We start from the raw sequence: 59,427 nt of genomic DNA on the forward strand, positions 1-59,427 counted from the left end.
ACTAAATTTGAAAATAACACATTTTAAAAATGTCCCCCAGTCCAAAAAGTCCACAAATCATCTGCAGCATTCAGATGGTTGGATCAAAAACTGACTTAATAATCAACTTAAAATCCGGCGTCCAGCCTTGCTTCAGCAGTTCTTATGAACATTAGGTTTTGAAGCACACCTAATGCATGACTTTAAATGAGAAGATATTTTGTGAAATACTGGATCCTGTTTTGTCTCTGAATTATGTCATGTTTGATGCAGTCCCACTGGGGGAAAAAAAGTTATTTGACCAATGGCTTTCAAATTTACAGTGTCCAGCTGTGTTATGACCGGGTGTGTTACTTTGCCATGATGACGTTGGGGTGCAGATGGTGTGAGAGAGCCGTGGTGGAGCAACTGTGTGACGCTATAGCATAAATACTCACTGGAAAATATTTACAAACCCATGGAAAATTAATGCCACAAAGAATTAAACCATTTCAGAAGGTAAAATGTATTTAAACAAGTTGAAGGTGAGTGTAGGTTAGCTAGAAAATGTTAGCACGTAATATAACGAGTATGGGCTAAAATAGTCTGTGTCTTTCACTAAAAGGACTTTGTTATCAGAAGTTAATACGTCATCTGCTGTTTTCACACAGAAATGTTGGCATGACGATGTGAAAGGAAGGAAAGAAAATAAACAAACATAATGAATAGAAAGGGCTAATCAGGGGTTTATATTCTTTTAACTGGAGGAGTTTTGGCCCTCCTGTCTTCTCTGTGTTCAGGTTTTCCCAGACCGCACTCATTTGTTGATAGCTGTCAGAGGACACGCGCCTCCCCTCCTGCCATCATCCTATCATCCTGCTGCATTAATTATCTGGCAACACAAAAGCTTCAATCTAATCAGCACACACCTCACAGCAACAACACATTATCACATCTGTAAACTCTCCTGCTCCAGCAGCTGCGTGCCACGGTGCACGGCTGAATTATAAAGTCAATGAAAGTACATGTGGTGCATATGCACATCACTGGGGACGCAGTGGAAAAACCGCCACAGCCCCAGAAGTGCTATATCAATGAATATAGAACAATGACAGAAAGCAGTGAAAAGTCCGTATAGTCTCCCCTCGCTGCTTGGGGGGACTCAGCAAGGATATATGAATTTATGATATGATAATGAAAGTGAACCAAGTGAGATAATGTGATGTGTGTCTGCAGGTCACTGTATCCATAAAGCTTAGAAAGAATGGAGGAGATGCTATCTTTCTGGAGCCTTTGTGCTGTTTGGATACAATCATCACAAACAGACGGGGACAAAGAGAAGAGAAAAGTGAAATGGAGAAAGGAGGGCTGGAGATAAAGAGCATAGGTGGAAATTTAAAGAGCGAAACGGAGACGGAGAGAGCGAGTCAGAGAGAGAAAATAATCAAAAGCAGCTCAAAGGAAGGGTAGGAAGGCGAGAGACGACCGTTACAGCTCAATTAATGCCGAGACATGAGATGGCCCTGCCACTGATAATGACAGAGCACGTGTTGGAGAAAAGGAGGGAGAGAGCAGGGGGAGGCTACCGGCAGTGATCTCAACAGGATGTTGGGAGTAAGTTGGAGGGGGGGGAGGCAAAGGAGGTGGAGAGGAAATAAGAGCAGATACTGTTAAATCTATTCATGATTCATTATTTCTTGCAGCAGCTCAAAGCTCCCCTCCCTCCCTTGATGTCTTTCTCTGTACGTCTTCCTATCTTTCAGCTTCTTCCCCCCTTTTTTCTTTTTTCCTCTCTACCACTTTTCTTTTCTTGGCTCTCATTTTCATCTCCAGCTCTTTTTTCCCCGCTTCATCTGTTCCATAAGGTCTTTTTCTGACACTTCTAAAGCTCCATCCTTCCTGTTTACCCTCTCCTCTTTCATCCGTTCAATTAATCTCTTTCTCCTATTTCCCTTCTCATCCCTGCTGTCTTTTATCAGTTCCTCTTCCACGGTTAACTATATTTTTCTCTACCATGCTCTTTCTTCCCCCTCTTCCTCTTATCAGAGTCTCTTTAAAATCACACTAACCTTCTTTTGTACACTTATTGTACTGGCCTCGCAGAAAACTCCATTCAGCTATGCAGCAAGCTGAACACCTCCACACAATAAATCCAGGACACCCAGTCGAACCTGAGTGTTTATGATGTGACAGGTGTGAAAGTGATGGACAGATACACAAAATCATAAATACACGGTGGACTCACTACTTGAAATACAAACAAACTGTCAGTGTTATACGTAAAACGTATTTAATGCCTTTTCATTAAATGTATTTGCAACACTAACTTGACGTCAATTAAACCCAATGTTTTTGACCAACTTTGAGAAATTGGCAATAAAATCCAGAAAAATATGGGGATCTGTTGATTTTGTGTGAATTTTGAGGACTTGTGAAAAAAATGGAGGGACTAATTGATGTAATCTGGAGTCTATAGGGCCAAATAAAAAGCTTCGGCGGGCCAGATTTAGCCCCCGGGCCTTGAGTTTAGGGGATTCAGTTAAACATGTGACCTGTGTCTTTATTTAGTCAATGTATCTGAATTATCAAACATACTAATTTGAATTGTGCAATTTAAATTGTAAACTAACACAAGTTATAGTCTGTGACCGATAAGTGAAACCGAGTTTGACATCCCTGCCTTTACATGATGACTTATTATTACAAACATAAACCACTCGAACTGCAATAATAACAAATATATGCTTCTAGTAAAATATCCTGTTCACAGCCTTTAGGACAGCAGGATTGCATGAGATGGTGAACACATTGCATGGTATCCATATCCAACCTAGAAAATATTTAAGTTAAATTCTGCACCTATATATATATATATATATATATATATATATATATATATATATATATATATATGTACTGAATATAGCGGAGTATCTTGAGGATACCCCGTTATATTCTGACATAACTCCTCTACCTTTTCTTTCGATCTCATATTTCCCCTTGTGACTCTTCTTCTATCCTTCCTCACTAACCACTGACGTCAATATACTCTGGAGATTACATCTCTCTCTCTCTCTCGCTCTCTCTCTCATTTGAACTCTCATTTGCCTGAATGCAACTCTTTGGTCTGCTGTCATTTCCACCATCTTCATTTTTCCTCCTTCTGTTCCCTCCATTTTCCACACTCACCCCTTACTTGGCCTTCCTGCCTCTGTCATCCTCCCCGCTCTCCCTCTCTAAGAGGTAAAGCCAACACCGCTGTACATTTCCTCTTTTTGGCGACAGGAGCTGACAGGCCAGCTCTCCCTGGCTGTTTTGCCAACCATCCGACTTCCTCCCTCTGTGTCTTTTAATCCCTTCGCTTCCTGCAGAGTCGGTTTCTCTTCTGACTAAAGTACAACCCTGACATTATGTTTGGTAACAAAGCAGCCATTCAAACATGAAGTCAAGGCTTCACACAGTCCATCCTTGGATTTGGGGCTGAATTTTATATTCTAAAGAAGAAACATTTGATTATATTTCAGTTTTTAAAATCACAGTAAATATCAATATAGTATCTTGAGATGGATTATTCCTCTTTATCACTGGCTGAAAATATGTTTTCATATGTTCTCTGTTATTTTTTTAAACATCATACAGACATTTAATTACAACAACACATTTTCTTAGCTAGAAATGAAAGGGACATAATCAGTCTTCTTAGAGTTTGTGTTGCAGACGATGCTGATAGATAAATAAGGATTCCTTACTATCAGCAGGCAGCACTCTCCTGCTATTTCCTATCTCAGAATGTATGTTGGTATATTAACCCACTACATAGGTTTAAATATGAAAATAATTTTATTTTGTGGAATATCAAGTCCTGTCATGTCTATTAAGTATGTGTATTACATTAAAAATCTTTATTTCCTGTTTTCAAATTTAATCACACACATGAATTATCCATTTTCAAACATAAAGGGTCCTAAGAAATAACCCAAACTGTAAACATCCTCTCAAAACTAATGAAGAAATAGTTTTGCTAATAAATGTGCAGATGTCGCTAGGCAAGGACACCAAGTCAAAAAAAACAAAAAAAAAACACACTTGTATGCATTTTAGATCCACACACAAAACAAGCATGGTCTATAGGCACCCTGCAAATAGCAAACTTAATACAGAAAGTCCTCTGCAAATATTGCAGCTCACTGTTTACCACAATGTACTACATGGCTTGCATCTCAAGTGTTTATCACTCTTTCAAAGCATAAGCATGGAGTCATTGTTAAAAAAAATGTATTCTGAACTGATTAAATTCCCACCAGATGACTTTTGCTGTAGATGTCTTTCCCCATCACCTGTCCTAGAAATAATGAATTTGAACAAAACCAGGAGATACATCTATCAATCTTTTCAGCACACCTTATTTAAAGGTTTACCAAGCACAACTTAGAAAACAAGCTGTAATGACAAAAATATACTATGTATGTAGGAGTCGACGGCGGGTTTCAGTTTTTTTTTTTAAGTGTTTGATTAGTTTTGGACAGATGCCTCACCTTAAACTCAAATCACCAGCAGAGCAACACAAAACTCCATGCACCCAGCCTGAACTCTGTGTTTGTAAATCCGATGTTTGATATCTCTTTGCTATAATTACCTCGATAGCTAAATGACGTGATAATTATGAGGTGAAAGTGCAGAGCACAGAGCCTTTTATTGGAAGGTGTCTCAGAGACGGTTTCAAACAATGAGCTGCTTTCTGAAGGTGTACGCCAAGAGCTCATTGTAAAAGTGAAAAATAAACCCCTTCTTGTCTTGTCCTCTGTGACAGTGCCTGGCTCCGCCACAGAGAGCCAGTTAGCATGACAGATAGATAGATAGATATAGAGAGGGAGGGAGGACGACACAGGCAGTCACCTTAAAGGAAATGCCATTCAACTGGATAATGATTCTGTCTATCTGCAGGAAGGTCTATCAACTAGAACAGGTTTCGCGTCTGCCTTTTTGTCCTTCTACGTCGACATTTATCTGACTGTCTGCCTGTCGCTCTCTGTATGCAATTTGACTGTCTACTTCTCCTGTAGCATGACCCAGACAGCAATTAGTATGGGGATTGACAAGCAGCTGCAGGCACCTGAGAGCACACACTGCTCATGAGACAAGTGTCTTCATTCAAGACTACCAGATCTCAGCAAGGACAAGTGGAAACGTTACACAATTCACGATGACCTTCCCTCGCAGGCTTCAGCTGCACATCTGGTCTTTTGCATGAATCGAGGAGTGTTATTAACTGCATTATCCTGTAGGTCAGAGGTTCTTACACATTTGAGACAAAATACCAACTCGGTAAACGCCTTCAAGTTTTCCAAAAACCACTGGGAAAACAAGCATCTTGAAATATATATTTATATATTTCATTTGTTTTCATGAGCTGGAATTTTGAGGGATAAAGTAGCGAAACCTAAACATGAAGTCTGCCTGAAGTCGGAAGTCAAACTGGGGGTCTTGAGAGTCTTAGACTGAAGTTACAAAGATTTCAGAGCTAACTTAGAGTCACTCTGAAGAAACAAGAGTCAATTTAAACTTAAATGAAAGTAAGCTCAAAAGTGTAAACTGTTTTGGTAAATTGTATGTTGTGTTCTGAGACGTTGTAATGTATCGAAACGGCAGTGAAGGTAACATGACCAACTATGCAGATGGGTCATGTTTAGTGTTTCTCAATAGCAAGTGTGACTGAAAGGCATTGATTAGCCTGGGACATTCATGGACTGTCAGCCATTGACGTTCTGAAATAATGACCACTCAATATATATTTATTCTCAAATATTTGCCAATTAATCCCATCACATTTAGAACTGCCTTTAAATTTAGTCGATGTTTATCATGTATATGTTGGATCTGCCATTGTGAAGTAACCCATAAGGAAAATAATTACAATATTACAACATTGTCATGTAATTATTGCTTTGCTACTATCAGAGCCTCACACTAGCTCATATGTAGCCATTACAATTTGCATTTCATGTTCCTTCTTTGGACTTATAGTGGGGCTTACAATTCAGATTCACTTTTTTAACACACATATTAAAGCATGAAACCTCACATGCACAAATGTCTCTCATGAGCATTGGCTGTGGTATTGCACCCCTTCTCTTGTTCAATGAAAGCTGCATCTACACAAGGCCAGAGTTGTACTAACAACCCCTAAACACATCCCCTCCGAGTAATCCAGCAACAACACAAAACATATCAAAACATGGTAAACACAATTTTTCCTACCTGTTTGTGCATCTCAATGTTGAGACCATAGGACATTTCGTAGTACTGCAGAGATAAAAAAAAAAAGACAAACGACAGAGGATTTAGTTCATGACACATTTTGACATTCAATTCTTCAAAATGTCTCCAGTTGAGCATCTGTTGCTCAACATAGCCACATATGTTGCTATTTTTCTCTGTGGTTTCCATGCAAGCACAAATAATAAAATGAAAAAGGTTTCAGTTGCACAGACAGAGTGTGTGTTGAGGACAACAAGTGTGTGTGACACAGTAATGAGGCATTGACGTCTAGGATAAGTAATGCAGCATCACTGTCTCTGCGCGTGTGTGTGTTTATGCCGGGCAATTTTATCATTTCACTAGGCCTATGCACAACTGCCAAATGAGCATAACTGTGTGTATATTCGCTATATGCTCCTTTTCCTGCATGGATGTAGGTGTGCCGATGAATAACGATGCACGGTGTCAGAATAACGAGACTCTGTGGATGCTTGCAGCAGTATGGTGTCCTTGTATCTATGTGTGTATAAATCACCAAAACTTATTTCACACCAACAACAGTCAGAGCGTAGACGTGCACGGCACTGCAAAGGGAAAATGCATCTGAAAGACAATCTGAATGGAAAGATATTATGCTGGTCAAAAAACAACAGAAAGCTTATACTATAATTAAGTTTCAGTGAAGTCCACAGACTGCACATGCTTGAAAAGAAATATTTTATTGAGAAATCTGCCGCCTCTCATTGCTTCTGCTTTTCTTTTGTTTTTTTTTATCTTTTTTTTTTCAAAGTACTAAACTGTCTGAGAAATAAATAAAGCTTCAAACTCTAAAACTGAAATACTCAAGAGCCAATCTGAAAATCAAAATTAAACCCAGATCTTATGTCGTATTAAGGTCAGTAACAAAAAAAAAAAATCTAATTCTCACATCAGAATATCTGTCTGTGTGTTTCCTGACACCAGTACAGTTGTGCGTTTGTCTCTTCCAGGAAAGGCACATGTGCCCTTCCTGAATATGTGTCTCTCTCTCTCCACTGTGTGTGTTTCTTTGTGTACATCAGTAATATTCTTGGAGGTAAGCAGAATACGGACAGTGGGAATCCGTCGTGGTGACAACGGCATCCTCCGCCACAGGATGGCCAACGCTCTGACTGATGAGAGTGAGACAGGGCACTTCCTCCCTCTCTGTTTTCTCCTGCTCATTTTCACTCAAGCCCTCTCTTCTCTCCATTTATTCCTCGCCTGATTCAGTCCCTCCCTCACACTCCAATCTTTATCTTTCAGGCGGCTGACAGGCCGCCTGTCCCCCTTTCTCCCCTTTGTTTTTTTTATTTTTTTTTCATTCCTTCTTCGTTTTAGCCATCAGCTTTATCTTTCACTCCCAGGTTCAGGATAGTTTTTTTCTGTCTGGTTTCACTGACTTACAGTCATTCTGCATCTCAACTACTTCATAAGTACAGCCAAGGACGACACATGCAGACTATATACTGTGTAAGTTCTATATTAAATACAATAAACTGCTTCTGCACACAACACGTTCTACAATTAATCTGCATATAAAGCATAGAAGAGGATGAATACAGGTCAGAACTCAGGGCAGATTTTATGTGTTGCATCTCCGGTTTTCTCCTCAGGCTGTGACATGCTCCAACATATTTTACTGCTTCACTGCCAAAGTCAGTTTTCCCTCAAGTATATATTAAAATGGAGTAAGGGAGTGTGTGGAATGCCTGGTATTTTACTGCTAACTGTAAAAGACAAAAAAGAAAAAGAAACACAGAAAGCAACCCGGATTTAATTAAGTTAATTAGAAAACGTTGCTTTGATTGAATTGGTTCATCTGGCACCAAGTTAGTCAACCCTGACTGATGCAGTGAACGTAGTCCAGTTCTATAAACACATCCTGTATTTTTATTTATTTATTTTTGCTTCAAGTGGTCAAATTATCAGTAAATATTAAACAAATAAACTGATGAAGGAAATTAGGTTTAGATTTTATCACTACATTATTAAAACGAGGAAGAATAGTGGTGAACCATCTAATCTGCAGAAGAAATGTAGTTGACAACCGTCTTCAGTCCAACTGTAATCGTTTATTTAGGTTTATTTTTACTTCTCTATGTGATTTTTGTCCATAGTTCTTCAAAACGTTGCACATTTCCTTGGAAGTATAGTAGAAGCAAAATGAAAAAACAAGGGTTTTTTTAATAATAGTTCTCCAGTCACCTAATACCACAACAAATGAAACTGCACAACATACTGTACTCCTAAATACACAATCACACAAGTCAATATTTGGATAAAGTTGCTGTTTAATTATTTACAAAAGGGATATTTATTTATTGCATCGTTAATTCACAAATGCATTCCTTCCAAAAATGGCTTTTAATTCCTTTGTGACCGTTTACACAGAGATCTTCCTACACTTTACCAGCTTTGACATTTAGTTCTGATCCCAATTTCTCCTTTAAGTATCTTTCATTTGCCTTTTGGGACGTTGGAAATATGCCCATTGGATGTAAAGTCTTGAAATACTAAGAAATAATCCTCAAATACAGCAAACTATTCACTAACCCTCTTTACTAATTTATGCCACTTACAAATGAGTGTTTTTGAGTGGCAGAAGGATTTTATGGTTGAAGAACCATCTGTGATTGTTTTGTTTTGGGGAGTCCAAAATGATAAAAGTAGTAAAAAAAAATAGTGGATCAGGAAGAACTGGAGCTCACATTCACATATAAATTGACCATTAGTCAAACCACATTGTAATCTTACTGAGAATAAATTGCAGGTTCTATCAAACAGAATTAACAAAAAGTATTGAACGGATTCTCTTATTTCCATGAGACATGGGAGAGGAGGATAGATTTTGTTATGATGTTAAGTTATTATCCACGAGGTCACAACAAACCTGAACACTTTGAATGTCAAAAACTCTTTGAGGGCCAGATTAAAAAAAAAAAAAAAAGAAATCACTCAGAAGCAAATTTTTAAACATTTAGCCCAATTGACAGTTTATGCAATTAAAAAAATAAACTGGATTTTGATACAGATGTTATAGAGCTGTTTGAAGTTTGGAAATCACATTTCATTAGCCAACATATCAAGTAGGAAAGACGTAATGAAGCATTGTTGTTTACGCTGTGCATCTTTAACCAGCAAAGGAAACACAGCTGTGTGACTGGATCAATTAGACAGTCTGGACTGAAAACTGCTTCTGACTGGGAAGGAAAACCACATCGCAGGTTCTTTTAATCTGCGACCCTGACTTTCACCATGTTATCTTCGTGCTTCATCGTGACCAAATGTCTATCGTTCCGAGCGTGCCGTCACATTTTCCGTTCCATTCTCATCCGCAGACTCTTCATTTTTCCTGCCTATTATCAGATTTTCAATGTTTTCTGCCTCCTCTCTTGATTCCATGTCTGATTTATCACCTTTTTTTGTTTTTTCTCATTGTTGCATCACTCTTGTCTCTTTCACTGTTATAGTCATTTCCACCAATCATTTAATTACTTAAAGTTCTTTTAGCTGTTTTGTCCTCTGCTCCAGTTTCCCGTTGAACATTTTCAATCCTTCTTCAGCACCTTGTCCACATGTTCTCATTTATTTCCAGTTCTCCTGACAAAGACTGGCAAAAATCTGTTCATGCTGACTGAAACGTATGTATTTGAGAAATCTCTTTCCCACTGAAACATTAATTCATGCTTTACATACAATGGAAAGAACACATGAGGTAAACTAGAGTAAACATACCTGAGAAGCCATCCCTCACTGACTTCTCATCTCTCCATCACTGCTTTTCTGCTCTTCTCATTTTAGATTAGTTTCTGTGTCTCTGCTTATTAATTCTCTGCAGTTTCTGCCATCAGCCTTATTCATCTTTCAGGAAGACTTACTCTTTCATTAAAACAGTGGGACTAGGTGCAAAAATGTAGCACTAGTAACTGAACACAACCATGCACTGCTAAGTTGAGCAGCTGTCCTCTTTAATGTAACAGTAAGGATATGCAGCAGTAATTAAGTAGTTCAAGGGACATTTTGGATTTTTGAAGTTAGAAAGAGTAATAGTTCCCACCTGTACTCGCAAGATGTCTTATTGCAGTGAGTCTTATTTGCTATATATTTGCAAATATCAACTACCTGCATTTTCACAAATTTTCCAGTTTTTCCAAGACAAACAAGCTCCTTGTTACCATTTGAAATTAAACTGGGAGAGGCTGATGGCTGCACCAATCTGCCCACTAACTGGTTCACCAAATTGAGCAGAATAATTTCCAAACACCACACCGTCTATGAAGCTGTTGCATAAGTGACATGCTTTCACAAAGCTCCACTCTTGAAGGGTAAAAGGTGGACTGATGGGCTGCCATAGATGGGGCAGTTCGACAGGCAGCAGTTTTAAGCAATGAGCATTAATGTGGAAATAATTTCACTGTAAAAATAGTGTTAAATTCCACAGTTTTGTGCAAGTGCACACTTTAAATATACACTGATGAACTGCTGTATTCCATAAAGACAAACATTTTCTCTTTAAATTGCTAAATCCATGTGAGGGCCACATGCTGGAGCAACAAGAAGGTCCTGGGTTCAAATCCTGGCCTGGAGTCTTTCTGCATGGAGCCTGCACGGTCTCTCATGCATGCATGGGAGAACACACTTCTTCCCATGGTGAAAGACGTGACTGCTAGTTTAATTTATCTCTCTAAATTGGCCTTAGGTGTGAGTACATGACTGTTTGTTCTTTGTCTTTGTGTTTCACTGTGATGGACTGGCATCTTTCTACTCCAGCTCAGGGAACTATGACTAATACTTTCACAGAAGTTCCTAACAAAAAGTTTAAACCATTTCTTTAAGGAGAAACAGAAGCAGCAAGAAGGTTTTGTCAACATAGGAACTATGTTGTATCATTTAGGGTAAACAGTAATGCATGAAATCGGGATAATCCAGATTCATTCACGAACAAAGTTTTATGGAGACATAGACGTGGAAAAAAGTAGATAACTTGCTGAGTGATTCAGATTTTGTACTTTGAGGCATGAGGAGGTGCAGAAAAACAAAGCCCAGACAGAATGAAGAATGGTTCAGCAGCTCATTGTGGCAATAATGATCCTAACGAAGCAAAGTATTCTTCAGAAATCAATAAACTACTTCAAGAATCACAAGCTGCAGCTTTTGAGTGGTCTCCCAGAGTCATGAGTATTTTCACCTAAGAAAAATCCAATTAAAAAAAAAACTTTGCCAAGGCAACCATTTAAGTTGCACTCAAGCAGCAACAACATTATGAAACAGAATGTAGCAGAAGTATGAAAATCTGCTCTGCAACCTCGGAGACAAAGTCAGAGAGTCGCAGCTCAGGAGTCTTAACACCTCTGTGCATTCCGATGAAAAGCATACGAGTCGTTTTCTTTTGAAGATTGAAAACCGATTGATTAAAATACCTTATATCATTATATGTTCCAGTTATTTTTATTTATGTCACTCTGATGGAAAAAAAGATGGAAAATATATTCAACCAACAGGCAGAACACACTATAAACATGCTTTACTTTAACTCTTTTTCATTACTGCTCTCTATTCCCTCATTTTTAAAGGACAGGGTTACCGCCAGAATGAAAATAATAAACATACGCTGTGTTTATGTTTACAACAACAAATGAACTGTACATCCAGTGACCAGAGAGTGCAGATTTATACCATGAGATTAATTGAAATTGCTCCATGAATTTCCTACTTTGGTTGGATTTGAGAGTCGGTGTGTTATTTTAGATATGAGAGAACAAGGATAACACTGTAAAGTTTTCTTTCTTGGCTTTTGATTTTTTTTTTAAACTAGTTCCGTCAAATACCAAATCTCTGGTGCCATGACCCTCCAGATAAACTAATATAAAATGTACTTGATCCCAGTGGTGTTTTTCTTCGCTGTCAAAGCTTGATTAAAACTGCATGTTCTCTTCTTCGACTTTTGGACACAGAAATGCACGAAACCCCATTTGTGTTTCCCGTTTTCTTATTGAATTTTTACAGGAGATTTACAGCCGAACGAGTTCTTATGGAAGAAAAATACTTGAGTTTGAAACTGAAATTTAGTCACAGGTGCACACACCTAGATTCGATACGCAACTCTGACTCAAGCCTAGTTAGCAGTTTTTATTTCATGTAATCAGATGAAATCAGGGCTGGAGATAAGTCACAGCCTCCAGCTCCAACTTTATTCTCCTCTGAGAAAATGTTTGATGTTGGCGATGGGGGCGCTTTGGGTTATTAATGACTAACAGCTATGTACTCATGTCAGCTGCAGATTCACATTAATGGCCACTCCAAAGTCTCTTAAACTAAACTATGCAATAAATCGCTTCTTGTTGGTGAAGTATCAGGACAAAATTAACTCACTCCTTATCCTCATTTTCTTTTTATGTTTTTTTTTTTCTTAGTTTCTCACACCACAGCACTTCGAGGTTGTTCCTTTGTGACTAATTTCAACAAAGCAAAAGGAATAAGCAGTGGTGCTAATGAAGTCGGGGTGATTAACATGAGTACATGGACGAAATTACAGGCTCATTTTAGGAAACAGTTGAATCAAGTGACCTCCCGTATTGAAAGTCCCTCTCTTTCAAATTGTATGTGGTCATGAGCAAACTCTTCACTCAAATCTATATGAGTACGCTTTGTTTAAACTAGCCAACACTGGGAGTTTTATTCCACCAGACATCAGACCACAGTCAGAAGGTGAATGAAAACATCTTAGAGAGGAAATCAGATTTATGTTTAAAGGTTTGATATACCTGAATTAAATAATTTAAGAGAAATAAAGAACGTTTTTCCAAGTTCTACTAAGATTAGAGCTTTTTTTTTCAACATACCACTATTTTCCTCTGAATATAGACACATATCTATATTTCTAATGAGCAAAATTTGACCTTGTTGAGATTTGAAAATTTTGCAATGTTATGCATGCATCATAGTAGAGACTTTTTTGGTCTTTATAAACAGCTGTAATGACATTGAAATATATATATTTTTTCTGACTAGAAAAAGAGGAATTCCTTTGAATGGGCAGTGGGAGCAAAGCAGGCAAGTGAAATGTAGTAACAGTTGTCCTGTGGGTGTGTGCCAGACGCCACTACTCCAACTATTGTAGTATTGTGCTCCATCTTTACAGCAACACACTGTGGAAAGCTGTTAAAAGGCACACAGTTGAAAAACCATTTTCTAAAATAATTTGTGTTTCAACACTGTGCAGTGCAGAGCAGACTAACACACATATTTTTGCTTTCAATGTATTGTCACGTAGCCGACATAACCCAAAAGAAAACATATCACTTCACAGTAGGATATTGTTCGAGTAGTAACAGGTGCACGACATAAATTACACCATCATACATTAACAGCTGCAGGACTTTGCGCTATGACTAATAACAGCTCTGTCTGCACAGCTAACACCGCAGCACTACAGCGTGTTTAGTCTTTTTCAGTCACCTTTTAATGCATTCATACTCTCTTGCGTCCCCAATGTTTAATTATACCTCCAACGCCTGCGTTTTGCTGCTCTTATATAATCTCTCTGTTGTGTCACAGTGATCTCATTCAGGATTCGGTGAAAAATCTATGATGTATTTGACGTTTTTTTTATACGCGTGCTGCAGAAACCCGTGTGTGTGTGGTGTGTGTGTGTGTGTGTGAGGCCAGACAGAGGGATATTGAGCCAAATGGCTGATGTCACTGTCCAAGGACAATGAGCAATATGAGTGTACTGTCTACTGACACCAATAAACATTTAAATCGTAGGTCCACATAAGTGCATTCCAATGAAAATTGATTACTAAATTGTTGAAGGACACAGGGCAACTTTCATTTTAGACTAATATAACAGCAGTTCAGAAACTCTTATATTGCCACATGTACTTTTTTAATATGGAAAAACATTGGTGTAAATGCATTGTGTAAATGTGCAGATATGTAGTCATATAGCAAGCAAGCTCATTTTAAAACATTTCCATAGGAAACTTTTTTCCTATATAAAAGAAAAAAGTTAAAAGGAACATTTGGCATGCTAAAGTGAGCAACTCTTCATCAGTGCAGAAGAATGTCTGCATATGGTAGCATGAGACTGGATGACATCATCACTGACAATACGTTTGATGCCAGATGTTTGCCAACACTAAGATAAAATGTTGTCAGAGTAACGCTTAGTTCATATAAATATGAGCATTCTAATTGTGTTTCATAAATTGTCTTCCAATTCTTAGAAAATCTAACTCTTCCACTCACTAACAACGTTCCCGCCACACTGTCGTCATCAGGGCACAGCAAAGAAAATCTGTAAAACTCTCAACAAGCTATCCTCTCTCTCTCTTCCCTCTTCCTGTTTCTACCTTCATTCTTGTTTTCCCTCCTACTTTCCACTCTTGCATACTTCAGGGAGTATTTGCTCCTTCGTTCTTCCCTCCCAGCTCCACCTTCACGGTGTTGAGAGAGGGTAACACACTGGAGCCAGACTTTTTTCTCCCTCTTCGCTGTCTTCTTTTTCCACCCCTTCTGTGCGTTCTGCAAAGACTTTAAAATGAGCTTTAGGAAGCTGGTCTAATCCAAGGTGATTTATCTAAATGGGACATGTGTGTGTGTGTGTACCTACACGGGTGTTTGTATTCATACAGTGTGTGTTTGTGTGTACACAGGCATGTGGGTGGGAGTCTGTGGGTGGGTGTGGATGTGTGTTCAAGCCTTAACAAAAGCATTGTTCATAGATGTCTCTTGGGTGAAGTTGTCTCTTTCATCTGCCCACCCACACACACTCAGACACATACTGTACCACCAATGTTAAATGGGGTGTATTATGTTCATTTCTGGCTCCATATTCTAATTCCTGTATTGAATCAGCTGGAGGGGCTGCTGCGAATGATTTTTACATTACAGACTGCGCGAGACGGCAAACAAATTAGAGTACTTTTCAAACCAAGAGTTACTTAGAGTGGATATTCTGTAAAACTTTTACAACAATAAATGTGAATAGATTTGAAATGATCAAAAATTGTTACTGATCATTACTAGGGTAATAACACTGTAATTATTAGAGATTAGATGAAAAATGTAAGCATTCTTTTATGTTCTTTACACCTTAATGAATGAATGAATGAATGAATGAATGAATGAATGAATGAATATCCCAGAGGGAAAATCACAGTGTCCTTTTAAGCATTGTGGTAAAATCTCCCCACACACTGAACAAGTCAACAGTCTGTTGGATGAACTGCATCTTGAACCAATTATCACATAAAAGCATCTGAAGCACTAGGCTCATTGAAATTAAGCTTTTCATTACTATTTTAAAATATGATCATGTTTTGACAAAGACATCATTCATCATAACAATACATAACATAAACAAACAAAAACAACAAAAGAAATGGGTCATTAAAAAAAGCAATAATGGGTTTGTAGCCAACATTGTGGTCTACACTGGCAGACTAACTTCTTCAGAGGGTGAAGACTAAATCCACTGACATTTAGCGTTGGCAGCTCTCCTCTCAGCAGCTTTACTGCGATCGTAGGGCAGAATAACTGCAAAGTGGCCAACCTGAGTCGGAGAATGCCTGCATTCATAGTGTGCTCCCTTCAGGAGACCCTGCAGGAGTCTTTATGAATACTTTGTTTTTCGTCCCTCAGACAGTTCAGACAGGTTTAAGACTCTTAAAACCAGCTCAACCCTCCCCTGCATCTGGCCATACTTTAATCCCCAGGACCATCACCCGCTGGTGGAGGGCAGAGCAACATTTACCTCAGCAAAAGCAAACCTCGTTCAGCTTCTGACCTCTTCCTTCCAACTCTCTTACATCACTTTGATTTCTTCCGCTATCTCTTAAGCTTTATTTGTATTGGGACAAAAAAATGTGCCCTTTTTGTTTTTTTCTGTCGTGTTTTCCATTTCTCCCTCATGTTTTTATTTATTTTTTTGCTCCTCATAATTTTTCTCCCGTCTGCGTCAGTGCCATTGTGCCCCCTTTTCTCATATGTCTTTCATGTTTTTTTTTCTTCTCTCCAACCACCACCCCTCCCAGCTGCACCCCGTCTTATGCTCCCCCTTCCTAAGCAGTCTGTGACTGTAATGTTGCAGAGGAGAACACAGTGTGTCAGCTTGAATCAGACAGATGAGCTGGGAGAGGAGTAAGAGGCTGAGAGCACTGCATTAATCTACACACATAGGCACAGAGAGACACACACACACACACACACACACAAGCAAACTCACCCTTCATCCTGCCGGAGGGGCTGGACATAGAGAAAGCATAAACACGCACAAGGTCCCACTGTTTCAATAAATGACCAGTGTGACTCAGTGATAAAATCCTGATACACACAATCACACACTCACTGTGAAACTACAGTCTTTCTTTACTTAGAAATAAATGATTAGAAAATTCAATTAAAAAAAAACATACTGAAAAATAGAAGAAAAGTAGTTGTAAATGTCCTGTTATTAAAAGATATAGTCAATCTTATTGTGTACAGATTTTAATTTAGTAGCTTTTTTCTTTAAAATCTTTCAAAATGTGATCAATTTTTTTGGAAATTACTGTTGATAAACCACTTATTTGCATTTCAGATGTTTTCTGGATGTGGATGACATTATTTTAATGCTGCATTTTAACTGTTATTTCTCCATAATGGAATAATTGTGTAAAAAAAAATAAAAAAACTGGGTGGACAAGTTTGAATTGTCCACCCATGTCGAAACATAATTTCGACATGTTCGAAATTATGCAAACAGGCTTATATGTGTGAAAATAACACCACTACTAATAATAATATGCTAATTGTCTCTTAATGTACTGGACAGAAACCACACACTTCTTGTAACCAGCAACAAGTTTATTTTGATTTGTTGTTTTACACGATACTGGATTTACATTAGACCAGTGATCTTGCAAAAACTGTGAGAGCTTGTTCAAGTGTGTAGGTTTCCCTGCACAGACTGCTTTTAAGCCAAAAATTTGTCCTGCAGAAACATATAAATAATTCACCCTCAGATTACTTAATTTAAACCCCAAACTAATCTGACCTTTAGTTGTATGATATTACAGCAATCAGGTATATTAAAACAGAGAAATACCTAAAACAACTCAGAGACTCCCACATCATTAAAAGGGATCCCTGTTCTAAACCATAAATATGTCTTAAAGTTCCACAAATTCCTCTTTAAAATGCCTGATAAGAACCTCAAACTTCTCTCAATTGATTGTTATGAGTTTGTATTTGACTGAAATGGCCCTTATGGCCATTCACTGGCCATTAAATGGTGCCAATAGACCCTAACACGCAAAACGGTGACAAAACTAATGATGGCTTTGGTTTTGTTAGCTTTTCAGAATCAGTTTCATCAAGAGCTGGAGGCTGAAGAGATACACACAAATTAGAAATTACAAAAGGTGTAAATTTATCTTAAAGTTCAACATAAAAAAGTTCTGTAAATCCATTTTTGTGACATTATAGCCAATTAAAGGAGTCACAATGAAAAAACAAAAACTATGAATAATACTGTCAACCTTTGTTTGATCAAACACCATTACATTATGTTTCTAAAGCAGAAAGTCACAGCTCTAAGGTAAATACTCTAAATACACCATGTCTCACTCTCATTTTTATTATGGTAAAATTAGATGCAACAATATTATGCCTCATGCCAGCAACTTGGTCTTTCATTAACACTTGGACCCCTGTAGCTTCCCTGCAGTGCACCTAAACACACACACACACACCCCGACACAGTGATGGAAAGGCCACCTAATGTGACACCCCACTGTGAGCTGTCACCCTCTAGTGGATATGTCTTTTTTATGGTCTGCAATAAAAGGGCCAGCCAGTCTTCACTGTCCTCAGAGTTTAGTCTTGTGTTTGACGGTCGGCGTGAGAGGAGAGCTGCACTAGAGTTCAGAAATCCTCAAGATCATAACGAAGAACTGGTAGATATTAGACACCAAATAACACTTTTTGATAGGCTGAAGAAGAAAAAAAAAATCTGTGGTTAAACTAGCAAAATACAAAGAATAAGCTTGACTGTCTCCTTATTTGTTCTTTCTAAAAATCAGCCTCTCCTAAACAGAACAGAGCTCTCCAGGCTAATGTTTTGCACTTTGTGTAGGCATGTGACCGACACATCTACACCCCCATCATTAGCCGAGGCTATAATGCAGCCTTATTTAAAAATACACAGTGGGATTCCAGGAGAGCAGTGAAATCTGAGAGCCATGAATTATAAATACAACAGCCAGAGTGGAAAAGCAGACATCCACAATGTGCATAACTTGATGTATGTGTTTGTTTGTTCCCATATGTGATTCACCAGTGACAGAAACCATATAAAACATATCTACTCTTTCAAAAAAAAAAAAAAAAAAGAAAAGAGGGAAGCTCTATGAATCCAAACATACAAAACATGCAAACCTGGCTGGAGTGCAGCACAGCTACAAAGCATACAGAGACAATCTGAGCAATGTCATTTTAAGTGTGAAAGGTATGAAATAATAAGAAGTATACCATAAGATGTTTGGAAAATAGATCTTCCAAACACTTCAAAATACATCTCACAGACAGATATCTAACAATATCTAAATATTTTATAAATATTTAAAACTGCACACTGCACAGATCACCAGCTCACACATTTGTGTTGCACTGTATCCTGTCTGCAATCAAATAACAAATATGCAATTACTTCAAGTCTACTAGATTTATACAAATACCATCTCTTAGTAATCTAAACAAATGTGATAAAAATTATTCTCTTTATTTCTCAAACATTTCTCTACAAATAGCAAAAAAGCACCTAATAAACAAATAACCAGTCATGTGCCATGCAATAACCAGGTTATTATTGTGAGGTGTTTTTTTTTTCTTTCTTTTTTTTTTTTTTACAAACCAAGAGTAGCACTAAACCAGAGCAAAGGTTTACTTATAGCATCTTCCTGTTATTATTGCAAAAGCATCACCCCTGGCATAAGTAAAAAACTGCAGGAGCCCCAGCTTAGAGGCAATAAAAAATATTTTTTCAGGAGCTTTAGTGTAGCTCATGGAGAACACCGACCAACTGGATGTTTTAAGTTGTTCAAAAATCCTGAAAAAGAACATTAGACGCAGTAAGCTTCCAACAATATTAAAATAAAATCACAAAGCCAATAACAGAAGATTGTTATCGTCTCAGTTTTGTTCACATTTTCATTGGCTGTCATACAGTGAATGTAGGTCAACACGTCACTCACATCAGCTGATTTATAAATGCTGACAGACTCATCCAAAAGCACCAACAGGACTGTGCCCAACAGGTGTTTATACGTTCAGCTTGAAAAAAATGCAACTCCTGCTGTTTACAATCACTGATCAGCAGTCAGAAATGTTACTCTGGTAGCATATGCCAACATTATAAAGCTTTATGTACGAGACTGATGATATAAAGACGACAACATTCAGGAATAACGAACCCAACTAGAAGATTTATGTTGACAAAATTTCTCCAAGCACTACAGTCATCTACAGGAAGTCAGGAAACTGTGGGAATGTCAAACATTTATGGAAAGAGATGTTTTTGTGTTGCAATTATGTGCCATCAATGTTGCTCTCTGGAAAACCAAAACTGTAATTAAGCTTTCCCTGACAGAACCAAATTTGAACAGAGCATAGCGCCATATCGCCGGTTTGCTAAAGCAAGTGGGTGCTGCGGTCACGCCGGCACACGCTTGATTCCTTGAAGGAACATCTTGGAAGAAGAGTTGTTGGATATCAGGTGAAAATATGCAAACACGAACCGATCTTTTCAACCGGAAACAATCACGATTAGAGCAGAAAATAAACGACACTAAATGCAGATAGGAAGAAAAAAATCATCCAGATCTTCATACTCTTCTGTATGCAAACACCTCATTACAGTCAACCACTTTACGTGCAAAATGTATTTTTACTATTGCTCTTATCGTCCTGGGAGCTAGCTGGTTAGGCTTACATAAAAACAATCGTATGCATCAGCTGCACATAACCATATGAAAGCATGTCTCCACGTTCCGGCACCGTATATTTAGGAGCTTAGCGGTGATGAATAGTAAAAGCAGAAGCAGTGCAGCGTGGTGAGCAGACCCCCAGCCTGTGGAAACGGGCCTCAGTGGATGACAGGCCTAACGAGCTAAATATAGCCTTCTGGGTTATCTCCTCTGTGGGCGCAGCGAGTCCGTTGTTGCTTCACATTATTTACGTGTCTGTGCATGCACCATCTCTCTTTCTCTCTTTTAGTTCGCGCACCCCCACGCTCACACACAGCTATCTCTTTCTCTTGCTCTCTGTGTTGCGTTCTCTCCATTTCATCCATCTGCAGAATCTTTTATTCCTCCCTCCATTCTCTCTCTCAGTCCCCTGATATCTTTTTTTAACTTCCTCTCTCTCATTCTTTCTCTGCATTTTTCACTCTCACTTCTTCCTTCCGTATATCTTAGTCATCTCAGTCAGTTTCTTCTATTCCTTTTCATCTCTTCTTTTCTTTGTACCCTTCTCTCTGTCCCTCAGAAGCTTCCTCTTTTTCTGTCTGACACTCTCTCTGTCGTTTTTTTTTTTTTTTCTTCTCTGCAGCTATCTTTCCCTTTGAGCTCCTCCCTTGTCTCTCATTTTCTTTCCCTCCCTCTCATTTTGAAGCCATGCCTATGAAGTAGCAGAGCAGTGTGTTAACCATCCAGTGCGCCACAGTGAGCCCTTGTTCAAGTAATACAGCCTGGGGTTCTAAACGTCTGCCATGCTAACCTACATGAATATGTCATCAGCATCTGCAGCTCCATGACCTCCTGCCATGGGGAGCTATTACAGCCCTCCAATGAACCTAAAGATGCAGCATTTACCAGCGGAGCACTGGTCACAGAGGCTGAGACCTTTAATATATTATCATAAACAGTTTGACCCGATGACAGTGGGCAACCATTACAGTGTAAAAATGGAGAAATGTGATTTTTCTTCATTGCATAATTACGGATGCAGAGGATTTATAGCGCAGGAGGTGGATGTTTGTCTAGACCACTTGTTCCACATAGTAATTCGGCGAAACCCTCGTCTAAAATAGAGAGTACCGGAGACACGGGAATGTCTTCCTCTGCTTCAGAAAATCAGTTCTGAACTGTTACTTCCTGCTTTTTTAAAACTAAGGATGTGGTGAGTAACAACAGGAAATAATGAAAAATAAATTAGATGGAAATGTATTGACAAGTTGACACTTAAGCAGATGGGCACTGAATTTAATTTTAATGTATTCTATTTTAATTATTTCAACCAATTTCACTAGTGTAACAATTAAATGACAGATTAAACTTGGAATATAGTTAGACCAGAAAGTGTGTATATTTCAGTGTAAAATTATCATTCAACCTATAAGTTTAGTTCTCACAGCATTTCCGAAAAGGATGATAATAAGATTGGACGCAGTCTGACCTGATTTTACCAAAGATTAGCCTAAGCTGACATATTTTTCTGAAGATAAGTCCAGGCCTTTTCCAAACTCAACTCTACAAAAAACACTTGGGGAGTACTCCTCCCCGTGTGTCTCGAAATACAAATTTAGCTTTGGTTGTGCATCGTCTTTACCTCAGAAACTCTTTAAAAAAATGATAATTTGAGCCTGCACATAATGCACAGATGCTTTCTTTGCATCTCACTTTCCGAGCTGAACATGTAAAGCTACACCAACAAATTGAATACAAGTCACTGGACCGCAAACAACACCAAACATATTGTTTTTTGCAATCTTGTAGGGGTTTTCTGAGTGCTCAGTTAGCACTGATTGTAATCATTGTGCTATTGTAATATGTTTACAGCACTCAGATGATTTTGGCACAATTGCAACAGATTATAAACAAAATCTGTTTATGTAATCAAGTTTTGCAGAGCAAAGATGGTGCTCCGCCACCAGGAAGTCACACAGGGGAGACAGGGTGAAAGTATGTATATGTCTGAGAAAACAAAAAAGAAAAGAGTATCAGAGTTATTAATTATATCCCATATACAGCGACCTGAAGTGTGTTGGCATGGTAACACTTGTTTAGTCTGAATTAAGTCTAAAAAAAATTCATTTTGAAGGAGAATGAACTCATCCAAGAGCTGGTTTTTAAAATATAAAAAGTACAGAGTGCTGATTATATTCAACAACATGCTGACAGCGTTAAGTAGCAACATAGCAAAAGCCAATTTGTTGAAAATAATGTAGCTTATGTTTCATGTTTGACCTAATAGAGAAATACAGCATTAAGTAACATTCACTTTACACTTATCTGTCAAATTTCCCATTGTTAAAGACCTTATATGGATTAAAACAATGGTCTATTTAGATGTACACAAATGAGCATGCTGCGTATGCGAGTAATTTGTCATTTGCTCTCCTGCTTCTCAGCAGGACTCTCCATCATTTTGTCTGACTGCCGTTTTTCTTGTCCGCTTCCTTTCTTCCACACGCGCTCCTCCTATTTATGTGCCTGTCTGCATTTCCCTCGTTCTGTCTATCCATCTGTGTGTCTATCTAGCTTACAGCCCTGATCCTGCCTGCTCTCCCAGGTTTATGAAATGCGAGCAGCTTAGCAGATGGTGCATATCGTATTCTGGTTGGCTCGGTGTGGGTTTTGTGCCACAGACGAAGGCTTATGACGGAAGTGAGCCCTTAGTCGCTTAGACGATCCGACTTGGAGAGCTCAGGTTGTTAGTTCAAGAGAAGAGAACAAGAGTCTTAAATACATACTGAAATGTGTGTGTAGAAGGTTTGAAGGAGAAATGAGTGCGATGAGAAATGAAAATGAAACTAACGTGAGTAGAGGAAATGAAAACTTTCATTTCCACAACTTTTGGGAGCTGTATGCTGTCTATAATACTGGCGGATGCTTTAAACAAAACATTTAAAATAACAGATAAAAGTAAATGTATAAATTCCTATATCAACCAGGAGCCACTAAATCTAGTTCTTGAGTTTTACATGTTTCCTGGATCTACAGTAATCTAAAGTTTCATCCCCTAGTTCCGTCTCCCCTCAAAACCTTTGACAAAACATAGATAATTAGAATTTAGTCTGTTTTCTGTCAGAGGACTTCAGATTTTTCTGAAACAAATGCATCCTAAACAACTCCACCAGAAGTGAGGCAGGACTCACCATGATGTAGTGCCTCTGCATCTCCGTCTTCTCGCTGGCCAGCTTCTCACATTCCAGCTTCAGGCTGCACAACAAAATTGCATTTTTTATTTCCACCTTATAAAATAGATTATAAATTCCACAGAAGATTTTACAGGAGTCTCTCCAATTTAACATTTTCTTTTTAAGTTAACAAATGATGACTTCTGGACACGGAAGTTGGTCTTGTGGGGATTAAATCAACTTCATAGATGAAATCCTCATCAGAGGTCCGTGTGTGATGATGTGTACCCCAATGGGGTGCTATGTAACCCACCTGATTGGGTCCAGAAAAACTACCTGCTTAATTCTCAAATTTTTCAAATTCACAGCATGTTGACAATAAATTAAAGTAAGAAGAACATCTGTCTTTGTGTAAATGGTTGTTTGTCCCGTATGTTTCTGCTTTGCCCTGTGATGGAGTAGCGACATGTCCAGGACATGACCTTCCTTTCACCCAATTACCTCCCTGCGTCTATTTCTATGCATGCTTGCATTTGTGGTGCGTGTGTAAACGTACCTGTGATACTGAGCCTGGAGGAACTGGAATTCCTCCTTGATTCTGTCCAGGGTTTCCAGGACTGTGAACTTGAAAGACTGGCCAGGCTGCAAGGGGACCTGCACAGGTGAAAGACAAAAAAAAAAAAGAAAGAATGGATGACGAACACATACACATCTCTCTCTTTGTGTGTGTGTGTGTGTGATAGGCTGTTTGTAAGGAGATTGTAACACCCACTTCATGCTGTACTGGTGAGGAAAGCTGTGAGTGTGAGTGTGTGAGTGCTTGTGCATCTGTGTGGCAAGAGGAGAAAAGAGCCAAGATGAAAGTGAGAGGGAAGGTCACTTCCTCTTCCCACACATCATAAAGCCTTGTCCTCTGCCTCTCTCTCCTCCTCCTCCTCGCCTAATGACTGACTCCTTCCCTCCACTCGCTCCATCCTTTCTTCCTCTCCTCTTCTCTCTCTCGCTTCTACATTAGCATCCCCTCTACTCTGCCGTGCTGCTAATGTATTCAAGCCAACAAGGAGCCGAGACGGGAAGAAACATCAAATGAATAACTCAAGACAATCACAGCACCATCTCTCACCTGCTAAAAGCTAAAGAAGCCCCAACAAAACAAGCAACTCCCAGGAGGTCCAGCACAACCCGCCATCCGTGTCTGTCTAAAGCGCCGCTGACAGCAGCCCGCCTCCTCCATAGTCTCCATGACGGTGGAGAAACATGGGCGCCGTTGATGCTTTTGATGCTGCGGTTGTTTTCTTTGGAGCTGGAGCACGCAGAATAGGTTGCTCTCAGAGGACGTGTTTCAATGTTGTCATTCTTTTTTTTCCTCTTCCTTTCTTTTCAGTTTGGTTAATTTTGCTGCCTCCTGAGATTTATAGTATTAACTTTCATGTTGTCTCTACAAATGTTGTGCATGCAGTCTGCATCACTGTCATGCCTTTTCAAGGCTGGTGGTTTGATGTGTCTTTTTGAAAGGATGCAACAAATATTTTATTTCAAACTGACCATAGTCACATAAATAACAACACCATAGAGGCCGTATATTCCTGCTACATTGTGTAGCTCTATTATTCATTAAATGGATAAGAGCTGGTCGTTATTCACGTTATCAGTTCCTCGTCTTCCTTAGGAGGTAGTAGGAATTAATTTTCTCGATCTCAAAACATAAAACTAAGCTCTGTTCATAATTAATAATATAAAACTCCACACAACCAAGGTGGATTATGTAAATTACCAAGGCCGGTTGAGCAATATTCAAGACAGACAAAGCAACATAATGGAGGCAGTTTGCTGCTACCTACTGGACAAAGTTATGCCAACTCATGCCCAATTGTGCTACTTTGCCAACTACCTAATGAATGTCTATTTTATGTAAAATATTCACCTATATTTATGTAGCTTAATATTTTTTTTTAAAATACAGAAACAGAGTGCCGCAAGGAGTTAAATTAGAAGGCAAGTCTGAATATGCACGTTATTTTTAAGTGTTCTTGTCATTGCTGGCAGTGGTGTTATTTTTTTTACTTTCCTGTTTTGAAGATGCATTAGCACCATCCACTGTGTGTCAGTTTATCCTAAATGGCTCCTAAAGACTGGTACAGAATGTTGAGTTAATGATATACAAACTCATCATAAGTAAAAGTTGCAGTAAAGTTTCAGTGTACTCATCCATAAAAGGCTGTTAAGAACCCAATTCTTGCAGTTGCCTGCCAATAAGATAATCCAGCTGATAGTCAAAAATACCAAAGGTCACAGAGAGCTCCAGTCCCATTTCAGAATATTTTGCAGCACTTACTTATCATTAGCCTTTATTTACAGAAGTCAAAGATAAACAAGCTTTCTTAGAGACGTGCTTTTCTCTTTTACAGTTCAATTAATAATCATAACATCATCAAACTAAACATACTGTAGGACGATCTTAGTGTTGTCAGTCATCCTCATTTATACACTGCTCAATATGTTAATGGTGGAGAATCAATTTACAGTTAAAGAGAGATTGTTTATCCGCCATCGTCGATGGCTAAGCTAACTCGTCTGTGCATTTATAGCAGGCTCTGGTGTGGGTAACTATCTGTAGCGTATCAGACAGCCCTGGGGACGTGAGAATGATTGACAGCGCTAATATCCTCCTCCTGGCTCTGATTGGCTGTTTCTGAGTTAGTAGTGTATTTCTGCAGATGGCAGTAGAACCACAGGGAGGAGGCAGAGGAGTTCACTTTCTTCACAGATTATCGGTCTCATAATATAATGTCAGGACATGGTGACAGTTTTAAAAAATATGAAAAAAACATTTTTTATACAGTAGCTTTAAGTCAGCAGAGTCATCTGGTACCCCCAGAGTTACCATGATTCCACATAAGACAATGAAAAAGTTTTCTGATAATTCAACATTATGATAGGAAAGTATCTGGTAAAACTCATAGCATCACAACACCACTTAATTTCCCTCAGATTACAAATATATCCACCTAGCTAACAGAACTGAAGAAATTGAGCCCAGTTAGTGAGGTTTCATTTACTGATAAACCCAAATATAGTTAACTTCCAACATGATTTCTTACTTTAGCTGAGCGGGACAATGCCGTCAGTACACCCCGGCTGGGTGGTTATCGGTTCGCAGCTAAGGCTAAAAGACTGGCGCTTTCAGTGGTGGGGTTTCATTAGTTGAGACAAGCACAATTCAATTAGATTTCAATTAGTCCGATGGCGGAGGTCAGAGACGCCATGGGTTCCCTAGTAATTAATCCGCAGAGCCGAGCTGAGCCTGGGCTAAACTGAGCTGAGGCAGGCAAAGCAGGGACATCTAGATGGTTGGATGGACACCATACACACACAAACCCTCTGTCTATGTGTGTATGGGAAGGAGGGGTGGGCTGGGATGGGGCGGGGTGGAGGGTTAGCGTCTGCTAGATCCCCACTGACCTTGATTCACACCACACACATCCATTCAAGCAAGAAGGGGTGGAGGGAGGGACGAGGGGATAGATACTGATCTAGCACACATAAACACACACACACGGCCATAAGAACATTGAAAAACACATCAACAAACAAACATGCACCACTGCACATGCACATTCACACTTTAAGCACATGGAAAACCTCAGAGGGGTGGGGGTACACGGACGGATTGAAAGGGAGGAAAAGTCAGAGAAGAGATGGATACCCATCTGACAGATGGATGGATGGATGTAGGGAGTGATGGACCAGTCTGACATTCTTTCAGAGGAATGAATGCACAAGCAGAAAGAAAGATGATGAAAGAGTAGTGTGGCTGCTGACTGAGAAAGATAGCCAGCCATTCATTCAGCTGACACAGAAGGAAGAGGGCGAGGGGATGGAGAGAGAGGGAGAGAAACAGACAGAGAGTGTCTTTGCTGTAGTCAACACAGCCTGCTCACCCTGTGCACTGTCCATCGGCCTGTGGTAACACCGCTCCCACCATCTGCCGCCACGCACTTACCAACAGCAACCACGCGAATGCACACGAACAGAGCGCTGCTGGCGGGTTACATCAGCAGCACTAAGTCGTATAACAAAGCCCATAGTCACAGATCATGATTATACAAGAGATTTGTGATTTTCAACCATTGGTGTCAACACGGCAGATTGCATGGTGCTCCGACGAGAAAGATTTTAATTCCTTTCATCCGCTGGACACACATAAAAAAAAAAACCCCTCAAAAATGTATCACTTTCAATTTGCAAGTTGTACCTTTCTGAATGAGTTTTATTGACCCCGAGGCAAAAAGGCAGTGGGAGTGCAAAAAGGAAATGAAAAATCCCGTAAAAAAGAAAAAAGAAAACTTGGAGAGTTCTCGGGCAGAAAGAAATGCATTTCCCATTCACTCTGAGCTCCATCTCCCAGGATAAAAGACTTGTATCCAGAGTTGGTATTAAATTAGCCCATTTTAAATAATCAAGGGCACCTTCTCATGTATTCAAAACCAATCCATAAGATACATGAACTACGTGTGCATAGTTATGAAGATGTGCAGTGTTTACTAAGATTGATGTAAGTAATGCCATCTGTGCATCATAACAAACATCTGCTGTTGGATTGTGTTTCATCTCTCCGGTTTTGTCAGAATCAGTCAAGGCAGCAGTAAAGATGTCACAAAGGTCCAAGAAAGATCACTCTTCTGCCAAGTGTTTCAGACGTTGAATGTAAACAATGGTGAATTAGCACTAGGAGGACAAATGTGAGCCATGAAAATAAGCCTCACACCATCACACTACCACCACCAGCCTGAACACAGCAGGATGGAGCATCTTGTTTACTCCATATTTTAACCCACCTCTGTTAACCTTGTGTGAATTATACCCTGAGTTTTTTTTTGTTGTTGTTCTGGAGTCCTCCTCTCCAGCTGTTTCAAGGTTTGACGTGTTTTGTTTCTGTGATGATATTTAGTAATCTTTGATTTTAATGTTTGGTTAATTGAATTAATTTCATCCAGACACACAAAAAAAATCTGTCTTTGATTTTAATGTTTAGTTAATTGAACTACTGCTATTGTTCCATCTTCTTGAACCATTCTTCTTTGACATCACCAAGGATTTTTATCAAGATGTGTCATAAAATTTGAGAAAATCGGTAAATGTCAGATTTCCAAGTTCAAGTGAATGCATACTGTCGAGCCCCATTCAACAGGTGTCATAACGTAATGAGAGCAGCGCTGTTTGATAATGGGTAAACGAATAAATAGTTGGATAATAGACATTCAGTACGTAGTTCTAGATGTGGAGGAGGAATACAATGACAGGTTACTCATGAATGCAGGTCTAAAGTATTTGATTTGTCCTTCGCTTAGCAAAGTCTGCAACATATACCGCTGAGGACAAAATTATTCACAGCTCTATGGTATTCTTTTGATTTTACCAGAAAATTTCTTCTTTCTGGCATTATATTATTGTTGAGGAGTGCTCCAACCGGAGGTCTGGTTTGAATCTGCAAGGATAAACTGTGAAAGAAGCTAAAGATTAGGGTGATGGCATGAAAGTCTTCTGACCTCAAAGACTTGGTGATCACCAAAAGTAAATAATAATAAAAAATAAAATAAAAAAACAGTGAAAAAAAAAAATTAAATTTAAAAAACAGATTACTCCGCTTCAGTCCAGTGTGGCAGCAGTCTTTGCTGATTGCCTCAATTATCTCCAGTCATGCTTCAGGCTTTTGTTCCTATCTATACTTGTGTCTTGCATTTAAATGGAAGTACTTCTCCTTTAGCTGCAGACAGTTTTTCCACGACTGACGGTGGCTACAGAAACGAGGCTGCAACTGTGAAACAGATGCACATCTGGGAGTTATTGGAAAAGACACGATTCTATCTGTTGGTTTGTCATCTCTGTCAATCTGGTTAGCCCCTGGCACGCTTTCTACCAACACATCAGCATTCACACGGTATAAGATGACATGTCTGAGCAGGGATGTATTCACTCAAGCAAAAACACCCACAAATTTTTGTTTCCCCCCCTTTCTCATGCCCTCTCTGTTGCAGCTCTACCTTGTTTTCTTTTCCTTTCACACTTCTTCCTCTTACTCTCTTTCCTCTCCTTGTATCGCTCTGAAACAAGCCAAGACACATTTGGATTCTGTGTATTAAATAATAATTGCATGGTGAAATATTTAGGGGGGGGGGAAAAAAAGAAATAATAATTGCATGGTGAAATATTTAGGGGGGGGAAAAAAAAAGACATGAAAAAATGCCAAGTGAGGAAGAAGAGTGTCAGTACCCCTTGAGCACATGTCTCTAAGTGTGTGCGTGCGTGTGTACGTGCGTGTCTGCTGATGTGTGCAGCAACGAACATAAGCAACAGCTCATTGATTTAGACTCTGACAGACAGAAGAAAGGCAGAAGAGGCGAATGGGACTCCAAGTTATCAGCCAACATTTTTTTGAAGACAAAATAGTGTGAGCACGCTTTTCCCTACAATTTCAAAACTATCCAACGGGCTGGATAAGAAAAAAGAAAAAAGGGGTGTGTGTGTGTGGGGGGGGGGGTGTCACAATTTAAGAAAGCATACCCTATAGTTTATGACTCTCGCTTTCAAAGGGCAAATACACGCCAACACTCAGTCATCCAACATGCTAACAACAACCCAGTAATCCAAAAGTCCAGCAAGGCAGCTGTTGGTTAATGTAGCCAATCTACAAGTTACCTAGTTAGTTACCAGTCAGTCAGAAGGCCAGTTACACTGCAGCTCAGGGCACAAGGCGGCGAACATATTAGGGAAAGAGAGTCTGGACTGCATCCAAGCCCTGCTCTGATCATTTCTTTTCACGACAAAGAAAGGACGACAGCAAACAGGATTTGAGGATTAAAAAAAAAAGGCCTGTTTTTAATCAGAGAGAGGGCTTACACCAAGCAGCCACCGATATCTGATCAGAACTTCTTGGTTGTTTGTGTGACTTCTGGCCCGTTCTGTGGGCTCTCTCACAGCGGCTGCATTGTTGTTCCTTGGCTTTTTGCCTCTCTAAAAGGGCTGCCTTTGAAATGCACCGTGAAATTAAATGTAAACAAGACAAGGACAACGGAAAGGAGGGGAGAATGTCATCTCTGGGAGGTGACAGCAAGGCGCTGTGCTATTTACCGCACATGGCTTTCATTACGACCTTAAATGTTGGTGGAAAAAGAAACTGCTTGACACAGCTTTAGAAAGAAGGAGACAAGTATGGTATGTGTGGAAAAAAGGAACTTTTAATTGACTCGTCTCGGAAACGCAACACTTTTGTGGTTAAAATGTAACTTAATTAACTCAGTAAGAATTAAATACTATTTCTGCAACAACCAAGCTTTCATATCTGCTTATGATGCTTTGCTACAGTACAAAATGTTTTCCAACCTTTTTGTAAAATTCAACCCATACACGGTGATCTTCTTTGACTTTTTTTTTTTTCCTCTTTATATCAAATTATTTAGCTTTCTTTAGATCAAAAGAAATCAAAAGTGAAAATCAAAGTATGTTCGGGAAGGCAAACATTTTATTTTTCTATTTTCTGGTGCAAACCATAAGCAATTACCATGCTCATCATTTGTTATGCAAGGGGGAGTCGGTGTTTCACTTCCTTTCACTGCAGTGCTTCATAAAAGCATTTATGAACAAGAGGCAAGAAGAAAGCCATTGTCAAAAGAAAGAACTGCTTTGCCTTTGCTTCAGGTCATGTAGGACATGGAGAAAAATTGTGGAAGAAGGTGCTCTCAGATAAGACCTAAATTGATCTTTGAGGCAGAGTGTCTTATGCAATTAACACTATGTATCAAAAGACAACACAGCAGAACAAAATCCAATTGACAGTCTGCAGCAAGACCTGAAAGTTGTTGTTGATGTGTGATCTACATGTAATCTCTTTTTTTACACAGAAGAAGAAGAAGAGTAAAATGTTTCAGTTTCAATTCCCACAGTGTTATTTGGAGAAGAATATGAAAACCATTTACTGACATAACATCCCAATAACAAACATTAAACGTGTAGTAAGGAAAAATGTGAAAACACTAAAACTGAAAGGCACTTCAAGACAAAATAAAGTTCTGAATTTAATCTTCACATGACAAACTTTTCTGAGCAGATAAAAGCCTGCAGACCTACAACCAAATGTCTTAGACATGTCAAATAAAGTCTAGTTCAAAAAGATTTTCTTTCCAAAAGTTATTTTAGAAAAAAAAAAAAAATAATAACTTTTGGCAAAAAAATAAAATTAATTAGGTCATCGTTTTAGGAAGGTGAAGATATTGAAAACTGGAAGAAACCTTTCATTCAACAGCATAGCTCCTTACTTTTAAAGGTGTTAATCATTTATTGATTCATAAACACACATCGTCAACAGGGCTGTGGGTGAGAACTGAATTCATCCACAACGCACTCATCGACACACACGCAGGGCGTGGCAGACAACCCAGGCTTGTACGTCCGCACCAACAGTTGAGGTCAAAGCAGGACATTATTTATTGTTGTTGTTGGCACACAGAGCACATACCCACACAAATCACTGCTGATTTCCATTCACCTTGCACTCTCGATTACAGGCACACAAACTTTAACGGCTGCATGCACACACACGCTACTCTAAAGAAATATATGTGCGTACTGAAAAAGTTTGCACAATAATAAGGACCTGCAACAAGAGATAGTCATGCAACAGATGCAGGTCCAAAAAAAAACTAAGAGCCTTAAAAATCCTTTTAGAACAATTAGAGAGTCTAATACTGTGTGCAAGTAAGTTGCCACTACTGTTTCATCCACAGCAAAGTCCATCAAATGTCGTTTTCTATTCCTGTTTTCAGCCATTCACACAAAGATAAATCATTTTATTAAAGACTTTTTTAAAGCAGCATTTCCAGTAATGAAAGATGCTGCACGATTATGATAACATAATGAGAGCTGCATAGTAACACACCGACTGCAGCACTTTACACTTCACAGAGAATGTGCACACATAAAACCCAAGTGAACTTTGCAATTAATATTTACCCACATCTAAGCTAATTCAAATATTTATATGCTCACAAAGCACTAAGGGGGCAGAGACATAAAAGAAAAATCACAGAAAAATTAAACAAGAACACACCTCACACAAATCCTCCTTCAAACACGCACACACACACTGTTCTGATAACGCTCTCCACAAAAAATCCAGGGGAACCAATTACAGCTCCACGCTCCTCACAACCCAGCTCTCAGTTTTAACTCTATGCCACCAGAGAGTGAAGACGGACTAGCTTCTCTTTTAAATAAAAGTCGACCTCTGGATGCTCAAGTCACTGATTCTGAGCAACGTCTGCAGTTCTGAATGCACACTGGTGGCGACGTCCTGAAAACATTATTTGGACCTACCAGAACCAGATCAGTTTCAGATTTTGGCAGAGTGTAACTGGCTTGTCAGTTCAGTTATACTTATATTTAAGATAGATAAAGAAAACAGAAGTTTCGCAATGTATCACGACATCTTACAAGGCTGCATAAGCTTTGAAAAAACAGTTGCAATGTTGAATATCGCCATGACAATAACAATTAAGGCCAACTTGAATTTTCCTGACTCTTTCATCATTAAAACTTCCCCTCCATATGTATGAGCTTTACAATCTCAGCCACTATGAATGTACATATGTTGTTTATCAAGGGCAGCTACAGACCATCCGACTGGTCAAACATATTCCTGGCATGCAGAGTGTGAACGCATCACACTTGAAATACGATAGCAAACCGAATACTGTATCAAAGCAGTCAGAAAGAGTCAGAAAGGTTTTAACCGAATATACTGTGCCTCTTGCCTCCTCCGCTGACGACATGTGATGATCTGGACTCAGTGCATATAGAACTAATCATGCAAACACATCTCAGCATAAGCTTTACGTTTTAATAGTTTCGTCACAGCCTGAGGCTTGTAAAGATGCATTCAGCTTACAAGATGAAAAGAACAATGACAAGGAGCTCAAATATATATATATATATATATATATATATATATATATATATATATATTTATTTATTTTTATTTTTTTTTCTGAAAATTAAGAAGCCTTTGTTTTGTTTTGTTTTTATTGACATAATACATTTTAAACTCTGTTTAGGTCTTGTAGAAAACACAATTAAACCTGGGCATCCACCTGCTCAAACATAGCATCCAGGTGTGATTAAATCACTAACCATTGAATTGTTGGCTCTAAATAATTAATTTATTTAACCATGATACGTTATTCAGCAAAGTCACAAGCTAATAGTAATTATAAAGAACCATAGGCTGTTGACAAGTGGAAATAATCTAATATTTTCAACATGAGAGCTTAGATTTGTTCAAGAATTATGTTATTTTATGGAAGTTGTTTACTCCATAATGCAAACTTGTTTAACAAACCAGAAAGTCTCCTAATCTGATAAAGACCATTAAGTGCTACATTCACATAAATCTTATATAGATGCACAATACTAGCAGAGCAACTGAAAGAGTTTAAATATGAAGCTGATATTTTATAAAGCTTGTTGCCAATGTTACACAAAATTTTTGTTTCTCAGACTTTATGTTTTAACGTTATAAGTGTTGAAAGTGTGACCTCTAACGTGTCAATGCGTGAACACAGTGGTAGTGCGAGGATTTAAATAATTTTAGTGAGTTATGGAATGGCTCTGTTGGTTTTTGGTTGACTTAAGGAATGAAAAACACCTTTAAAGGCAAACTGTAAAAACACAAAGAGTTATAAAATGTGCTTGTTAATGGGATCCTGGGAGGTCAAGTTCACTGTTTGCATGTAACCATCTAATTGTCTATGACCATAATTGGAAAGAGACAGAAAGAAATAACAGAGAGCTCAGAAAATTAGAAGGCAAGAGAAACATCAGTACCATAATTTTAAAGTGACTTAAATTGATAATTTACTGCATTTATACTTGCGCATAGCAATTTGTATGAAAAAATGAACTAACACAAATATGTTCTCTGCTTCTTTACATCTATCTGCAGGTTATATTTCATGGAAACACAATAAAAAAAAGACAACTGCAGAAAAAGTTGGGAGAAAAAACCCAATGAAGAAATACAAAGTAGGGACAGAAAGGGAGAGATGGGGGTCTATCGATCTGTTGGAGTTGGCTCAGTCTGAGACTGAACTTTATCACAAACACAGAGCATCTCAGCAGGAAGCTCTCTAAAGGGGAGAACAGAGGAATGTTCACACACCTTTCTTCATTCATTTTCATTTCACTTTCCACCTCCAGCAGTGCTTTTTGAAGGAATTCTTTCCATCTTTTATTATTTTTTTTTTTACTCTTTTCTTGGCTCTTACACATTTTGCTTTCTTGCTTTGTTTTCCACCTCTCCTAGTTTCCCTGCAACTTTTCCAGCAGCTGGCTTATTAGCATTCTCTCTGTACATATAATTGATTCCTCATGCCGTCCTCTTGTGAAAATGTCATTCATAATTCTATGTGATAGCTGGCTGGCTGGCTTATTGGTTTGCTGTTTGGCTGGCTGGCTGTGAGGCAAAGTGGCCAGTGACCCATTTGTAGCAGATACAAAGAGACTGACAACCAAATCTGATTATAGCAGCAAGATCAAGGCCTCTGTAAAACAACTGGCCTACGCTACACTCAGTCTAAGCTGTAACTCATCTTCTGTGACTTTTTGACTTTCTAACCTATATTATTCCATATCATTAAGGTCTTTTTGTTGTTTGAGGGCCAAGATGAAGAAGGGAACGGGCTTTACAGATGTATCGCTGTTGAAGTATGTATGCAGTGTCCTGAAAATGTGCTGCCCCCTTCCTCTGACACCAATAAATAGAGTCCAATGCAACAAACTGCATCAGGAACGCAGCAGGTCTCTATAGTAAAACACAAGAGAAGCCTCATAATGGTGCAGTAACGCTCTTTTCCTAATGGAGGCTGCAAAAGATCCAAGAAAGAGGTGGAGGATCACCTTCCAGCAAGATCATAATCCTAAACTTGCAGCCAGAGCTGCAGTGGAATGGTTCAGATCAAATCATAGTCAAGCATTAGAGCAGCTCAGTTCAAGTTTATACCTAAACTCAACAGAATATGTGGCTAGACATGAAAAATGATATTCAGATTTGCCCTGCCAATCTAACTGGGTTTGATTTTGAGCAATTCCAGCCTGTAGATGTGAAGTACAGACACAACCCAAGAGATTTTTGGTTTTAATTGCAGAGAAAGGTGGTCCTATAAAGTGCTGACCCGTAGAGCTGAATACAACTGTGTGCAAAATTTCTCTGAATTTTATCAGTGAAAAAATTTTAAACCATAAATCATTTACATTCCACTATCTGCCAGAAGTTCAAGAGGAAACAGCACTTTTGCAAGTCCTGCATATTCAAAATCATCTAAAGGTATATAGGTCTGTACAATTATAGGAAAATATGCAAGAGCACTATTGGGATAATGATATCACTTCAAATGAAATAAAACTGCCCTCAATTTAATAAATGTTTCCCCTCGTTCTCAACCTATCCTCACTATTTTCCATGAGATTAACCCATTTGGCCACTAAAAACTATATATATCAGGGTTTGTGCGTCAAGGGCAGTGAAAGTCCATCCAATGGAACAAACATAACGTTGACTCGTAGAGCATTCATGCATGTCACTGGAAATGTAATGGCCTACCAAATAACCAATTGTGGTGTTGCACACATTGCTATTAGGCTGACTGCAGATCAGAAATGTTTTGCAACTCAAAAGACAATGGAAATCAACTGATGAAACACTGCTGGACGGGTCCTACACACATGCACAGATACGTTACTGCAGCCAGATGTGCTGTGACACGCATCTTCACAAACACACACTTCCAGGCTGAAACATACGCAGAGATGAATAAACAATAATTAGCACATGGATAAAAACACGCAACCCGAGAAGAGCAGGTTTAGTTGTATACCACCTATGCAGCCAATCAACGACAAGATCCCAGAGAGACCTGGCTGTGGCTGACAGAGAGGGAGGTGTCATGAGTGTGTGGGGGTGTGTGCGTGTGCGAGAGAGAGTGTGTGCGCATATCGGGAAAACTCTCAGCCCAAACACCCGATGTCTCTCTCCTCATGTTACAGTGCAGTCAATTTAACTACACAAGTGAGTCAGGCTGAAACAAACAGAAAGACTGTGAGATGCAGACATGGTGAGGTCAATAATCCAAAAGCAGGAGGAAAACCCAGCAAGGAAGTTTTTAAGTAGAGAGGTTTGAGGTGATTTTAGTGTGGAAGCACGAAAATCCAAGAGGGGCAATGGTGATAAAAGCGAATGTGACAAATTAAAAGCCACAGACGGATTGGAGCTGAGAAAGACACTCACAAAAAGTGGAGCAGACAGGAAATAGAGACATGAGGGTGAACTTACCGGATGCCTGCCCTGAGGGTACATGATCCCAGGAGAGGAGAGGCTTCCAGTCCGTTTGATGGCCAGGTTACTCCCCTGGCCCTCCAGTCCTCTGCCCTCCACCTGGTTACACCGACCCACACACAGTCACACACAAACCCAGACTCTCAAACACTCGGTGAGAACTGTCCCTGCTCCTTCGCTGGGTTCTCTCGTCCTTGTTGCTCTCTGTCCTTATCTTCTAACGCAAATTCCCACTGACACTCAGCGGAAGAACCCTCGCTCCGTCGGCTCGTTCATCCAACAGGGTCATGATAAAACGGAGCACCAGACTTTGCCTCCTTCTTCCTCCTTTGCCTTTCCCTAGTGAAACCCAAGTCAGTTTCTCCTCCTCTTTCTCTCCTCCTCGTCTGCCTTACAGTGTCTGTCCCCCTTTTTTTTCTCAGCTTGTGATCAGTCCAGGTCCACACGTACTGACATGAGAGAGAGAATTCAGTCCATGCAAGCTCCTCTCTTACACTTCTCCTCCTCCTCTTCCCACTCTTCTTGTGGCTTGTCCTTGCGCCCTTTCACCCAGCAGTCCAATGGCAAAACACACAAACATAAACACTCAGCTGAACCAAATAGTCCCCTTCTCTTATTTTTCCTCCTCTTCACCCTGTCTCTCTGACACACTAAAGCCTTGACTGCTGCAGCAGAAATAAGGAGAGGAAGAAAGAGGAGGAGGAGGAGGTTTGGGGTAGGGAGGAGAGAGTGAGAGCTTTGTTTTTAATCTAAATGTGGAAAAAAAAAAACGCAAGAGGAAAGCAGGAAAGAACAGCAGGTCAGTGGAGGATCCAGCGGGCTTTTCAGCAGCAAGCCCTAGACTGTAATATATTGTGCCTGTTGGCTTCAACACAAACAGGACAGGCTGCTAAAGCTTCTCTTAAGGTGGAACCGAGTAGATAGAGACACACAGTCACACACACACACACACACAGAGAGAGAGAGAGGATGGAGAGAGAGAGGAGGCGAGAGATGGATTCATTTTCAATTGTGGTCAGATACACAAAGCAATCAGTCAAGCACAAAGACTCGGGCTCAAACAGATATGGATCGAGATACAAACACACAAATGCTCAGACGTGCATATGCAAATTCATGACAGCTAAGGAAGCGCACACACACACACACACACACGTAGACATAACAGTCAGGCAGAGTGATAAGTTTATTAGTCAGTTCACACCTTGCAAGAACATTTGTGTGAGATGATCGGACTGTAATCCAGTCATGCTTAATTGCACAGTAATCCAGCCAAAACCCATTCAGGTTGCACCAAAGACTGCTGGTGAAATGATCTCTCAAATCTGATCTCCATTGGATTACACAGATTTTTTTAACTTTTTCACATTCAGTCATCAGAACCACAAACTTCAATGTACTTTAACTGGGATTTTAGGAAGCAAACCAACAAAGGCGGTCACCCAACTGACAAGTTTTAGAAAAAAAAAAAAAACGGCTTTTAGTGTTTTGTTCATGAATAAGAATATGTAAAAGCTGAGGTCTGGACTTGTGACTTGTGATCCACCTGTACAATAAATCATGCAGGAGACACAGCAATCATCCAATCATCATTTAGAGTAAAATTAATTTTTCTGGCTTGTGGTCAAAACTACGTATGTGGCAGAAAAATAGCTCCTCAAAATACCAACCCTACAAGGAAACAGAGGCAGCATCATGATGGGGATTATTTTCTTCAGGATTGACATGCAGGTAATCAGAGTTATGTAATTTATTTCTTCTGGCTTCCGCCCTGTATCAATAGAAACAGAGAAGATGAGGGCACCAGTATTCATACCAGCGGAAGTGGGAAAAGATAATATTGCTTACCAACCAAAGACTTGCCCAAGCCTCAAACTGACAGAAACAACTCAAACAACAATAATTTCCAGTTTTATCTGTTTTTAGTACAGCTGGCATTTAATCCTTGAAAAATTCTTTTCAAACCTTTTCAAGCTGTTTTTTTATTTTTATTTTTAAAAAATAGAAGCTGTCAAACTAATTTTAACATCTATCAGGGGAATGTGCCACCAACAGACACTTTAACAAAGAAATGCTATAAAAAAATGTGGACAGAGATATGACTTTTAGGTCCAAGCATTGTGAGCGGATATTTGTCATCACTGTAAGTGCTGCAATGGAGGAATGCCTGTTTACTGCCAGGGATGTAATCAGAATCAGTAGGTCGAGTATCTCAAGGATTACTGCTGTAACACTCCAGAAATATCTCCGCCACAGCAGGATAAAAATGTCTGCCTGCCTGCTTCTGAGTGCTGGATCTGAAGCAAATGTTATTTACAGGAGCTCCCAGAATGGACCTGAACCTACTAAGACCTGATATTTAAAGACTTTCCTCGTACACAACACCGGGCTGTCCCAGACATCTTTTGGCACTGCTTATAATTAGTTTATCCAGGGCAGCTCTGCCTTTGAACTTGATCAGACAGCCATTAATCCGACACCGTAGACTCAGGCGCAGTCGGTCCTGGCATCCGTGGAGGATTTCCAGTAAGACAGAAACTGCATTTGATAACTAGAGGGTGAGGCAAAGGACAGGTCCAAAGCCTCAATTAGGGACACATACAGACATCCTATTATACCCAACACAACAGTTCATTTTGGGAGAGCCTAATGTCTTTTTGATCCAAATCCGCCCTGAAAGTCACTGTCAAGTTCGCTCTGTTGTTTCTGATATTAGGCTTATGTGTGTAAAAGTGTTTTTGTTCTGCATATATTTTGAGTAAGAGGGTAATTATTGAAATACGTTGCTTTGATATTCAAAATCAAACTTTAAAAGCAGCTTGTTGGTGGGTGTTTTTTGGGGGGCTTTGGGTATTTTGAGGACATGTTCTGAAAACAACTATTACTTTATCTTTTTGAAGAAATTGGATCCCATACCATATCTGTATACAGGTTTGAAATAATTAGAAATCTAACTTTCAGAAAGAAAACTCTTTTAAAACAAGAAAAGTATTTGGAAATCGAAACAAATCTAACAAAGAAGGCTATGATGAATAGAAAATATTGGGAAGGTATTCAGAGAAATGTTTTAAACTGCTGACATCAATAATGTCTCTTGGCCATGTTCTGTGTGGCAAAAGGTATTTTCTCACCTTTTTAACAAACCAGAATTTAGATTAACTCTAGTTTCATTTAACTTCTTTTGGGCAATTGTCACAAAATTGCTTCCAGACTTAATGTAGCGAAAAACTCTGTTCATGGATATACAACACATGCCAGGGATTATAATGGAAATACTTTGCTGCTCTCTAGTGGTCAAAGTGTGAATGACATTTGTCTCTGCTTTTACAGAAATAAACTATCTAAAATACTGTGGTGATGTATGTGAAGGCTTTATTGAGAAACATCAGCATCAATAAAAGAATCCACTCCTCACTGGACAATATGTTCAATTTTGTCCAAATGTCATTCATTTACAATCACACCTACATTGATTGTAAACCTATTGTATGAGCGTTATTTAAATTAAAATATTCTACATAATCCAGCATCTGCTCAACAGTCAAAACAAAATAAACTCAGGCATTAAGGGGTCAATCAGCAGTGAAGCAAATGAACAGTGAATTTGGGATCCAGCATGTACAAAGCAAACTGTAACCCTTGAATTAGCAAGTCTGCTTTGCGTATGCCATCATCAACCATCAACACACCTAAAATCCATTTGAAGCTGTTATTACGGGACACTAAAGGCACAACAGCTTATTACAGATTCAGCAGGAAGCTCACAGGTTGAAACTAGCAACACAGATCGTGGTCTCAAGAATCTCAAGAATCCACTTCCCAAAGCTGCTCAGTTTTGAAAAAGGAACCCTCTGACTCTAAACGTCACTTTGTTGTGACAAATCAAACTTGTGTATCTTAACATTTGTTTTCTGCTGTATGAGGGGAGAAGATTACCAGCCGATAAAGATTTTCTGTTCCTACTACCATTTTACAACAAAACTTTATGCCTGGCTATTCAATTTGAATGCCAAGAAACAAAAACACCCACACATTCGACTCTGTAAGCAACCAAGAGCAAACACCTCCACCCTCATTCATCACAGGCTAGGTGACACACTGCTGACCAAGGAGTCCCTTCTGATCGCTATAGGCATCTCCTCTTGCTGTTTACAAGTCAGATGATGCAGCAGTAGTTGCTCCCCTTGAAAACCAATTTGGAGCATTTGAACAAAGTTACTGAGTCGCTAACTGTCAGAAACAGTGAAACATAATTTTGCTTTAATGATAATTGTACCCTGACATCAACTTACCAAAATATTTCAAATCAAAATAAACTACTATCCCCGTCTAGAATATTGTAAGCTTTACACTATGTCTTATTTTGAAGTAAGCAAGAAGTAGTTTTGAAGTAGGTGCTTGATTTTATGATAAATTGGACCGGCTGACAACATTTAGTCAAACAAGCATCGAAGAACCAATTAAAAGCAATTGTGTGGTAGCATTTTCAGTAATTTAACCGAATCTAAACTTTGAATCATTAGAATCAGATTTATGACATATGTTGTATATTTTCTGTGCAAGAATAACTAAAAAAATAAAATAAAATTGTGTTCCAAAATGCAGTAACAAGTTTGCACTGGAAATTAAACAGAATGAAAAAGCAGCCAAGGTGAAAATCTTACCCAGCAAACAGCAACCCTCTCTCCAAAATCAACATGTGTAAATACCCTTCCATCCTAATTAATCTCACACAAAACAAGCATCCTCTTTTATAGTTCCTGCATTGCTGGAGGTCAGACATTGAAAAGACTCAGAAGATTGAACTTCAAAAAGAAAGACACAATCCAGCCAGCATTCAAACCAAGAGACGTCTTGCTGGGAGGCAACAGTGAAAACGTTACAAACCACTTGGCAGATTGCCACTAAACGTAGTGAGGAAATTTCTACCTCCCCGATGATGAATGACAGCCATCCTTTCTTTATACTTTCTCCTTTGTCTTCCCTTTGAGTGTGTCTAACATATTTAAAATAGACAGCCGTTCAATGATGCTCCAAAAACCACAAACACCACAACCGTTCCCCATGTAGCTCTTTGCGCTAATCAGTATTATCTAATTGTCTAGAATGGATTATGCAGGTAATTATTCCCCCGACTCTTTACACCGGGTTTCAGAGAGGCAGATGGGCAGGCAAACAAACTCAGACCGATCCATCAGCACAGTTGTGATAAGACGCAGGTTCAAAGCCAGGATTTAGATTTCCTGAAAATCACCAACAATGCTGCACCGCTCTTTAACATGAATCCATGGCAACGTGGATTGGATCATTGAGCTGTGGTTGATAATATGAACACACAAGCAGGAACAAGGTGGAAGGTAACACTGCCAGACATACTGAGCAAAGAAAAAAAAATAAGAAGCATAATTTCATGTATGAATAGTGATATGCTATAGTAGCTAACTTTGACCAGGCATCAATTGCCAATTGAGGATCTTTTATAACAACTTTGCAGAAAGACAATCTAAGGTCATTCTTGATAATATCCTAGTTCGCTGTAAGGACAAGGTGACTCCAAAGACCAATATCTACCAGCAGGAGGTTTTTCTGGTTTGATCAAAGTTGCCTGACCCAAACGGAGTTCAGAAAAGCAATCAATGGACACAGGACTATATCCAAAATCTTCAGAAAATAATAGACAACAGGAGACAAACACACATGAAAAAACATTTTAAGGTAATTTTAAGCTTCATGTGATATGTCTCTTCAGAGGCTCTTTCTGACTAATTAGCCAGCTGGTATCTGCTTGATATTTTACTCAAAAAGCAAAACGACAACAAATGGGAAAAAGCTCTTAAAAGCTGAAAAGTGATCATGTTTTTACTGTATAATGCAAATCCTCCTCGTTGCTAAGTCATAGACTTGATGCAACTGAATCAAAACTTTCTTCCACCGGGAATAATAAACTGAATTTGATTGCATCATTTATAGCTATGGTTGAAGTGCAATGCATGTAATTGACTCTGTCTACAAGACTGAACTGAACTGACTAGTTATTTCAGAATAGAAAATGTATCTATTTGTCTTGTAAAGTGACATTTGTTCTGAGCTCAAATAAAATTGAGCTGAATTGAATTATGTCTGTGAATCAAAATTTGAATAATAAGAAAATGTCATAGATTACATTATCACACATATAATTCCATATTATGTTATTTATAGTAGGGATAATGGTTGTTGTTTTTTTTCTTCACTCATTCTTCTAAATTTCAGTGTGGATCTGGTATTTTTACCCAACGTTGTTACACTGAGAGAGTAAAACAGCAAAACAAAATGTCCCACAGTTACTTCACTTATTGGATTCTCAACTCTGAAAACACCTTAAATTTATAATTCCCTGTTATCTACAATAAAGCTACAATTAACTTTAATAAAAATATATTATTTTTACATATTTATTGAAGCTGTCACGGGTTCGTGACAGCTTCAATCGCGCCCTGTGATGGTCCTACTGACATCTACATACACCGCTCCTAAACAGCCAGTCAGAGCCAGGAGAAAGGCCTTAGCGCTGTCAATCTCACTCATCTACACTCTGTGTAAGCAACGCACAAACTCAAGATGTCTGTTGCAGCTGTACTAAAGACAAAGAAACAAAATACTGTTACAGGAAAAACGTATTATCCATCATTGTCAGTGGACGTGGTAACTAGCCAGAACCTTCACACCAGGCTCCCCTATAGGCTATAAGCTGTAGCGTAGCATAGAGCAAAGGGAAAGGTATGAGCAGCGTGTACGCCAGGGTGATTGACAGGGCTAAGACCTTCCACCTGGCTCTGATTGGTTGTTTCTGACTGGGAGCGATGGCAGTAAGGGAGAAGGCAGAGGAGCTTGATTTTTCAAGATTACCGTATTTTCCGGATTATAAGGCGCACCTAAAAACCTTAAATTTCTTCAAAAGCCGACAGTGCGCCTTATAATTGGTGTGCCTTATATATGGACCAATATTGAGCCACAACAGGTCTAGCAACTACGGTAAGCAGCCGCCGACTTCATTCTCACCCGTAGAAGAAGAAGCACGCGGTGCATGCTGGGATAGTTGTCAGAACGCTGGTTTGTTAATAAAGTTTGACTGACATCTACCTACCGACCAACTAGAATCAGGTCGTCTGCAGGTCATTTAGTACCACATTCTCCACGAACATGTTGTGCGCGAACAGAGAAGGGTGACCATCGTTGGGCCATGCCCGGCCCAGTCGCAGAAGGCTCTCCTCGCCGACCGGAGTCGGACTGTTTTGTTGACATTCACCTTAGTGGAGGTGGCCAAGTCCAGTCCTCGAGAGCCACCATCCTGCAAGTTTTAGAAGTATCCTTACTCCAACAGACCGGGATCAGCTCTACAGAGGCCTGATAACGAGCCAGTCATTTGATTCAGGTGTGTTGAAGCAGGGATGCATCTGAAACTTGCAGGATGGCAGCTCTCGAGGACTGGACTTGGCCATGCGCCTTATAATGCTGTGCGCCTTTATAGTGCGGAAAATGCGTTATATGTGTCTCATATGGCAACATGGTGGAAGTTTTAATAAATGTCTATAAACATTTTTATAAAACCTGCCTAATTCAGCATTTCAGTAATATTCAGTATATAATGGAAATACAGCAAAAATACAGCTGGCCCAGAAGTAAAAGTACATTATGCTAAAGTTTGTCAACTAACTAACCATTAGACTCACCAGTGGCATGTCGGAGCGTTGAGGTTCATATAAGACTGCATCTGAAAAGAGTAAGAGCGTTCAAGATTACTTACTGCATCACAACTACAGAGAACTATTATACAAGACTGTGGTTGAAACACAAATATTTGGTCAAAATAAAGAAATAGAAGAAAGAAACATAACCAACAGCAGATGTTTTTATTTGCTGTTACACCAAGAAAGGTTTCCAAAACAGAAAAACTTTCTTCCTAATCTGTTAGGTAGCTAACAACACGCGTGCTGCGCTTTCTAACAATATCCACAACATGCAATAAAAGTGAGAGAAAATCAAACCGAACACTTACACGTCTCAATTTAGACTGCACGGAAACACGTCAACAACTCTTTGGTTCCACCTTAAACGCTCCAGTCTAACTGAGAGGCTCGCTGCGCGCCCTGATTGGAGGAAGCCGTTCCTCCTGCTGGCCAATCGCCTTGAGGAAACCCCACGTTGGGTCCTGACGTCACTTGAAACGAAGGCCAATCGGGAACCGAGCTGATTTGGTAAATGGGTGTGTGCGAGGAACGGCGGAGGAGAGCTGAGGAGTCTGTGGGGGATTGTGGGGATTGAAGTTCCAATTATTCAGTCCGCGCACGCACGCACGCACGCACGCACGCGCTCGTACACCGTCAGTCACGCTACATAAATGTTCAGTAAATTCTGCCGTTAATTTCAGTCCTGCTATTTCTACTACAGACACACACACACACACACACACAGAGAGAGGGAGAGAGAGAGAAAGTGACACATACACACAGAGGGTAAACAGTTCTCTTCTGAGAAAAGGGAGGATTTTTTTTTCCCCAACTAATTTTCTTTATTTCACTTCAAACAGGGACAAATCAAAAGAAGTAAATGGGTAGCTTGTACATGCCAAAAATGAAAATAGCACCCCTGGAACAGCAAATGGCAGAACCTACAGGGAGGTCAGCTTACGCACAATCTTTTCGTTTCGATATAAAATATTTCATTAATCTGATCATATCTTAAACCAAACTGATCTAATTCAGAATATATAAGCAGCAGCAGACATGCTTCCTCTGTCATATAACCTACATATATATAAACTCACGCTTCTCCTCTGAGCCCTTTGCTTGTTGTTTGCTCCTCATTTAAGGGTTGATGCTGTCATATGTGGCATGTCTCAAAAAGAAAAAGTCTTCACAGCCTGAATCCACTTACAGACCACGTTTTATACCTTTGCTGCCTGCCGCAGAGTAAAAATAAAAAAAGCTGCTGACTCCTATTTTACTCACCGTGTCTGTCTTTACTCGTGTGGAAGGCTGACATAAAGCTTTAAGGAGAAGGTACATGCGTTTTCCCTCTCAAAGAAGTGCTGTCATATTTCTAAATGTATGGCGATGGAATGCAGTATGCATGAATAGTAAAAAAAAAAAAAAAAGACTTACTGAAGTAAACATGCCTGCTGTCAAACAGCCAGATCACCTATTGTTAGTTGCAGATATGCTTTTCTGATACACAGCAACAAAAATGGCTTATGGGGCTGCAACAATTGCATGGTAGACTGAAAATAAAGAAACCAGCCCCATTTTCTCTACTGAATCAAATAAAGTTCTTTGGAAATCGGCTGGATGACTACATTTGACATTTATTATTGTTGTTCTGGCTTATTGGGACTGAGGTGCATACTGTATCAACTTCTTTGTAGCTGCATGACATCAAAGTCTCTGTGCTGCGATGTTTGAAATGTTCATTTTGATATGTTTTTGGCTGTCAATGAAAACTTTCCCTTTGTTAGATCATCAGACTGAGGCACCATGTTCATAAGTCACATAATTATAACTTCTGGAAATCAAAGACAAAGTTTTTTTTTTTTTTTCCACTGTTTTGATTGGAACATATTTGTTGCTTTAGTTGTGTTATGATTATTTTAAACAGAAGTCTAATTATAGGATTGACTTCATTCTGCAACTTTTAGCCTTTAGTCTCGCTGTCTGATTTTACCTGTACTCCCAAAAATATTTGTAATGTTGAAGAGGGACCTTAGATATGTCAAGTTTGTTGAATGTGTAAAATGGTCAGAGTGCTACAGCATCAGGCAAAAGCAAGTTTTTGTTGTAGCATCACCTTCTCCTTTTCCTGTGGTTACATGAGCCTCTTGGGTTGATGGACGGACGGATTTTGATCTTCCTTTTTTACTTAAAGTTTTTGTTGTTGTTTCTAGCTTGAAGCTTAATTTATTGGCGTTGCTTTTCTGACCCTTTATCTTAAGTTTTGGTTTCCAGTGCTTCATCCAGTCCAGAGAAGAAGCGTATTGCCAGAAGTGAGTGGATTTCATGACGGATGAAGTCGCTGAGGAGCAGCTTGAAAGCAGCGATCTCAGCATGTACAGACTTAAAGTTCACCACAGATACTCTTATATGATCCCCTCCTCTCTGTTTGTTTTTTTAAGATATGACTTTAAAGAACTGAACAGATATCTATCTCCAAGTGATCTCTCTCTTTCTCTCCCTCTCTCTCTCTCTCTCTGTCGAAGAACACACACACACAATCACACATGCACGCACACAAACTGAGGTGTCAGTCAGTGAGATGATCTACAGATCCATACTGACAAATCCACCTAGTAGCGGGATGCCGCGCTGGGAGAAACACGACGCCTGTGATGTTGGAGTCTGGATAAACTCCAGCCTGGTTGGCGCTAGATAAACGAATGCCTATTCAAGCTCCAACACACGGCGAAAAAAAGCATCAAACACACACACACACACACACACACACATGGAATGTATAAAACTGCCATGGGTGTACCTGTGGTGTGTTGAAGGTTCCTAAGTGCCTGCAAACACATGTGGTCTCCTGAACTTGTAGCATAAACATTTGGCTATTCTTTGTGTGGAGGCTCGAGCACCTTATGTTCGTGTCTGGGCGTGATTGTTTATATTTTTGTGAGATCACTTTGACTTCCTGACTGGTTGTGTGCACCAATGCTTGGTGCCATAATTAGCTCCATCAAGCGTACTTCCTGCTGCTGGCTGCAGGAAAGAACATGTGTGAGCATGTGGTCAGTGACATACTGTTAGCTCAACGTTCAGGCACATTAGATCTTAAATAAAACCACAACAGATAGGCATTTAGGAGCTGCTTTATGGTTTTGCAGGTTTACAACTGGGTAACTCCCTCATATAAATTCAGCAGTCCAAACAGACCTTTCAGATGTGTTCTTGAGTTACCGCCCATTATTTTTGATTAATTTGGGCCCCTTGAAAGGCTTGAAGTTCTCTCCTGCGTCCCTGAAGAAAACACATTCATAATCGAATAAAGAAAAATACAGGTAAAAAGCTGCAACATCCAATTGTTGGGAAGCAAGGATCCAACAGAGCACAATTATTCCTTCATCCTTCAGCCGTCACGAAAAGACGAGGGAGTCTACGACACGCAGGTTATTTTTTCTGTTCCTTAAGTTCACTTGACATTGGAATTTCCTCGTAAGACACAAACGTTTCTGCATATGAAGTCACAGCCTCCATTCGTTCAAGCACAGCTCAGGTGAAAAGGTAAACAGATTAATTCTGTGTGGGTGTGCAGGGAAAAAGAGGATTTGTGTTATCCTTTGTTTGTCTGTGCAGAGTGAAGTTTTGAGTGGACCAGTGGAAGTAACTAAGGAAGTAGAGAGAGGTCAGTCACAGCATCTTATCAAATAAACAGAAAATAACCAAACTCATTTTCCACAGGAAAGGAACTAATGAACTGTACTTTTATTGTTTTGAATCCCAGGAAGAAAAATTAAGTTTTGTTTTTTTTTTCTTTCTCTTACCAGAGATCAAGACAGTCATGTTACGACTGATTCAAGCTAAGAATAAGAGGCCAGTGAGCAAACAGAGATACGCATGCATCACATTAACTACTGCTGGCTAAAGATGGTGAGAAAACACAACAATGCCATATATAATTCATGACTTTTAAAACTTTGCATCACAAATATTACCTGGAGGGACAGCTGTTATCAATGCTCGCAGGGATAAAAAGTATTCACACTCCTTTAAGCAGGGAGGGGGTTACTATGTGGTTCTGATTACAATAATAAAACTGTCAGATCCCTGTTATATGATTTCAGCTACTTTGTGGTGGGAACACCACCAGGAAAATAGTCTTGAGCTCTTTATGAGCACCTCAGACCCCAGCTGCCCTGAGGGAACTCCCTATGCTGTCAGATTTTAAAGCCACACACAGCATTAACCTCTTACTGTACCTGTTAAGCATTACGATTGTTATTAGTTGCTTTAGCATAATCAGTTTTGGGATTTAATACAGCTTCACAAAGTAGCTTTCACGATAATCATAATAACAACAAAAGAAACTAATATGAATTCCCTTAAACAACTCTGATTCTCATTTTAATTAAGTGAATTTTTTATTTTTTTTTTTGTTTTAGTGAATTGTGTCTAAAGGTCTCCCCAGTGAGTGGAGACATCGAGTAGAACAAGCGGTGGTATGTGCTTTTTAAACAAAGCATAACTTTGAGGCACGAGACGCACGAGTCTCACTGGCATTTTGCATATTTCTATTCTTGATTACTTCCACCGACACCAGAAAAAAATAAACAAAATCAGAGTGAATCATTCATCCAATAGTTGCAGAGCAACACAACAGCCTATGATTTTCATTCTCCATGTTGCTTTGATACGCTTGTTTATCTTTCTTTAAATTGCCTATCTCCCAGTTCTTGTGCAACTCTCGGCTCTGTTTGAAATTCTGCATGCTTCATCAGAGCAGGAAAAAAAAAAAAATGTTTGTTGCTTTACCAGTAACTACATAAATATGAGCGCATTCTAGCCTGCTCTTCTTCTTCTCTTTTCCCATATATCCCTCCGGTCCATGCCAGCTCTCTCCCATCCTAAACATTTTGACAGTAGAATGCATTATGTAAGTGTAAAATCCGCTGGCATGGGTCCCTCCCACCCACCGGCCCGCCAGATGCAGGGAGTGCACAAACACACAAGGAGGTGAGCTGGTCTGAGACAGAGCAGATGCATGTGCATGTGTAAGGAGTGTGTTTGTGTGTTGGCCAAGGTGCAGATGCTGGATGTCAGATCTGAAAAATTCATGATGCCATGTTTGGAGAATCCTTGGGGGTATCTTGTTGTTCAGCTGGGGTTACAGAGTCTGCGTGCCTTGAATAAACACCCACACACTCATAACGCACAACGCACACAGGGCACGTTTGTCCTGTGAGTGTGTATCTGCTATAAAGACACAAGATCAAGGTAGTTAGAAGTTGGAAAACTAATCTTGAACTCTTACTAACGCACACGGACAAGCTAAAAAAGTTTCACCAAGTTCAGCTGGGATTGACTAAAATTAACGTTCATCGTATTCAGTAAATATTATTAGGCAAATGTGGTTAATGGCTGCTATATAGAAATGTGTGACCAATCATTTTTCAAAATCATTACTTCAATCAGGTTGCTGTGGCAACAGTGGGACACTCAGAGACACTCTATCCTCCCCCTCCACATCAGCTTTCCATAGGTCGTCTTACCAGATTACCAGATAAGGAGGGCTACATTTTCATACTTGAGGTGTAAGGAAATATTGCATTAAAACCTACAATTAAATTTATCACAAACTTTGCACAGTATAGGATACTACTTACGTGAGGACAAAATAGACTGTAGATGGACTATGTTTCTGTCTACTTATAAAGTTTCTCACATGAAAGTTCAAAATTTTGCTGCAATTAAAGCTGATGTCACACTGTCTCTTATTTTGCCATGCAGGTGGCAGCATTCCATGAAAGGCTTTCTACTTACAGCAAGTCCAAACATGGAAAAAAAAAGAGCATATGGTGAAATATTTTGTTTTGTTACAAATTTTAACTGTGTAGTCTCTGATGTTGCCTCTTCATAACTCAAAATAGCTTAACTGAGGGTTTTAGTAGTTAGTATTTTACCTGCTGCACTGTGTGACAGTAATCTTGATCTGGAGAATCAAGGGGGGGGAAAAAAAATCTTGTAACAGTATCCAAACAGCTTGTATGCAGGAATAAATATAAAGAACTTAATCTATGCAATTATGTGGCTATTAATAAATATCCACAACGAAGCTTTACAAAGCATCCTGGAGTCGATACACCACTTTTATGGCCCTTTCGTATAGTAAAAAAAAAAAAAAGACAGCATTGCTCATATAAGATATCTGAAGTGGTTAAGATATAAAGACCACACAACCAGCCTTTAAAAAGAAAACATCTGTGTATCCTGCATTTTAGGAGCTTCTTTCAAGGATCAGAACTTTTGCATCTTAAGTGTCGGTTCTGACCTACAAGTCATGAGTCTAAAACATATCAGCCTCTGGCAACACAGCAGCATAGTTCTCTGTTGAGTATGTAACTAAATAGCAACAAGCAAAGCAAAAATGATTACACAAAAACGCCACTTATCTAATCTCAAAATAAAAAAAAATAAATAAAAAACTTTGAGTAGTTTTCTCGTGACGTTTTGTTGTTTTCCATCAAGCGCATGTGAGATAAAGAAACAGAACCAGCCAGCCAGGGAACGAACAAAGTGATCCTAAATCTCATTACAGCCGTTACTCTGCCGCTGCTCCCCTGACACAGTGTTTGTTGAGTGAGGCATTCTAGACATTAGTGTGCCAAGATCATTTGAGCAAGCAGCACACTCCAAGCCCAAGTGGAGCGGGTTTGGACTCTGCACTAGGTAATGGAAACTGGCAGCGACCGGCGTGACAAACCCACAGCCTCACAGAGAGCTGAATATGAGCCAAAGCTCTCATTACTGCCCCATTTTCTACTTTATTTCCACTTTTTTTGGTCAGCCACCACTGCTTTGTGCGCTTAGGAAGAGGTGCTCCACACAAGATAGCTCAATTATATCTCAGACGAATCACTACAAAGCTTGTTTTTTTTCTGGACATCGCTGTCTGTGCAAACAAGTCATTCCCTCGTCACAATTCTTGAAGGAAAAAAAACCTATCTATCTATCTAGTTCTTTGTGGAAAAAGTTAGTTGTGTTAAACTCTGACTTTTCTCACTTCCTGCAGCAACTAACTGTACCATAGCTCTAGCAAAATAGTCTGCATCCAGATTTAAAAAGCATAATTTGAAATAGGTGAAGGCCTTCTTCTGTCTTTGTATGCATCTTTATGAATGTTCTTATAATTTGCAAATAGATTCTCCTCAACATAAATCAACACATTGAAATTATTGCATTGCATTTCTCTGCACACACAAGCAATATGTCTTTCTATTTTCTCAGGGACTTTGCAATGAATTATGTTCATTCTCCATTCATTTCTGTAGCCTAAACCTGACACTTTACTCTAAACCTAACCATTACCAGTTCATGCCTAGCCCTAAACTTAACCTAAACTCAATTCACGTCTTAGTCCTAAACCCAAAAACAGCACTGAACCTTATGGGGCCAGGCTTTGGGCCTCATAAAGAGCAGTCGGTCCCCACAATGTAGTATTTATTAGGAAAATGGTCCTTGCACCGTATCAAAGCCACATACACACACACACACACACACACGCACAAGCATAAATTCTTTCCTTGTTGCACTGCAGGCAAACGTGCAGACATAATAAAACATCTACACACAAACAGACACATGCACACCCTCAAACAGAGCTTGGCACACAGCCTGGGCCTTGTCATGCCAATTAAGTTCAGCCTCTAAAAGCGTTCCACAAGGGATTTCCACCCCAATCCACAAAGTTAACCCTATCCTTGACTGAGACCCAAACGCCCACTCTCACATGCCCTCACACACAGTTTGACCTGCTACAGTCGCCTCAGTCATGGTAGCCTGCTTAGACAAGAGCTGCAGTAAACCTCTAAGTGCCCACCTTGCCATCTCCTTACATAAATCCGCTCTTCCCTTAGTAGCCCTGCCTGTGATGACTTGCAGCAAACCTAGGAAGAGGCATCATCAGAAGGTTGGCAGATATGACCTGATGTGATCAAAGATGGAAGAAGAGTGTTATCCGAGGTGAGAGGCAGGGAAAGGATGCCGCAAGGAAACGAAGGAGGGACAAATTAAGGAGATCAAGTGTTTAAGAGAACAGAGAGGAAACAATGGGTTTTACATTCAGCCTTCAGGTCTTAATAAATCAAATTTATATTTTCCAGCTGGAGACTGAGAGTGAGAGTTTGCTGGAAATGTGCAATTAGTTCAGTTTTGCAGTGTAGGTTTTCCGAGATTTGTGGGAATCTTGAAAAAGATGTACATTGATGCCTGTTGTCTTTGCTGAAGAGACGGAAATCAAAAAGTATTTTCCACGCACAATTTTTGGGTTTATGTTGTTTTTGTTTTTTGTTTTTTTGTTTTGTTGTTGTTTTTTCACATTTTTAAATATAGAACAAATACAACCTGAATCAACACAGCTCTCCCAACTGTTGCTGATTTTGTTGACCAAACCAACTGGAATTGTTTTAATTCAGACACAATGGATGGTTTTCCAGCATGAACAGTTGTTTAGAATCTGATCTAAGTCCTTACCTTGACTAGGCCACTCCAAAAACCTTCATCTTTTGTTTTTCAGCCATTCAAATGTGGATATGCAGAAGAGAGTTTGAGCTCCAGCTCATCTACTGACAACTGGACCTTCTCCTCCAGGAGTTTTTTGCCAGAAAACATCATTTGTGTTTGTAAGTTGATCAGGTTTAGAAGAAGCAAAGACGTTCCAGACCATCACAAGAGGGCCGCCATGTTTGATTGTCGCATAATATTCTTGTTAATGCTGTGTTAGTTTATCAGGTTGGGTTTTTTATTTGTTTGTTTGGTTGAAAGTGTGAAACAGTATTTGTATGCTTTTCAGTCAACAGTGGTTTTAGACTTGCAGCACATTTTCCAGTTAACTTCTTATTTATAATCATGAACTCCAACCTTCACTGAGGCATGAGAGGCCTGCAGTGCCATGAGAGGCCTGCAGTGCCATGAGAGGCCTGCAGTGCCATGAGAGGCCTGCAGTGCCATGAGAGGCCTGCAGTGCTTTAGGTGTTGCTCTTTGTTTTTATGTGACCTCCTTTGTGAGCCTTGCATGCACTCTCGGAGTAATTTTGATTGACTGTTCATTCCCACCACTGTTCTGTGGTTTCTCTATCTGTGCATACTTTCTCTCACTGTGGGTCGCTGGTGTCTCAAAGCCCGAGAAACGACTTTTCAGACAATATCACTCTGTTTTTAAATTTTGATGCGTGTTGACATTTGAGATCAAAAAAAAAAAAAAATCCTGATTAATTCCAGAAAAAGAAAACCTCTTCCGGTATTGCATTCATGCATTACTGTAAGTGAACGCTCCGGAGAAGCGCTGTGAAATATTTGCCTTCTTTTTATGACACATCTTCCTCTGTGACAGCAGCGTTTGCTGGGAGAGAAAATGTCAAAGTGACATTGAGCGAGCATCCAGCCAGTCTGTCCTGTGACTGAGTGAATGTCCCCCATGGGACTGGAGCTGGCTGGCCCACTGTTCCCTAGCTGTCAACAGACATTGAGTCAGAACGCTAGACACTCACCGTGGACGCGCCGACTCTATCACTCCATCAGTTCAAAACCACAAAGAAAAGCCTGGAATACTGCGCAGAGATCATTAAAGTTGAATGTTGAAGCGGAGAGTGTCGCTGATTACTTGTGTTCATAAGTAGTTTTGCAAAAATAAATATTTTTCTGTTGAACTTCAGTAATTTCACAGTGAACGCTGAAAATGAAAGGCAAAAGTATGTTACTTGTGTCCAAGCGAGACTGATTTTAGTGATGTGGCATTTAACCCAATGAGAGATGTTTGGATGCGTTTCTGTCAATAGACAGATCCCGTGTCTTAATGGAGGCACCACTGTTTAAGTGCATTTTGGCTTCTTTTAAAGGTTTATTGGGCTTAAACTTTGATGGCTTTGTCCATTAACCTCTAAAAGGAAAATTTGTCTAAACCTTATCTTAAGAGATGCAATGGAGCCTCTTCCTGGCTACATCAAGCTCGCTTCCTGACCACTCCAGACATCATGAAGGCAGAGATAATGGACAGCTATTTTCGAAGCCTTTTTGCTTAAAACTGGCAGCTTGAGAAACTGTCACAAGCAGTTTAGTTGATGGAAAAGGTCAGAGACGGTGAAAAAAATAAACTACTTCAAACATAGAGCTTGTCAGATAATCTATAGGCAGGCGATGTACATCCATTGTGCTGCACACGGTTGTGAAGGTTTTATGTTGGTTATGATATCAGTTGATGCAAATCGACAGTTTGGCTGACACGCGAGACTTATTCCTTCGCAACAAAGGCTGTGCAGCTCTCCTGCTGAAACCCCTGCTTATTTTATTGTCATATGTTGTTGACGAGCCGAATCAATGAATCTCATATTTCTGTGTTAACGTAGATGCTTCAGGGCACTCGAATCGAAATGAAGATATTTTCGTAAACTGTATGAACTATTTTTTTTTAAACTCTTAAACAAGTTTGGCATTAAATCAGACCAAACTTTTTATGTGTTAGGTCAGTTGGGATTTCCAAAATTGTAAACTTCAGAGTTTTGATTAATTAAAATTAAAAGAGTTGCGTTTCCAGAGCAAAATGCCCTTTGAAAGGAATTGTCCTGTTAAGTTGCACCTCAATCCAATAGATACTATATTTTGAAGACAAACATTTGTTTTTGTCTTGATTTTGCCAAAAACACTTCTGTATAGAAACACATGAACATGTTTTTATTTACGTTACTCTGTGTGCTAAAGTCAGTCTGCCATTGCTATGCCAAACCGTGTTGAGCATTGAGCTCCAGACCAAACAAAGGATTTGAGGATTAATTTAGTATTAGCAGCAATAAATAAACCATACAAACAACAAACTAGGATTATCTCTCACTAAACTTGGCATGTTCTTAGTAAAAGTGTGTTTTGCAGCCTAATCCCAGGCCTCTTGTTCTCCACAGAGCTCCTGATGAAACTCGACAGACAGCACTGCACAAATATAGCTGAGTAACCAGGCCCAACGCAAACAGAACAGAGCTGAATTTAATCAAATCAGCGAAGCTTGCTCCCTTGTTCCTGCATTCACCCTCAGGAAACTCCCCTCTTAAACTCCTTCCTCCTCCTCTTAGTCATCGGGGTCTCAGTTTCTCATCCGCTGACTCCTCAAACACAGGAAGGCCTTTCTATGAAATGTTCCTTATTTGTTCAAACTTCCCATTTCTTACCCAACACCTGTTCACTTTCTTTGTTTTTAATTTCTGTTGATCAGTGGCCAACTGGGGGCTCTGGGATCATTTCCTGTGTGACGCTAAACAGCTGGAACAATGTTTCATTGAAGGAAAAAAAAAGAAATCGGTTCCCCCTTTTCTCATCTCACCATCTGTTTTCATCTGCATAATGGAGCCAGAAGTCATGTGATATGCCATCATAAAGGCTATTAAGTTTTACTTTAGCCAACTGTGAGAAAGCCAGTGAAAAAAAGAAACTGTGAATTTTCATTGTTGTACTTTAAAAGCAGCAGGTTATGTCCGTCACCCCAAAGTTGGGTTTTTTTTTAGTATTCGGACAGAAGTTTTGGTAGTTTTAATGAAGCATTAGGTCAGAAATTGGGATTCAGATTGCGGAGTTGGACAAGGACACTAGACCAGACATGTCAAGTTCAAAGCCCGCAGCTGGATATGGTTTTATCTGAATTTTAATCTGGGCCAGACGACCCATCATGCACTTACACATCCCTGGCAACCTGCAACAAGGGCCCGTCTGACTACAGCATGTGGTGGATGAGGGCAGGCATGCAAGAAGCTTACTTTATGAAAACAAAATACCGTGAACACTGATGACGTGATGCTGTATCTTGGAGTAACTGAAGTCTAAAACTCCTTGTTGCCACAGCAACTTTCTGCTCAGCAGTGATAAGTGGGTGCTCACAAGCTGGTGAAATTACAGCATCATAGTGAGCTTCTTAATCACTGTCTGCACTCCTGATCAAAATCTCTGAACTGTGGAAAAAGTCACAAGAATTCACATTTCACCGTACCAGGTCAGAATCAGGTTGTGCATCAACCTTCACAATGGGGGGAAAAAAGGAAACAAATAAAGGTGAAACATAGGTGAAATGATTTAAGTCTGCAATGGGACTATTTGTCCACAACTCTCAGGATCTTTCAGGAGTTGCAAGGGACCTTATTTGTTTCGCTCAACATTTCTCCCACCTAAAAGGCCTTCTTGCATTTGACATCAAGCACTATGAACTGTTGAAAGGACTATTTTGTTGATCGGTACGGTGACATGAGCAAAGTAGGTTGACTGCATCGCGAGCTTTCAAAGCAACATGAGAATCTAGCTCGTTTATGGATCTTCGGCTTGGAAAACAGTAAACCAGTTCTTTGTTTGAGTCGTCTAAAACCTGGCCTCAGTGCCAACCATGAAATCATAGGAAATGAAGGAATAATCTCAAGAGCTTTTCATCAAATTCTGCCAAAACCGGCTGATTCCACTTAGTTTAAATCAGGTGTGCGGAAGCACGGAAACGTTTAAACCTTGACTAGCGCTACGTCTGATGGTAACCATGGATCTAAACATATAGATACCAGAACATAACATGGCATAAAGTCAGAATATGAACTGGCTGACGTTTACACTGTACATTTCTAAAGGGTCTATGGCACCATTTAGTTGGATTGCTGGACAAAAGGGAGCATTAAGCTCAACGCGGGAAAGATTTGGTGTCAGCGTGGGACAGATTACTGACTTCTGTCTCCGGGGAGAGACTAATAATTTATGTTTAGCTTGTGGCTTGGTGAGTTTGTTCAAGTGCCCTAATTTTGCAGCAGTCAGTCATCAAACCATCTGACGGACCATTGAGGCAGCCAGCCGGGTCCAGACGGGGTTAAGTAGCAGGCTGGTAAGCAGAGAGAACCACTGTGGCAGTGCAAACAGACCGCAGTCCCACCACATCACAATCAAACAGCGCACTGCCATTTACAGAGCTGCATATGGCTGTCTGCAAGGAGGGAGAAGAGAAGAAGAAAAGCAGAATGAATGAATAAATAAATAAATAAATAAATAAATAAATAAATAAAGGAGGGAGAGCAAGGAAGGCAGGTAGAGAGACGTAAAGTGTGGGCGAAAAAGCAGAAACAGGGTAAAAATAGACATTTACAAAGAGACAAATTTAGGCAATTCATAACATTTTAGTTCTTCCATCTGAGCACACATCTGTGCAAAACCTGCATATTTGCAACAGACAGCTGACAGACGTTTTACTGTGGGGAAAACGTCTCCTTTAACAGCCACATGCATCCGCAGCCAAGGAGCTCCAGTTTATCAGCAGCATTAAGGTCTGGTAAATAAAGAATAAAAGTTCTTCTACATTTAAAAATAGTGCTGTGTGGTGCAGCAGCTACATTTTTAGCAACGCTGTCTCCTGTGCATTTGTGACTATATAAAGGCTGTGGTACAGATGAGGAAATTTAAATCAAAAATGATTCTGTCAAATTTAATAATGCAACTTACAAAAAAGAAACGCTCAGTAGCAAGTTTTACTTTCAGTATTTAGACAAAAGATTTTCAAAAAAAACCCATCAGTACTCCTTTTTTAAGCCAACAACAAAGTTGGACCCAAAGATTCATCTGAGGTGTTCAGAAAAAGCATTTTGTCAAGCATAAGTCTGGTAAGAGACTGAACAAGTTTGACTTCCACTGAAGGTGCGTTGGAATGAGAGAAAAACACGACAGAGAGACAGAAATTTGAAAGAGAGAACAAACAAAGAGAAGGATTACTGGAAAAATTAATCCTTAAATTTTTAGGATGAGTTTTGTTACGGAGGTTTCTCTAACCTTTCTCTAACCTTTTTTTTTTAAGCTCCAGAGTGTGTAAATGAACACTCTGTCCTGATGAAATGTTTGTTACCTTGTGGGTGTTTCTTTTGTGGCAGCCATCTTGGGTCCCTGCTAAAGAGGAGCCCCCTCCACAAACCCAGGTCTTTTATAGGAGGTGTAGCAATAAACACTGGAGTTTGATTGGTTGAAACTTAAAGTAATTAAAAGAATAAAATAACTTGGAAATTGTGCATTTGCATACTTAAGATGTTTTCTGACACTTTATTATTAATAAATAATTGCTAGTTTTTACATTATGTTTGTGAACATTATGTTTGTTGCTTGTCTCTGGGAGGCTGAGGTGATTGGTCGATTTAAACTGAGAAGGCGGGGTTTGATCTGTAGAGGTGGCAGGAAGACTGATGGGAGGGCTGCCATTTTGAAATCTGCTGTATTGCCTGAGAATCAATAAACCAGCTTTGTTTGCTGTACAGCCAAGACTGACTAATGACTTCTCTTTCCACACCACATCTCTATGTGTAACAAAGTTGAATTGAATAATTAAAGAAATCTAATTATTGATGCTAATTATAACATCTTTTTTTCCATCAATGGACCACCTTTCTACAAACGTCCTTTAACGTCATTTAAAAAAACAAAACTTGGACTGACAACAACAGATTGATGTTGGATTGAAAAGAAAAACACAAAATTTCATTCTGTCAAAAAGGAAAGAAAGTTTTCCGCAGGATGAGCAGCAATTGTTTACAACCTTGATCTCAGTTCGGCATCCAGGCAGAAGGCTCGTATAAATTTATGCAAACAAATAAAAAACAGAAAACCATCAGAATTTGAATTCGGCAGTAAGTGTTGGCAGGAATATATTTGTGAGGCAACAGGAACCAGCTGAGGGGGACCTAACATTAGCATCACTGTGTTTAAAAGGAGAACCACACAGAGGCCATTATCTTGTCACTTGCACTCCTTGTAATGCCTGCTTTTAGAGACCATCTTGGATAGATGTAGGTGAAACAGAAAAACACAGAGGAAAGAAGAAATATGCAAAAAAAAAAAACAGCAAAAGACAGAAAGCAAACAAAGGAATTTAAGAAGGTTTTTTTTTTTTTTTTTTTTTTTTTTTTTTTTTTCGGGTTTTTAAAAAAAAAAAAAAAAAAAACAAAAGAGGGGTT

General features: G+C 39.4%; 1 protein-coding gene across 2 annotated transcripts; it reads right to left on the reverse strand.

Annotated features, from left to right (window-relative positions):
* Positions 1 to 6,157: 6,157 nt before the first annotated feature.
* On the reverse strand, positions 6,158 to 44,501 carry LOC106955267 (transducin-like enhancer protein 2). Of its 2 annotated transcripts, none has more exons than XM_015045358.1 (4): positions 44,453 to 44,501; positions 23,913 to 24,010; positions 23,375 to 23,438; positions 6,158 to 6,261 (listed from the first exon to the last, which is right to left on the reverse strand). In XM_015045358.1, the coding sequence occupies exons 1-4, from the start codon at positions 44,459 to 44,461 to the stop codon at positions 6,187 to 6,189; spliced, it is 246 nt and encodes an 81-aa protein (XP_014900844.1). In that variant the 5' UTR covers positions 44,462 to 44,501; the 3' UTR covers positions 6,158 to 6,186. The 2 variants fall into 2 exon arrangements, with proteins under 2 accessions (XP_014900844.1, XP_014900843.1); XM_015045357.1 differs by lacking the exon at positions 44,453 to 44,501 and adding an exon at positions 36,738 to 37,640.
* Positions 44,502 to 59,427: the final 14,926 nt, after the last annotated feature.

Source organism: Poecilia latipinna, unplaced genomic scaffold (assembly GCF_001443285.1).
Source record: "Poecilia latipinna isolate Pla-1442-1.1 unplaced genomic scaffold, P_latipinna-1.0 Scaffold723, whole genome shotgun sequence".
Lineage (NCBI taxonomy): Eukaryota > Metazoa > Chordata > Actinopteri > Cyprinodontiformes > Poeciliidae > Poecilia > Poecilia latipinna.

Bases quoted from the DNA above. Each gene is read 5' to 3' on its own strand.
- LOC106955267 (XM_015045357.1), bottom strand. From the start codon at position 36,761: ATGTACCCTCAGGGCAGGCATCCG. The intron at 23,439-23,912 runs GTACGTTTACAC...TTTGTTGTGCAG, and splicing joins CTCCAGGCTCAGTATCACAG to CCTGAAGCTGGAATGTGAGA. The intron at 6,262-23,374 runs GTGAGTCCTGCC...TTATCTCTGCAG, and splicing joins TGCAGAGGCACTACATCATG to TACTACGAAATGTCCTATGG.